The following is a 72,089-nucleotide window of genomic DNA, read 5'->3' as shown; positions in this document are numbered from 1 at the left end:
TTGGAAAAGAGGAAAAAAAGTAGAGGAAAAGATAAAAAAAACAAAAGATACAAAAAATTTGAAATAGATGTGTTGAAAGATATAAACTGAAAATAAATAAGAGAAATAGAATTTTAATTTATTATAAAAATATATTAATTTAACTTTATATAAATAATAATTTTTATAAGAAAATAAATTTATTATCATAAATTGAATTAAATAGATCCATAAAGAAATTTGGAAAAGAGGAAAAAAAGTAGAGGAAAAGAAAAAATCAAAAGATACAAAAAATTAGAAATAGATGTGTTGGAAAATATAAACTGAAAATAAATAAGAAAATAGAATTTTAATTTATTATAAAAATATATTAATTTAACTTTATATAAATAATAATTTTATAAGAAAATAAATTTATTATCATAAATTGAATTAAATAGATCCATAAAGAAATTTGGAAAAAGGAAAAAAGTAGAGGAAAAGAAAAAAACAAAAGATACAAAAATTTGAAATAGATGTGTTGAAAGATATAAACTGAAAATAAATAAGAGAAATAGAATTTTAATTTATTATAAAAAATATATTAATAATTTAACTTTATATAAATAATAATTTTATAAGAAAATAAATTTATTATCATAAATTGAATTAAATAATCCGAAAAATAGGTAAATAAAAACTATAATAATAAAAAATTTATCGATTGTTCAACCGTTAAAAAATAATTCAAATTTTTTATATATTATGGTATATATTATTATAATATATATTAATATAAAATATATACCATAATGTATATTTTATATACATATTAATATATATTATGTATATAATATATTATGTATATAATATATTATATGTATAATATATTATATATATACTAAATATTTTATATATTATTTATATTTTATAAATGTAAAAAAAATTAAAGTATATAATTTTTTAAATAAAAATAGTGATAAGAGTTTGAAAAGTTGGCGCAAAACTTTGGAAACAGTAAAATTTTAAGAAAGCTTTTTTTTATCAAAATTTCAATTTTTGTCTAGAAAGTGACTGAGGCAATCAAAATTGATTGTCTAACTCTCTCTATGTCCCTTTTTTCTGACTTTTTTTCTCTTTTTTTCTTTATTTTTTCTCCTACGACGAGTAGATACATGAATCACTTGACTGTTGCTTCCACTTTGCAAGGTAGCAAGGTATCTTCTATTCCTCTCCTTGTCCCCCTTTCTTCGCTCCTCTTATCATCTACCTTCGAGTTTCTAACTCTTCTTTGTAGCGGTTGCGAGCTATTCTCCTGAATTATGTATAGACGACGATAAAAGTTTGACTGTTTTCTCCTTGTTGTTAGTCAGGATTTTGGAAACCGATCTAGAATGAGTGAATCGCGAGGATCCAGAAATGTATTGAAGATCGAATGAATGCGCATTCGCTTTAACGTTGAAGAATCGCGGCGGTGATCAAATTTATTCCGCCGTCGATGATCGGCGAACCGATATCCGAGTCATTAATTCACTATGACGTCCGCATTATCTTCGAATAGAAAACATTCCTATTTATAAAAAGCATTATAATTTAACAATTGACGATTTATTAAAATGTTTTTATAATATTCTCTGACAAACTTAAATAATATTACACTAAAAAAAAGATATATTAAATTCAAGTAAAATTATTTATTTAAATATTTGCAAAGGAATTAGTTATTTCACTCAAATATATTTGTTGGAAAAAGAAAAAAAAAGAAAAATATAAAAACAAAATATGCCTTTATTTGTAAATAAATAATTTTCTTTTATCTTAATTATATTAAAATACTTCCTTTAAAAAAACATTTTTTGATTTTTGATTGGTTGTTTGAAAAAAAAGGTTTTCTTTATTTTAATAAATAATTTTTTATCTTGAAATAAGTATTTTTTATATTATAAATATAATAAATTTTATATTATAAATAAAATTTTAAATAACATATTTTAAAAATTATAATTTTTATTACAAGTAAATAATAATTTATTTAATATAAGAAAATTCTTGGAAATAAAATATATATTTATTTAAATAAAGAAATTATTATTAACAAAATGTATTTATTTAATTGAAAAAAATTTTATTTTTGCTTATAATCAATTTATCACTGATTATCATATCTTTATCGCTTCCTCAACGTCTGTTTTTGATGATGAATATTGATCGTGCTCTCCGGACAGAAGGACTCGTCTCTGGCTTAAGAAAAAAAATTAAGAGAAAATATCGACGAAGAAAGGATGAACAGAGCAAAAATGGTAGAAAGGAGCGGAAGAATTGCGCCCACGGGTATATAATGAGAGCGCGGATAGAACAAAGCCGGTGAAGCCAAAAAGAAAGGACGAGGCTCTCCCGTCGGCGCCGGCAGCCGGACGGATTCTGAAAATTATTCATCACCCAGCATCTGCTGTAACTTTTAACTAAAGCGGTCGATACTCCGGGCTGGCGATGTCTCCGCGTGTTATCTCAACGCGATGGAAGTCCACGTCTTCACCGGAATAAGAATTAGGGAACGTCGCCAAAATAAAATACGCTTCGAAGTGAGAAGCAATAGATTTTTAATGGAATAACAAATTTTATCTTAGAAATATATAAATATACAGGAAATAAAGCAATTAAAACAGACCACCTGATTAACTTGTAATTTAAATGTTTTATGAAAAATTATTATATATAAAAATTGCTTAATTTTAATATTATAAGAAGTATCTGAGAAATTTGAATAGTTTTTTTTAAATAAAATCACCTTAATTTGTTCATATAAATCAATTCTTCGCGTTATTCGACATAAAAAGTTATAAGGATAGAATAGCCAAAACTTGCATAGTTTAGATATTTTATACTTTAATTTATCATAATTTTACATAAACTATAAAACATTTTTTAAAATATTTTTTGAAATATTTTAAAAATATCTTTTAACATATTTTTAAAAATATTTTTAAAAATATTTTTAAAAACATTTTTAAATTTTTATAAAATATTTATTTTTTGATTATCTTACTTCATTTGTCATCATTTACATCATTTTTAAGCATAAAATAATATAAGAAATTAATTAATATAAAGAAAATACATAGTTGTTTTTAAGAAAAATTATGAATTTGCAAGGAGCAGCTTTTCTGGCATTTGAAATTATACAACTTTTACATACAATAATTCTTCATAAAATATATAATTCACAAGATATTTATGTGACCTATCTTAATTGTTTCACCCTATATTTGCGTTGTAAGAAAGTTTTAGTATAATTTGTAATAATTTAGAAAGACTGATTTGAGAAGACGCCAAATCGAGAATATATTTCAAGCCTTCGATGAAAATCAAAATTTATTAAATTACGAGAAATTTATATATTTTTGTTAACATTGTGCATGTAATATGTTACAAACAAAACGGATTCAAAAATGTCCGCGCTATAGATTTATTTCCAATCAGTAAAGTCGTTGAATTGCTCTTGAAAGGATTAAGGGATTCATATTAGAACTCGTTTTTGATATCAATAAACGAAGAAGGCGACCGTCACTCAATGTTCACGCTGGATCCATCGATCTATCGATAAATGCACGCTGTCCAAATATTCGTAAGCGGCGATTTGTCAAGACCGCTCGATCGGAATGACATTTAGGCGCCGCACGCATCGTCGCGACGCGACTGATTTCGCATCCATAATTACGCAAGTCAATTTGAAGCCACTGTCGATTATAATTTACGCGCCCCTTCGCTTGATTGACAAGTCTGTCGCTCGATCGATCATGTCGAAAGTCCTACAATCGATATCGGCCTTTCCTATGTAGACTGCTGTTATTTATTAGCTGACAATATGCAGAGCATATATTTTTAAGACCTTTTAAGACCTTTAATAAATAATTGAGGATAGAGTAAATAATTTTGTTTAGCTTATTTATTTGTTATTAAATAACCAAATATATTTTTATTATCGTTTAATTCTAATCTAATGGCTAGCAATTTTTTTTTTAATTTACAAAACATTTGTGAAACAAATATGATGGAAAACAATATTTATTTGGTATATTTGATATCTTAAAAATTTTTTTAGAGAAAAAAAAGAACGCAACTCTTTTATTTTAAAGTATCAAGTAAAGAGAAGGAAGACACTTTATTATATTTGTGTTGATACTTTAATTTCTAATATAAATAATATAATTTTATAAGAATTTTATCTCTTAAATCTGCGTGATATTATGTATGAGAGGATAGTTATTTTAAAAACAAATTAAAATTTTTATGAATTTGTCGATGACATTTTCACGAGCTTTTCCTCTATGTGTACTTTATTATAAATTTACCGTGTCACAGGAAGGCCCGTACGAGGCATCATTATATCGATAATCTCGTCTTATCGCAACTCACACATATTCCGTGGATTGGGATTGAACTTTTGACCAGATTTCTAAGCCAGCTCTTGGTGGCGATTTGTACCTTATGAATATTTAATAGCACGCCCATCATCCGCATCCGGCAATGTACCGAAAAAGCGGTTACTTACGTCTCGGTAATAGAGAGAGAGAGAGAGAGAGAGAGAGAGAGAAATAATAAGAGGGCGTGAAAGGAGGAGAAGAGAGAGATCGAAAGCGCGAACACTGGCAGGGCGATTTCTCTCGTTGCTCCCTTTATTTTTACAATATGTATTGTTATGCAAAGAGTTTGTGATACTTCGAACCTCCGCTGCAACAAATCCCCGAGAAGAATGGACAGAAGGTTAAAATATAATCGTGAATATAATCTCGAAAGAGACGAAATTATTTCGGAGCAGTTATTATTAGTTAGTATCATGTGTGTCGAGCTGGCTGTTGGATTTTCATAATTAAAGATGAGGAGATGGCGTGGTGAGATTTAATGCGGTAATGATAGAAAAATAGAATTGGAGGATAAAAACAAATTAAAATAAAAAAATGAAGTCACTAAAATTAATTAATTAGATTATTTTTAAAAATTAATTTATATTGTCTATTATTTGTATTGTTATTTTTTTTTTAAACACAATTTAATTTATTTTGAAACATTTAATTCTAAAAATAAAAAAATTTTTTTTTGGGGGGAGGTGAGAGATTTTAAATATGATTTCTGATAATATGCAGAACTCTTTACTTTGCAATTACTTTTCCCTCCCCCACAAAAAAAATTTTTTAATTTTTAGAATTAAATGTTTCAAGATAAATTAAATTGTGTTTAAAAAAAAATAACAATACAAATAATAGACAATATAAATTAATTTTTGTAAGGAATTAAAAGTACTGAGAGAACGCTGATTTGAAAAAATCGATATGGCAAGGATGACGAATTTTATTGAGTGCCGTTCATGATATCCGGAAATTCAAATCGTTGCGTTAATTCACATTAAGAAAGAATCATCTCGCAATATTCGGATCGGAGATCCTGTAAAAAAGCGGAGAGAGCTCGGGGTACTTCCATCAAATATTCTTCAATAAAGGGATACCCCCGTTCTCTGAAATACAGGTTCTCTTCTTCCTATTCCTCTCTCTATCGACGGCAGTATCTCAAATTAAATATCCCGAAGATTTAATCTAAAGGAGCATCGAGGACCTCGACGATCTTTCAAGTTGGAGGAAGATTTTTTCTCTCTCACAAGCTTAATTCGATATCTCGTTTTTTTTCCTACCAAGGGGGTAGGATCCCAATAATAAATTCCTCAGTCTTAGGGTTAAAGGGTGAGGGCCTGAGGCCTTCATATCACGGATATAGATAGATAACGTAATCCCAGGGGGTTATAATTCGGCTCCATTATCCAGGGTACGCGTACAGCATAAGTAACTGCGGGGGAGGGAGGGGGAAGGGGCGCGAAAGAAAAAAGGGACAAGATGGCTGGAGGATGAACTTCATCGCTTCAAGGATTCCAACCGCGTTCCCCAGCGGCTATATCTGTCCTCGCTCGCCATCGCAGGCAATCGATATCCTTTCGTCGATGCTCGATACATTTAAATTTCTCGGACGAGGAGAGGTACATGAGAGAGAAGAGATTGAGGTAGATTTTTTATTTTCAACGACCGATATTAACACGTCTAATGAAGTCATTTAAGGTTCTTAAGTGTCAAAGTTTTGATTTATACACTGAAAAATATACGAAAAGAAATTTTTTATTTAAGAAAATTATTTATTTAAATACTTGCAAAAGAATTAGTTATTTTAATCAAGCAAATATATTTAAATTAGTGAAATATATATAAAATGAAAGCAAAATATACTTTTCATTATTTTTGTATTTTTATTATACTGAATTACTTTCGCTAAGAAGATTTTATAATTTTTGGCTGCTCGTTTTAAAAATACAAGAGTTTCCTATATTATAATAAATAATTTTTATCTTTAAATAAATATTTTTTATATTAAAATTTTAAATAGTTTATTTTAAAAATTATAATTTTAATTTTATGCTACTAATAATTTATTTAAAATAACATTTTAGGAAAAAAATGTATATTTATTTAAATAAAAAAAAAGTCAAAATCAGCAAAATTTATTTAATTAAACAAAATTTTAATGTAAACAAAATTCAAAACAAGATTCTTATTTTAACGCTGAAAATGTATTTTTCTTGGACGCGTATTTGTTTACATATCCTAAAAGAAAAAATTTTTTAGATATAATTTATGAAAATTTAGATACTAAATAAAAAAAAAATTTATTTATTTCCGAAAAATTTATAATTGTAAAAGTTGTATAAATATAAAAAATATTCCGGCAGGTAATAGGGTATAAGGTGGATCGTTTTATTATTACATATATGAATGATGTAAAATATTTTTTACAAATTTGTGGATAATTATACAACTAAACTGAAATTAATACAATCATTGTTTATATTATCTAGAGAATTATAAATAGAATTATTATTAACCACATAATATAATTTGTTTGCTCGAAATAATGCAAAATTCTGCTATTCGTGTATTGTTTGCATTTTTTTATTTTTAGATTATTATAATCATTATTTTATTTATTTTTTCAAAACTTGTTTTTTTTAGATTTTCTACATTGTTTTTATATAAATTAATTAAAAGGCAGTCAAACAGTGTTGATTTCATAAAAATTACATTGTAAAGCTTCAATATAGCAACCAACGTCGAACATTCGTGGTTTGTGTTCGTATCCGGCTAATGTTATTTGAATCTCGAAGTTGTTTAATAAAAAAGTTCAGACGATACATCGCCGTTTGCATCGTTTTCTCATAAATTCACGGCTTTGCAGTTCGCGCAAATTAAAATTGCCGAAGGAACACCACCGCAATTCTGCGAAATGAATCAGAACTAATGTCAATAAAAAGTCACGCAATAACCGCATCAAACATTGAAACATAGCTAGGTGGATATTATTAACTAGGATGTTTCACTCTTTTCATATTTTAGTTTGATTTATTAAGTAAATGCAATACACACAGCTCGTATAACGCGTTATGTCTTTTTTTATTGTATTTCTTTTCGTTGTAAATTGCTTGATAAAAATTCGAGATTACTCGTTTCTTTATAAAAAATTCGAAGATTATTTATAGCAGTGTTTTAATTAAAAATTAATATAAATAATATAAATTAAATTAAAATTAAATTAAAATAAATAAACAAAATTAATTTAATTAAAATTAGTTTCTATTATTTTAAAATTTAATTAATTATTGTTCTTTATTTTCTTCGTAAATCGTTTAATATAAGCATGAATTCAAGTTTTTTTTTTTTAAAGAAAATTATTTTTATATTAGATTTTGAATTTCTCTGACTAATAAGCAATGAGATAATTGCTAAATACATATAAAATAAAAAAATTGATCAAAATTTCAAGTAAATTATCTGCAGCTTTTGCAGACACGTCGTCTGCATTTTCAAAATTCTTGAAATTTTAGACACTTCAATTTTCAGACACATTTTTCTAAATTTTCAGAGAAGTGATTCTGATGATTAAGACAGATCGTCCGAAATTTTTCCCAACCACCGAGATCTCAAAAAATTCAGGCAAAAATGTGTTTGAATTTGTAGAAAATTTTTCTTCACAATGCACGCCATGCGTTGAGGATTATTCTCGAGTAGGATTCGCGAGAAATTTAATTTGCATTTTCCTCGAAGCGTTCGACGCCGTTGACGTTTTCCGAGGCGTGGTATCAAGAAGTCTGACGCGTGTTATCCTTTTCCGATTCTCGCTCCGTACATCTTGTCACCCGGGACAATGCGATACTTCTCCTTTTCAACTAGCTATCCTCATGCCTGTACAATCGCCAACTCGTGCGACACAATGCGCATTCAATCTCATCGCTTTATCGTGTCCTCTCTCTCTCTCTCTCTCTCTCTCTCTCTCTCTCTCTATCTCTTTCTGAAAGCCAGATAGTCACAAAAGAAATGGGAGAAGAGAAGAAAAGAGAGAAGAAGAAGAGAGAAAGAGAGAGAAGAAAACTTTAAGAGATTACGCGAGAGGGATGCTTTCGACGGATACGGGGGATGGTTGGCGAAAGGTTGGAAAGGGTCGAAGGGAATTCGGCAATAAAACTTTATATCGGTGGTCGACCGCGGCGTCCCGTGGCTTGACCACCGTGCGAAACACATCAAAAAGAGCGATACCCTTTCATTCCTTTTATTTGCTTTAGGTTTTCGCCTTTCCTTTGATCGCTTCTTCTCATCGATATTACGATAGTGCTTTTTAATCTTACGAGAGGCAACATTGAGTTGAGCGCTAGAATTTCAGAAATATGTACGGAGGAGGCAAAATTTGATAGCAAAATTGTACGAATCGGTGAATTAAGGTCTTGCGTAAAATTTTACAACATTAAACGAGTTATGTTCTATACAGGGTGTCCCAAAATTAGGCAAATTTCAGGTGGTTATAATGGACACGAAAATAGGTCAAAGACCTATTAGAATCAATAGAATCAAAGACTAACAAGAGAATCTTGCAAACCCGAAATTTCTAATTTTGATGAAACGTCACACACACGTAGGGGGTAACAAAATAAATTTAGAAATTTTTAGTTGCAGCGCAAAAACGATTTTAAGAGGTGAAATCACCCCTTATATATGTAGGAAAGTTTTTTACTTTTCTCGATATATCTCGAAAATTATTCGATCAAAAAATATTTTATACCAAAGTTTCATGCTAAAAACACTTCTATTTAATCATATTAATAAAATTTTGAAAAAATAATTTTTTTCCTAAGATTTTTGTTCTCATTAGTCTTTGATTTTCTAGGCTTTTTCTAGGTCCATTTGCAGACATAAATTTATTGACAAAATTGGTTTGTTTTGGAATCCTTTATAATCCTGAAGTTTGTTGCTTTAATTCTGGGACACCACATGTATATGCTATTAAATGCTCTAATTATATATGTAGTGGAATAGATACCCTTTTCGAAATTCAAAAATTTTTTTGTGGCCACATAGTTTCTAGAGAAGAACCGTGGAAATGAAATGACACTTATCGCATTTAAATACGCGAGCTCGTTTCCGCGACGGGGATATTATTAGACTCTTCCCCGAGCCAATCTGCTTTACTAGTATTCACTTGGATTTAATTCGCAGCGACTCGCCGCCTACCTGAAATTTACGATATCGCCGAGCGTACGCACGTCACAGCATCGCATATTCCGCGAGCTTCCACGGCTTAAAGTCGGCCGAATGGAATGTAATTAAGCGGGTAAGTCTCGACGGTACTATAACCGTATTCTATATTTGTATTGTATTATTATTCCGAGGAACATATCGCGCACAAGAGTTCTTAAGTCACTATAGTCAAAAAAAATTCTTTCACGAAATTGCAGGAGAATTGTGAAATTCTAATAACTTTAAATTAAAATCGTTTCAACATATCGCTGCTTACAATTAATAGTATATATAACATCAAATATATACTATATATATATATATATATATATATATATATATATATATATAGTATAGATAGTATAGTATAGTATAGATAAGGAAAGTTATATATATATATATATATATATATATATATATATATATATAACTTTCCTTATCTTTCTCTTTTTTTCTGTCACACATTGTATATAAATAATTTACGACATTTATTTAATATTATTATGAATTTTTCTCAACTGTATGCAACAAAAAAGCTATTCTTGGCTTTGTATTTAACTTCTGTGTCTATATATATATAAATCAAATTTTAAAGATCCTAACCTAACTTATTCTAGCAGTTTGAAAAATCAATGATTTCTAAAATTTTTTTTTTGAAAATATATTAGAAATATCGGAATTTTTCTTAACTGTACGTGTACGCAACAAGAAAGTTACTCTTTGTATTTAGCCTCTTTTAGTTTATATATAAATCAAATTTTGAAGATCCTAACCTAATCTATTCTAGCAGTTGGAAAACTCGATGACTTCTAGAAATTTTTTTTTAAAGAATATTAGAAATTTATTTTTTGGCGTTTTATATACATTTTTAAACAATATGTCAATATTTTTAAATCTTGCATTTAACTTTTTCCTTTTTTTTTAATACCAGCTTTTGCGCGTAACCTGATGTTCATAAATGCATGATTCAAAGATGTGAGAAATTGCTCCTATAATTGTCTAAAATGAAAAAGATTCCGTCTAGTTTAATTTTTAATTGTAAGATAATTTTGGAATACTGAATCTAATGACATTTTAAAGAAATAGAAAGTAACAAAATAATAGTTTTTTAAAATTAAATATTTTAATTTTGCTTTCTTTATTTTTTGAAAGTCAGAAAAATATATACATATTAATTTTTAAAATTTTAATTAGGTTCAGTATTCACCAAAAATGTTCTCTTTTATTAAAAAAAAAAAATTGAAGTTTTTCAATTAATTAGTTTTTAAGAAATATTTTTTAAAAACTAATTAACTAAATAATTTCAATTTTTTTTACAAACATTCGTCACATCAACTTTGAAAACAACGTTTTGAGAAAATTGTATTTAAAGTTATACAGGCCCATTTAAAGACACGCGCGCTATCTTATTCAAAGTCTTACCTTCGTCAATTTTACGAATGTTTTAATAAAATTTGAGAGATATATTCTTCAGACATCACACTTCCAAAAAATGTAAAAAAAAATCAATTAATCGACTCTCTAAAATATATTTTAATTCGATCTACGCAAAAATTCCATTCACCCTTGTAAATTTGTCAGGAGAAACATAACATAACGCAGAGTGTAGCCTCTTCTAAACTAGAAGTTAAAGGCTCTGTCTCTCCGTCAGAGTTTTGCTCGCGGATTTATGGACAATAGTGCATGTGTGTACCGCGCATATGTATGTACATATGTTGTGTATGTATATATGTATGTATGCGAGAGAAAGTCGGAAGTGCCTAGGAAACGTACGTCCACAAAACTTCGCTTGGCGAAGGGCCGCCGTAAAGTGCTTCCCTTCAAGCGTGACAAAGGGATGGATTTACAGAGGGTAAGAGCAATGGGACGATGAGGGTGAATGGTATGTACCGATTCGCTATCGGTGAGCTTAGTTAGGTCTAACTCTTTCTCTCTTTCCCTTCCATCAGATTCATTGAATGCGATCGTAAAACACAGGGAATTGCCAATTACTCATTATGCAGTCGATGTGTATGTCCGAAATTACCAAATTTATCAAGTAAATTGACTCGATCTACGTAAATTCTTTTTTTAAATATATTAAAAGTAATTCTTACATAATAATTAACGTATTTTTTTTTTATACAGACAATTTCCGCAGAATTTTCAAAACTATCTTAATAGTTTTCTTTTGGTTACAAAAATATTTGATGTACTAAAAATTGCATAAAATTCACACTGAAAAAATGTATTAAATCCCCTTTTTTTATTTATAAATATTGTTTATTTTAATACTTGCGAAAGAATTAATTATTTTAATCAAACAGCAAATATATTCGAATCAATAAAATATGAAATAAAAGCAATGTATGCTTTTATTTACAAATAAAGACAAAATTTATTTTTTATTTTTATTACGCTAAATTCTTTTTTTTATTTTATTTTTTTAAATTTTTGACTGCTTGTTTCAAAAACACAGATGTTTTATTTTAATAAATAATTTTTTATTTTTAAATATATAAATAATTTTTAAAACTTTAAGTAATTTATTTTAAAAATTATAATTTTTATTTCATGTAACTAATAATTGATTCAATATAATAAAACATTTTTGGAAACAAAGTATATATTTATTTAATTAAATAAAAACAATCAAAATTAACAAAATTTATTCGATTAAAAAGAACTTTACTTTAGTGTAGACAAATAATCCTCGCGGAATTTTAGGGAATATTTTAATTACTTTTTTTTTGTTAAAAAGATACTTGATATATTAAAATCCTAAAAGTTGCGCGAAATTTATACTAAAAAAGAGTTTGGAGTTTTTCTCATTAAACTTTATAATGCGATCTGCAGATACGACAGCGCTCTTGGTTTCTTCCGATAATATAAGAATGCATGTGTTTAAGAGTTAACGATGTGTATATATATATATATATATACATAGCTTGTAGAAATATGTTACTTCATGCTGACACGAAGAGGAATTACTCGTATGCAAAAGAGCTCAGTTGCTCGAATAAGTCAACGCGGCGAGATTTAATGTGACTATTCACGCGCTGTTAAAAAGCAAGTTCTTTTTGGTCACGTAAAATCTCTTATTGCAGTTAGCATCACGAGTTTACGACGCAAGTCGATTTACATAAGGTAGCTTTAAGCTTCCTCAGCGTGTCTTACTCTTCCGAGTCTGTTTCCGCAAACAATCACTCGCGTTTCGTGAGAAAGGATGCAGACTTCATTCTTATATTTACGCGCTTATGACTATTCGAGGATTTGAAGAACGACGGCGGTGCGGAATAATCTGTATTTTTCATCGTTCTTCTTCTGCCAGCAGGCTTTATAATCAGAATTAATAACTCGGCGTGCTGTTGGATTTTCAGTTTTTCACTATTGCTTTCTTCAATCTGGTACACGCGAGAAATATCTATTTTTTTTTTTTTAGATTAAAAAAGAGTTCTGTAGGTGAAAGAAATTAGCTAATTAAAATATAGGAGGAGAATATAATTCTTTGTTTGTTTTTTTTTTTTCAAAATTTAGAAAGATTTTGTTTAATCTCAGAATCTTATTACGCTCTTCTCTGACAATTTTTTTTTTTTCATTTTTAATAAAGAAAAAGTTTTACCTCAGTTACGCAAAATTCGTCTCGCATACAATCTCGCGTGGTTCTTCTCATCGCGGCAGCGTAATTAAGAATCCTAATCGGCCAGGCACGAAATCTAATTATTAGAATCTCCACCGCAAAAAGGCTCTTCGAGTTCTCTTTGGTATTGCTCTCGCGAGACACTCCGTGTATTTTACCTTCTTATGCGGCAAATAGCACCGTACTTCGCACAAGTGGAAAAGGCTTTTAGTCTCAGACGTAGCCGAGGAGATCGGAGCGTCGTGAGAACCTGCGGATGATTCGAGGACCGTCAGGTTCGCAGTGATTCTCACTCGGACGCAGGTAAGGTTGCATGAGATACCAAGATTAGTATTGATATTGTGCTAGCTTGTCTCGAAATTCGAGACAAGGTACAAGACAAAATTTTTTAATTAGTTGTTAGAACAATACTAAAACTACGATTGTCAAAATTACTGCTCTTGTCAAGCTTATCAATTTAAAAAAAAATAATTAATATATTTATATTTGTAAATTAAATGAAAAAGTTATTACATTATATAAACGTAAATACAATTTTATTTGATAAATAAAAATATTTATATTAGGAAATTTAGAAATAATTAATGCAATAAACAATATAAGAAAATATACATATATATGTATAATGTTTTAGGAAATAAAGAAATAACGTAAATAGTAATAATTATTTTAAATTTTATTATAAAGATTATTTAATTAAATTTATTTAACTAGAAACGAGAAAAAATTTTTTGGTATATAATAAATGGATTAATGCTACAACAGATATAATAATTTAAAAGAAAAATACAAAGGGGATAAATCAATAAAAAAATCAATAAAAAGAAAAAAATAAATATTACGTTAAATACATTAGTTTAAACAATTATGTTTAATATTAGATAGAAATTGTTAATAAAATCGAGATGAAACAATACAAGATGAGATTTTTACTGTAAAGATTCACTCAACACAAGATTCAGTCAAAATAAAATTTATGTTTTCAAAAATTTTCATTAACATTACACAATATTTTTATGAATATTGTCTTGCCTTGAATCTTGTGCTATCCTGGACGCAAGACTCAGGGGCGAGAAGAAAAAGCTCGAAATTCTTGTTTAAAATCGATACAATTTATCTTTTTGAAATGTGAAAAATAAAATAGCCATAATTTTGCGTTTAACAGGTCGGTAAACGAAATGATGACTTGTTGCAAATTATTTTTGGAAAATAAGTTACTACTTAGAATTATAATAAATTGCCGAAAAATCAATGCTAGCAATTTTGTCCCAAAATATGTGCAAAATTTCTGCATCTGGTTTTTGAATTTGAATAATAAAGTGGATGGGAAGAAGAGATGTCATATCACATCATATATCACTTCATTCGCGCAAAAATTGAATTATCAATAATGAGAAATTTTCAAATAACTTTAGAGGAGTGGTATTAATATTCCGAAAGAAACTGTGAAATTATATGCTTCTTATAGAAGAAGAAAAAATGTAGTAAATATATTATTAAAATATTAATTAAAGAATAAGATTTTTATCTTTTATGATTTTATATTTCATATATGATTATTGGCGCAATATGAGACTGTATATTTCTCTCTTCATTTTTCTTTTTTTCTTCTCTTACAGGGCACTGTAAAAATATAAATTAGTTATAACAAAATATATTAGGTACACTAAATAAATTAGATATACTAAGTTGTACTAATAAATACAAATTCTCCTTTTTTTTTGTATAATATTTCAAACCATTCAGATAGTTAGATATAGCTGCTCGTTTAAAGCGTAACCGCAATTTATATTTATTCGCTTCTCTCTGTAAAAGAATAACTGTCACTCGATAGGATTAAATGTTATAAACGGCAGTTTTTTTCGAATGGAGGGACGATACTTCCATATAATAGGTGTAATAGCGAAACGTGTTTTCTTGTCATTCGATCTCGTAAAAGGATGCGGGTTTCAAGTAATGCGGATCGAGCCAGGGACCACAAGAGCATTACGGAAATGCTCGCCATTCTGTTTTAATAAAAATTTTCTGTATATTGAAGAGAGGGGGGGAAAAAAAATAAAAAAAAAAAAATCGCAAAACGATCGTGTTCGCGAAAGCCGTTAAGATCATTTTGCTTTATCGCATGCATGGAATTTTCACATCGCTGCACGACAGGGGGTGTGGAAGGGCAGGAGGGGGGGTGTGGAAGGGCAGAAGGGGGGAGAAGAAGGAGAAGAGAATCGCTCGTTCGCTCCTATTTATTTCCCACCTTCGTCCACCACCCTTCGCGCGCGATACCCTGCCCCCTTCCCCTTCACCCCTTCCACCCTTTTCCTTCCGACACCTTTTATCCCATCTCTTTCGCGTCGTAATCTCCGGAATATTCCGAGATAAAGCTCGTCGTCGATGCGCGAGTCGCGCTCATTTTCCAACAGCAACGAGAGAATTGCGGAAATTACCGCTATCGTTCGCTCCTAATCGTTCACCATTATCACGTTGCAAAGTTATATTTTAGAGGGTTGAATAAATATTGATACCTTGTAAAAGTGGAATATAAAGGTACTTTGTGGAATAAGGAGAGAGCGATGTGGGATGTATTCGTCCTGTTAAATAAAAAGAGAAATTATACATGAAATTTATTTGATTTACGTCAAGTTTTTCATCTCTCTCGCAGCAGTTATTATTTTAATAATGTGGAAGGATAATGAAACAAAGTTTTTTTTTAACGTTTTACAAGGCTATTTCTTCGATCTTACATAACTAAAGTAGCGAGATGTGTGTTTTTACAACAAAAGGATATTACTAAATCTTATTTAGAATTATCCTTTAATAAAGAGATAAATTTCTTCATCCTTCACCATTATCACGTTGCAAAGTTATATTTTAAAGGATTGAATAAATATTGATACCTTGTAAAAGTGGAATATAAAGGTACTTTGTGGAATAAGGAGAGAGCGATGTGGGATATATTCGTCCTGTTAAATAAAAAGAGAAATTATATATGAAATTTATTTGATTTACGTCAAGTCTTTCATCTCTCTCGCAGCAGTTATTATTTCAATAATGTGGAAGGATAATGAAACAAAGTTTTTTTTTAACGTTTTACAAGGCTATTTCTTCGATCTTACATAACTAAAGTAGCGAGATATGTGTTTTTACAACAAAAGGATATTATTAAATCTCATTTAGAATTATCCTTTAATAAAGAGATAAATTTCTTCATCCTTCTATTTATTCCGTCAACAAAGGGACAAATTCACTGCTGCAGCGTTTCCGCCGGGGGAAAAATTAATATAGCGCGACAAGGAGAAGAAAGAGAGAGAAATTTCACGAAACAGAGAAGCGGTCATAAAGGAATAGAAGGCATTAACAGTGCGAGATATAGAACGCGAGCAGTCAGATGGAAGGATTTCAGGGTGGTTTCCTTGGAGAGGCAAAGGGCTGTAGGTGGTCTAAATCCGGCAAACCGCCTCCATTAGAGTTTCAAAGAGAGAGGGAGAGAGAGAGATTAACAACCCTTTGCCTGCCCTTCTCACAGCGCGATATCCTAATGTACACCGGGTACTTGAACCCCTTACCACGAGACGTTCGTGGCTGTCGCTACGAGAGTGGGCAAATATTATCGCGCGATAAGAACTTGTTACTTGCGGGCGTTAAGTGTAAAATTATGTCGAGAGGCGCGCGGATTAATATCCCGAGAGTTAACGATCCCGTGACAGCGATCTTCTCGAGAACGCAGTTGCGTTTTAAGTTGCGAAAGAGAGAGAGAGAGAGAGAGAGAGAGAGAGAGAGAGAGAGAGAGAGAGAGAGAGAGAGAGAGAGAGAGAGAGAGAGAGAGAGAGAGAGAGAGAGAGAGAGAGAGAGAGAGAGAGAGAGCGGCTCGTTTACATCGAGATCGGAATTTCGAAGTTCCGCTTTAAATATTCAGATTCTCTGCATTATATGTATATAGGACGGCCGCGTTTGTAATACGGGAAACGAGAGGGAAGATCAGCGCAAGAACCACGGTGGAAGTGCTCGAAGAAAAGACCGGGCCCCGAGGAAGGAAGGACCGGGAGATATATTAACTCCCTCGGATTGCCGAGATATATGTGAGCTTTTATGGAGTATTCTGGGGCGCGTGAGCCGGACATTAATGTTAATGGCAATCGATGTTAATTAACGATGAACAGAAATGAGTAAAATAATATTCAGAATAAAAAAATATGAAGTATCCACGTATGCTGATTTCTTTTTTATTGGATTGTTTTAAATAATTAATTAATAATGTATTATGTAAAATTATATTATATATCAAAATATATATAAAATTATATTATATATCAAAAGATTAAAAGAAAGGTAATGTATATATATATATATATATATAATAAATTATCTTTTTAATCAATACAAATAAGAAAAAATAAAAAAAATTTATTTAAAAGATAACTTTTTGAAAGAAAACTCTAACTTTCGAGTTAAAAGTCAAAGTATAAATTAAAACCAATAAATAATAAATTTAGTTTAGAATTATATTTAATTTAATTACATCAATAACTGCAATGTAAATGTATTAAAGAATATAATAATTTTAACATATTGTTTAGTTTAGCAGCGCCATGTCTTTATAATTAAAATTTTTTATTTTCTTCTTGTATCAGTCTTTAATTTCTTGTATTTATTTCTTTCACAGAATTAAAAATTTTTTATTAATTTTTAATTTTATGTTTTTTGTGTTATATATATCATGTATATTATCATTTTTTTATTAAAAATTTTAGGACATATATGAACATATGTTATAGGAATATATATATTCAATCAATATATATTAATTGTTCACATTTATAATGATTTTTACAATAGATATATTACAATTTATTTGACATATTTTTTTAATATTGAACGTAAATTTTTTATATATGTATATAGCATAAATTTTTATTTAATTATTGAAATTTTTTAATATTATTATTTTTAAAACAGCTATTTAGTGCAACTGTTTTCGATTAAAATATTTGTCCAATTTTTTATTTTTAGTTGGCGCAAGTTTTTGATATTATTATTATTGTAAGATATGCTATGAAAAGATATGATATAGAAAATTAAAACAACGATTTTGTATAACTTATTTTGGTTAAAATATTTTTATAAGTTTTATATTTTATAAGTTTTTTTTAATTGACATTTTGGATGTCACATTATTTTTGTAGAAAATATTATTTCACTTTAATTAAATGAAAATAATTTGTAGAAAAGTTCTTAGATACTATTTAATTTTTATAAAATAATACTATTTTGTACAGATTAAATTAAAATAACATTATTTTATAAATACATATAGTTATAATATATATAGTTTTTTACAAAACTGGCGCGTGTATTTGGCGCCTTTTTATTTTTTCTTAAAAAAGAAGTCGCAATATTAAATTATATAACTATTAATTATTAAATTATAGATTAATTATTAATTAATAGATAGATGTATCACAAAACTTTTCGTTTAGTGAGCAATCCTGCGATTCAATTATTTAATTGAGCGTTATCAAACCAAATCATATTTATATTTTTACAAGATTGAACGATAAAATATCAGACAAAATATATTTAACTTTAAATATTGTTAAAGAAATAATTATTCATAAAAAAATATAGAAACAACATGATTATTTATTATTTTAAGCTTTTATCATTACACGCGTTCTTTACTTAATTAAATATGTATATTATAAATTACGCTAAATACTCTCTTTAAAGTTTATTGTTGCATATATATATATATATATATATATATATATATATATATATATACATAATTATATATTATTTATGAAAGTTAATTTCTTATTAATAATGTTAATAATATAAAATTTAATAAATTTAGAAAGTGTAGCTTTTTTTTAAATAATGATGAATATTTTCACAGAAAAAAATAAGTCATAAGTGGATTTCTTCAGGTGAAGAATAATGGTTCTACAAAAGTGCGTAATTTAAATTATATAGGCTGATGATTTTTATGATGTCATCAATCACAAATACGCAAACGCATTATGCGTTCGATTCGAACATCGTCGCATGATACAAACGTTTCAGTCTATCCAAAATGCCGTGCGCGAAAAGTAGGCCCTCAAGAGCACGCATTATATATAACATATAAAAAATTGTCGCAGTTGCAGTTTTTAATCAAGCCAAAAATATAGAAAATATATATGATCTGGTAAAACTTGGCGCACATGAATAATAAAACTTAGAACTCACGATTCAGTAATTTCCTGATTGTCTATAATTTTCTCGAATAATAATTCTAGATCGCATATTTCTTTTCATTTCATTGCTTTTCTACTAGATTATATTAAAAAGAATGAAAAAAGATATTGATAACCAAGAATCGCCAAGGATTACGCAGAAACTGATTGAGTGCAAGTATTTACAAAAAAAAAACAAAATTATTATGTCAAAAACGGTATCATATGTTTTACTAAAAGTGTTAATATTAACGAGAGCTGATATTTTGTCAAAGTATCCGAATTCAGACTCCATAAGAGATAGCTTTGTTAAATAAAATTAAATGTTATTATTGCTAATAGTTTATATGAATAACTAATAATTTATATGGCTTATATACTAAACTAAAAGTATATATGATAATAAAATATATGTACTATATAAAGTATAATAATACTAATAATACTAAATATATAATAAATATATAATATAATAATAATAAATATATAATAAATGTATAATAAATATATAATATAATAATGTGTATACTAAATAATGTGTATGTAAATATAATAATGTATAATAATACTAGATATAATATATAATAATAGTATAAAACTATTTAACATAAAACATTAAAAAAGTATATGTAATGTTACGAAAAGGATGTACAAATCTTAGAAATTTTATTTATAAATAGATGTTATATAATACAAAGTTAAGCCTAATTAAAATAGTCTATTAAAATTTAACTATAATACTTTTATGTATGAAAATAAATATTTTTTTTTTTATCAATAAAATTTTCTGTTTATTCTCCGCTAAATTAATTATTTAGCAACAAAACAAATAAATTAATATATGTTTAGACTTTGAACTAATATTTACATAATTTTTTTACAATTGCTAAAGCCTTTTTTTAAATATTCATAATCATTCATTAGTATTAATTAATATAACAACATTTGTATTAAATCAATTTTTATTTAACAAAATTAATTTAGAAAGTAATGCCACTTTTTTATGTTAAAAATAATTATATGTTTATGAATATACATATATGACGGAAATCAAATCAAAGTCGAGTATCGGTATAATGGAATTTCAAGCATCAATTGACATCAATTGACCTTAATAACAAAGTCAATGATCACAGAAATCAACAATGTATGTGAGTAACCAATTTTTCTATGCCTTTGACTTTATACATAACTTTAATTGTGCATATATTTATTATATAGCTGTATACATATATATATATATATATATATATATATATATATATATATATATGCATACGATTTTACCTAGATAATGTAGATTAATTATAGTAAGTTTTCCAGAATTTGTTTGGATTAAAAGAATGTAAAGCTAACTGAACAGAAATTCGACAAAAGTTTAAATATAAGAATTTATATAATTTATATGACTATAAAAACAATTTATAACATATTTATATTGTTAAAGAACAAACGTTATTGAAATTTTAAAGACAACATAGATAAGTCACTTATTTAGAGTTAATTAAATTACTTGAAAAAAACTAATACGTTAAACAAAATTGTTTCAACAATCAAAAAGAACTTTTATGTATTATTTGATAAAAGAAATTACTATGAATTCTTAGTAATTCTTACTAATTTATTCTGCATGACTTCGGGCTATCGTATTAGGTCTACCGGAAAGTTCTATCCGATAATGTCATTTCAATTTTTTGCCTCTAAAAATGAGTCAGTCTACAGAAATGGAATTCAAAAATTATCATCACGCCGGGGAGAGGTCAATTAATAACTATGGAAATTATATTGTTCAATAAATATTAATAAATGTATTATTTTCTTTTAATTCAAAAACGGATAGAACTTTCCGGTAGACCTAATATAAATTGACATAACTGCAAATATGTAGCATCAGATCATCTGAATCAACGAGTTTAAATCACTACATATTGATTTATATAACATTAGTGCAGACGATGTTATTGATACAGCATAGCTTTTTCCTTTTAATATAAGAATCATATTTGATATGCAAGAAGATGTGTTGAAAAACAATAAAAACACTAAATTAAAAAAAAATATAATTACACTTTACTTAACAAATCAATCAGGAGAGATATAAAGAAAAATATCAAACTGATATGATTAAATAAGCAAAAAATTTTTGTCTGAATGAAGATTTACTTTTTTAACTGACAAGTAAGCAATTATAAATATAACATTTTCTGCTTTTTTTTAATATAAAATGCTTATAAAATTTAGAAATTTAGTAATTTTTATCAATGAAGTTATAAGTAAAAGTAAATTTTTAAATAAAATAATGGTATTAAGAGTACATTTTTTATATAACAAAGGTTATTATTTTGATGATCTTGAAACAGACATTTTTAATAAATTTTACCAATATTATAAGCCACATATTATATCCGGCTTTGTCATTGTAGTTTTTATTGTAATTTTCATCTGCTACATTTGCCGCATTTGTAAGTATATTTAATAAACATTTAAACCTTGCAAAAAAAAAAAATTCTATCCAATGTGTTGTAAAGATTTTCTTAAGAAAGTTAATTTATTTGTTGAAAAGAATATGTAAATTTTGCAATACATATTATTAGATAGTATATTGTAATTTTATAACAGTGTATCGACGATGCAGAAAAAATAGCAATCATGCTTTGCCATCGATAATCACAGATACCGAATTAGCAATTCTACATGAGATGCCTATCAGCCTACGATGTATCCAATACAATATGTCATACAATCCTGTGTTGCAATTTGATTCAAACAGATATTTACTGACCAAACATGAGCGAATCAAATTAGAAAAACTTTTAGGCAGCGGCGCATTTGGATTGGTAAAAACTTTTTCTGATGCAATGTCATACGCTATTAATTTTTAGATCAACATAAATTGAAATGCATTTCTCAATAAAAATAATAATATAAATATTTTTTATAAGAGTTTATAATGCTAATTTTTTGGAGATAACATACACATGCATTCTATTATATATTTTTGTTGTAAAATTATGTGATATGAAAAATGAAATAATATTACTTGACATTAAATTACATATTTTTTTAATGAAGTATAAATTAATTTCAAATATTTCACAGTTATATCAAGGAAAAATGAAGATAGAATGTGCATAGAGATATCCGTTGCCATAAAAATGCTTGGAAAAAATGCTTCGTCGGATGAAAAAAAAAAGTTTTAAAAGAGACCAGGTTTATGAATTACTTCCGACATAAACATGTGCTAAGATTGTTGACCGTTTGCTTAGATCCAAAATTTCCATCAATCATATTGGAATTAATGGAAGTTGGTGATCTGTTACAATATTTGAGAGATAGTCGAAAATTGGAACCGTCAGATTCGCACGCTTTGCGTTTGCAAGATTTAATCGCCATGTGCGAAGATGTTGCGCAAAGCTGTCTCAAATATTTACGTTTCCTTCATAGAGATCTCGCGTGTCGGAATTGTTTAGTATCCGCGAGAGATCGCAAGAACCGTGTCAAAAGTGGCGATTTTGGATTAACTAGAGATATTTACAAGTGATTATTACCGCAAGGTAAATACAATTATTAAGAAAAAATAAAATTCTAAAAAATGTTTATGTTCTTTTCGTCATAATAATAAAGTCCGTCTTTGATTTAAATAGAGAATATAAATAAAATAAATTACTTATATAAATATTATTTATATAAAACAAACATAAACGTTTTTTATTTTAATATGAATACTTAAAAAATTTGACAACTTGACAGTTTGAATTAGAATATTAATTTCGCTAAAATAACATGATTTAGAAAGGACAAGATCTGCTTCCTGTTCGATGGATGACACCAGAATCTTTGGTGATCGAAAGATTTACTTCCCAAAGTGATGTTTGGTCATTCGGAGTTATAATGTGGGAAATTACATCGTTGGATGAGCATCCTTACACTGGCAGAACTAATCTGGATGTGATAGATTATGTACGCAATGGATATAGGTTGGTGATGCCTCTAAATTGCCTCCACCGGCTTTGTACGAGTTGATGATGCGTTGCTGGAGTCCAGCAAATGATAGACCAAACTTCAAACTGTGTCTCAAAAATATTATAGCTCTAAGAAATATCATGGAAGATACTTTATTGAGTCCGTTGGATATTATCTAGCCAAAAAAATTTAATTAATAATGATATTAATAATTTTATTTTCCAAATAATACAATGAGAACTTCATAGTAGAAAAAATAATTATAAATAACTAATGTTTTGTCGTTTATAAATTAAATCTTAATATGTTATAGTTCATCAATAAAAATAAGATTGTGTTTTATATTCCTATATTTTTTCTTACTTAAATGTTTAAATAAAATATACAATCATATTACATTAATATATGTAACATTTTTTAATATTATAATAGATAATATAAAAATTAAATTTTTAATATGTATTTATTTTAAAGTTTATAAATTTTCTTTTTTCCTTTTTTCTTCTTTCACTCAAAATCTGAATATGCAATTAAATTGATTTTAGTAAAAAGAGCAGAAATATTTTTAAAAATGCTGATAAGGAAAAGAATATAGCAAATTATTCAAATTTATTGTCGAAAAGAAAATCACTTTCTTAAGCACGATCAAATTTCGATTAATCTTGATCAGCGATAAATTCAACTGAAATAGCTATTTTAAATTCATATCGTTTTTAATCTTGTTTCTCCTCCAAATCAAATAACAAAAAGATTAATAGTTTTGTTTATATTAATATTTAAAAAATTGCAGGTATAGATAATGAAGCGATTAAATTAATCGGAATTTGATCTAAAGATGGGCTCTTACACGGCCTATATCTCACCTCGCAATCCATCATTTGTTGCCAAAATACTTCACGTACTATGACATATATATGTGCATAATATTAAATTATATAAGTATTTTAAATTAAATTATTTGTCTATTAAACATTTGATATATCACAAAGCCCTTTCTTAATTTAATTTCCTAATCCTGTAATTCGATTATTTAATTGCGAGTTCTCTCAATCCAGATCATCAGTTAGATCGTCGGAAAGTTGAACGATAGAGTAAAACATAAAACACATTTAATTTTATTGTTAAAAAAATAATTATTGCTTATGAAGAGAGATAGCAATATGTATTGCTGTGTGGATGATGTATTATTTTATATTTTTGTCATTACAAATATTTTTTATTCGATTAAATATATAAATTACGCTCTTTGAAGTTTATTGTCGTATATGTAATTACATATTATTTTAAAATATTAATTACTCATTAATTGCGATATTTGTAGTTATATATTATTTAGAAAAGTTAATTATTAATAATAATTATAAAGTTAATCATTAATAATATTAATAATATAATATTAAATAAATCTCTCTAAAAAGTGTAGCTCTTTTTAAAATTGTGACGAGTCTTTACGGAAGAAAATGAGTCACAAGTGCAGCAGATAAAGAATAATAGTTCGGCAAAAATGCGTAATTTAAATTTATTTATTTATTTGAGCTGATGGTTTTTATAATGGTCAGCAATCACAAATACGCAAGCGCGTTTTGCGACACTCGGTTCGAACCATAATGATACAAACGTTTTAGTCCGTCAAGAACGCCGTGCAAGAATAGTGGTCACTCAAGAGCACGCATAGTATATATAAAAAAAAAACAATTGTCAGTTGAAATTTTTAATAAAAAAAAGATATAAAAGATATATATGATCTGGTAAAACTTGGCGTACTTGAATAACAAAACTAAAGATTTATAATTTGCCGATTGTCCATCATTTTTTCTAACAATAATTATATATTGTACATTATTTTTCATTTGATTACTTTTTTACTAAAGTATATTAAAAAAAAGTGAGATTAATAACATTTGTACTATAGTTTAACAATCATGCATATGTGTCAGTTCTCAATGTTGTTTGATTTTAATGGAAAAAAGTGAGCATTCATTAACCAGAATTTTATAATTTAATGATATTGTAAGATGAAATCATAATCATTGATTATGAAAGAAAATTTAGAAAAATAACATTAGAAGAGATTTCATGATTGATATACTAATCAAATTTCAAAAACTGATATAAGTAAAAAGACTTGATTCGATTAGCACATTTGCATTACCCAGAATATCGATAGAATCACTATTTATAGCTGAACTGCCAAAGATTGCGCGAAAACTGATTGAGTGCAAGTATTTATAAAAAAAGAATTAATATGTCAAAAACGTTATTATGTGTTTTACTGAAAGTGTTAATATTAGCAAGAGCAGATATCATGCAAAGCTATTCAAATTCAGACTCCATACAGGTAAGAGATTGCTTTGTTGAATAAAATTAAATGTTGTTATAGATAATAATTTATTTAGATAATTAAAACTATATATGATAATTAAATATATATACTGTGTGTGTATAATAATAACATAAACTAGAAGGGGATATGTGTAATGTTATGAAAAAAATAAAGTATAAATCTTGAAAATTTTGTTTATAAATGGATATTATACGGGGTGTTACTAAAAAAGCGTACCTAGAGCACACCATCAGATACAGGACAACAATTTAAATTGAAAAGCTCTGAACCGGTTTTTAATCTAAATTTTTGTTGTTGTTGTTGCGAATCAGCGCTTATCTATACAGCAGAAAGCTGTGTCGTTATTCTGATTTTCTTCCTTTTTTTCGCTGTAGACAGGCACTGATTAGCTAATATTGACATCATATAAGAACAAATGTTATTGAAACTTTAATGCTAAGAAATAAATTTTTGAAAAAAAAATTGTGTTAAGATAAATTTATTTAGAGAAATTAACTAAATTATATTAAAGAAATCACACACAATAAATTGTTAAGCAAAATTGCTTCAACGATCAAAAAAATTTTCATGTATTTGCTAGGAAAAGATTATTGATTTCTTAGTAACCATTATTAATTTATTCTGCATGACTTTGGACTATCAAATTGACACACAATTGGACACACAAATTGACAAAGCTATATATACATATATAGTAGACTATCTGAATCAACGAGCATTGAATCATCACATATTAATTTATATAACATGCTCATTGATCCAAACGGTCTTATTGACGTCTGATTGGGAGATAAAAATTTTGACCAAATAAAATGTTTTGGAAAAAGTTTATATTTGACTTGCTCATATATAACATGTTAATTGATCCAAACGATCTTGTTGATATCTGTATTTTTGATGCATAGCTCTTTTCCTTTGATATAAGATAAATAATGCTTGATATGTAAGAAGATATATTAGAAAAAGAAAACAATAGAAACAGATTAAAAAAAATACACTCTACATTGTATTTAATATGTTATTAATCAGAAGAGGTATTAAAAAAATATTTTAACAACATAATTTAACAAACAAAAAATTTTATGGCAATTTTACTTATTTGTACATATATTATTTATCATTAAAAGTCGTGTTTTTGGCTTAGTGGTGCTTACTTATTTTTTCGTATGTTATATTTTATCAAGGACATTCCAGTATCTGAGAACAACAATTCATCATTCACAACAAGTCATCTTGACAATGTGAATAAGACAAACAAAATTGGTGGAATTCCATTTGCAAATATGTCTGTGATCTCAGAATCTAATAGTAAGTTGCAAAAAACTGCATAAATTGTTAAAAAGAAAATTCTATGAAGAGAATCGTAAATATAATTTACATTGAAAAGAGAATAAAAACAGAATCTAAAAAGAAATATTTTTTAACAGAAAGAGAAATTTTATTTTGCTACAAAAGAGAAAGGAAAACTCATATATTATGTGTAAAATTATTAAAAATTTATTATAAAGTTAATTAAATTATTTAATTTTGCTAGTTTAGTTACTTTTAAAATAATTGCAAATATTGTACACTGATTTTTAATTAATAAGATATTTCTGAATTTTCACTTTTAATACTTCATCTAAAATTTTGTACTTTTCTGTTTTGAATTAACAATTACTTTTTAACCTTATAAATCACGCAAACTTTTTTATATTATTTTGAAAGTCAACATTTATTACTAATTTCCACATTTTGTAACTTACATTTATCTTTCTTTTTACTTTTATTCTTACTTAAAATTATTTTTTCTGAAATCCTGAGATAATCATTGTTCTTGAATATAATTATAACAATAAATGCAATCTAAAAATTTTTAGAAAACATTTTGAACAAACTAACATTTCCCAGAGCATTTGTTGAATTCCATAATGCATTTCTAAATGAAGAAGACGACATTTCTGTGACATTCAGGTAAAAAATTGCATCAATCTGTATTTATTTAAATTTAACGAAATATACATATAAAAAATAAAAATGTTGATTCTGTTATAATTTTACAAAAAATAAAAATACCAAAGCATCATTTTTTTTTATAGATGGAATCCGCCTGAATTTGCAGAAGAAGTAATACAAGGATACACAGTGCAGTGTTGGTTTATTGAAAACTTGGAAGAGATTCAAGTTTGTGAGGACAAAAGTAGCTCAGCTACAATATTGGAGCACGTGGTGAACAATTTAAAACCTAACACGACGTACTATTTTAAAGTACAAGCGCTCACTAAAGTTGATATGAGCCCTTACACAGATTTAATTGATGTATCAACTATAATCGAAAATCCAATACCGAAACTATTGACCGTATCGGAAAATGGTATTGAAATATGGGATTTAGATTTAAAAAGCAACATTAGTCTCGTTGAGCAAACTGGCGTGAATAGTATTGCTTATTCGATAGCGGAACATAAAATTTATTGGAGCAACGATGAAGGAAATTTAATGATGTTAGATATTAATAGAAACAATATTATAAAAGTAGATGATCTTAGATATCGAATATACAATCTTTGCATCGATTGGGTAGCAAGAAATCTCTACTGGATAGAACGACATTATTATAATGAGATTTACCTCAAAAAGTTCGACTTAACAAAGTGGGAGAACGGTGTAACTACAAATGATGAAATTTCGAAAATAGAAGATATTAATATTGATTATTTAACTGTACTACCGTTTATGGGGTATGTTAACTATTATCTATATAAAATAAATGAACAATGTCTGAAAATTTGTATTGATTTGTAGTTTCTCAACAATTTATATGGTTTTGTAATTAAAATCAAAAGATATAAAAAAATAAGAAATTAATATAAATTTAATTTAAAAATTTCCAATATACATTTTATATAAAATTTTCTTTTGCTTATCGTAAAATAACGTTTTACATCGTAAAATATCGTAAAAAAACGTTTTATAATAAAATAATGCTTACATTTTTTTAGAACTTTGTGTGAAATAAGTTATACTATTGAACCTAGGATAATGCATTTGGATCTTTATGGACGAGATACTCGCTACTATGAGAAAAATTTAAGTTTTGTGTGCTCTTTCTCCTTCGATAAATATGTATATATAAGAGATATAAAAATTGACACTATGAATACTAAGGAACCGCTAATTTACTGGCTATTACGCGATCACTTGATTGTGACAAACTTTAATGTTTCTATGTGCAATTTTATTTTACGAAACAGAGAAGTTGACATTAAAACACACTTTTTGTTTTTAACGATTGACAAAACAAACATTTATATTTCTGCATATAATCATATTGATCGATCTCATAGTATATTCAGTATTTTGCGAATGAGAAAGTATTATAATTATAATCATATATATGTTTTGAAAAAAAAATATGCACTTCTCGAAAGCAAAGACACATTCAAATACGTACAAAAGATATATAATTTGACTTCAGAGATTGATAAATTGTATGCTTTCGGTGAATCTTTGCAGTCATATCCTTCGATGAGATGCCTGATACCTGACAAAAATATTTATAAAATACAAATAGTTCTGGTGACGGCAAACAGCATTATCTTAAATCTTCCCGAGCCGGTCCCCAAGAACGAATGCAAAAGATACAACTTACCTAGCACTCTATATACTATCTACGTAAGCTATTGTTTGGACAATAAGCTTAACAAGTTCAATAATTTCACTGTAAAACATATAAGCGATATTACGAGATTCGAAATTTAACGCCGCATACAGAGTACAAATTGCAACTAGCCATAAGCAATTTTTACTTTGATCGGTTATCGATAGATCCGTTATTCGGCTCGAAAGTGATATTGAAAACTGAATCGGGCAAACTCGACGCACCAGAAAATGTGACAATTCAGGCTCTGACACCTACTACAGCAGCAGTTTCTTGGATGCCGCCTAAGAAACTAAACTGCGTGGCCGTGATTTACGAAGTATATTGGACGTCAATTATTTTGTTAAACAATACGCGAAAAATACACGAATCCTTAATTATCAATAAAACAGAACATAAGGTAGACGACAAATTTTTCACATTACTCGAATCGTTGATACCAGGACAGATATACGAGATATATGTACGCGTGTATCCAGTAAACTTCAGTGATTTTTATAGTGACAGTTGGCGCGAAACCTTGTATATGTATTCAGAACCAAACAATATAACTTTGAACGGAGTTAACATAAGCGGTATGAATATCTCGTGGACTCCTAGCGTTAATTTGACAGTTCATTATGAATTGGAATACAAAAATGTTGAGATGCAGAGGTGGCAAATTGCAAACAATTTTAAGGTGAATAATGAAGGGAAAGTAATGTACTGTATAAACAACTTGCTACCGGGAACTCTATACGAGTTTCGTTTGATATTGAAATATCCCAAGTACGAGAAAGACTTTATATGGCCATCTGATGGAAGATTTACTTTTTCAACACTTACAAGTATGCAAATGAAGATATTATAACAATTTATGCATATTTTAAATATAAAAGATGTTTATAGAATTTTAAACTTAGTAATTTTTAATAATAAAGTTACAAATAGAAATGTATGTTTTTAAATAAAATAAAAATATTAAGGTTCATTTTTGCATAACAAAGGTGATATTTCAAGCAATTTCAGGTAACGGTGTAGTTACGCAATATTACCAATATATATCAGGCCTTGTTGCTATAGTTATTATAATTTGCGTCTGCTACGTTTACTATTGTAAGTATATTTGTGAGACACATTTGGATACGCATCTTTAAATATAGAAATAGATTATATCTTATGTAGTATATAGAGATTTTCTAAGAACAGTTAATTTATTTGTTAAAAAGAAAAATATATAATTTTTACAATGCATGTTATTGGAAATTACATATTGCAATTTTGTAACAGTGTGTCGACAACACAACAAATGTAACGAGCAAGATTTAATAATGACGAACATCGAATTAGCAATTCTACATAAGATACCAAACGGTAATGTTCAAGTCAATATGTTATACAGTCCTACATTGGAATATAATTCAGATGAATATGTACTGACCAAAATCGAACGTGAGCAAATCAGACTAGAAAAACTTATAGGTAGCGGCGCATTTGGAAAGGTAAAAATTAATTTTTTATATGTAATATTATAAGTTATTAGTTTCTAGTTTAACATAAATTGAAATGAATTAATTTCTTGATAAAAATAATTATGTGTATAACTTTTTATAATAAATTATAAAAATTTTTTTGATGAAATAACATACACATGGATTCCATTTTGAATTTTTCGTTAAATTATTTAATACAATAAATGAAATAATATTCCTTGACATTAAACTATATATCTTTTAATTAAATATAAATTTAAATTAATTTCAAATATTATGCAGGTGTACCAAGGGAAAATAAAAAATTTCGAAAAATCGGGCGTAGAGATACCCGCTGCCATAAAAATGCTTCGAAAAAAAGCTTCTTCGCAAGAGAAAAAGAAGTTTTTAGATGAAGCCAGACTTATGAATCATTTCCGACATAAACACGTGCTAAGATTGTTGGCCGTCTGCTTAGACCAAGAATCTCCATTAATTGTGCTGGAATTAATGGAAATTGGTGATTTGTTACAATATTTGAGAGATAATCAAAAAATTCAACCGTCAGATTCGCACGCTCTACGTCTGCAAGATTTGTTTACCATGTGCGAAGATGTTGCGCGAGGATGTTGCTATCTGGAAGATTTACGTTTCGTTCATAGAGATCTTACATGTCGAAATTGCTTAGTATCCGCGAGAGATCGAGAGAATCGTATCATCAAAATCGGTGATTTTGGACTAGCTAGAGACGTTTACAAAGATGACTATTACCGAAAGGTAAATATAATTATTTAAATAAAATAAATTTTTTTAGAAATGTTTGGCTTTTCTTCTTTTATCGTAATAATTTGGTATATTTTTACTTTAATTATAACATTTAAATAAAATAAATATAATATAAATAATATTTTTATTTATATAAAACAAGATATAAATAAACGTTTTACATTCTAGCACGAATATTTCTAAATTAAAAGTGACAACTTGAATTAGAACATTAATTTCACTAAAATCGCATGTTTTAGAAAGGGCAAGGTCTGCTTCCTATTCGTTGGATGGCACCAGAATCTTTGGTGCTTGGAATATTTACTTCTCAGAGCGATGTTTGGTCGTTTGGGGTTCTAATGTGGGAAATTACATCGTTGGGTGAACATCCCTACACTGGCAGGACTAATCTGGAAGTGATAGACTATGTACGCGCTGAAGGCAGGTTGCCAATGCCTCTAAATTGTCCACCGACTTTGTACGAGTTGATGCTGCGTTGCTGGAATCCAGCAAATGATAGGCCAAACTTTAAGCTTTGTCTCAAAAATATTATAACTCTAAGAAATAGTATAGAAGATACCTTACTGAGTCAAATGGATATTTTATAAAAAAATTAAATTAATTAATAATATCATTCTGCGAATGATCCAATGAAAAGCCCAACGTAAGAAAAATAATTATAAATAACTAATATTATGCCGTTTCCAAATTTAATCTTAATATGTTAGATTTATCAATAAAAATAAGAAAGGTATTTTTCAATTTTATATTTTCAAAGACTGTAATGATTAGAAAATACAGCACTTGTTCTTACAATTAATAACAATAAATAACGTGAAATTGATTCTAGGTCCTTTCAAATAACTACAACAAAACCTTTCTTTCTCATGGTTCTAATAATTTATCGTTTGATTTTGCTACAATAGTTTTAGAAATAATGTCTATTTTATATTATATGAGCAGCTTATATTTTATATTTTCTTTTTATTTTAATGCTTAAATAAAATACATAATTATATTACATTAATATATATAACATTTTTTAAAATTAATGCATAATTTTAGAAAAGATTATGATAAATGTTCGGATTAATTTACATCTCATGGATCATTTGAATTTTTACATATATTGTAGAGTTACATATTTGTTCATTCCAAAGTAACACACACTATGAATTTTGTGCGCTGACTTTTTATTATTAAATTATTTTTATATTTTTATACTATAATAAATTATTATAAAATTATATTTTATAAAATTGCATTTTTTTAATTTTCTAATTTTTTTATTTCTTTCCCTTTTCTTTCATTCAAAATCTGAGTGTACAACTGAATTTATTTTAAAAAATGCATGTAAAAAGAGAATATAGCAGAAATTGCACAAATTTATTACAAAAAAGAATAATTTTTTTACACGACATCCCGATTAAACTCGACCAGCGATAAATTCATCTGAGATAGCAATTTTAAATTCATATCATTCTTAATCTCTTTTCTTCCATAGGTTAAACAAAAAAATTAATAATTTGAGCAATATTGAAAACATTAAAAACATATTGTAGGTATCGATAAACCGATTAAATTAATCAAAATTTGATCTAAATGTGTGTTCTCACACATCTTATATTTCTTCCAGCAATTTGTCATTCCGAAGCAATTGTTGCTAAATTATTTCATGTACTATGATATATGTATGCGCAGGATATGAACGTATACAAATATTTGAAAATATTTATGTAAATATTTAAAGTATTACAAATACTTTAAATTATAAATTATTTGTTAAACGATTGATGTATCACAAAATATATATAGATTTTCGTTAAGTTAATTACTCAAGCCTGTGATCCGATTATTGAATTGCGCGTTCTTAATTCAGATCATATTTAGATCGTCGAAAAGTTGTACAATATGGTATCGGACAAAATATATTTAATTTTAAATATTATTATAGAAATAATTATTGCTGATAAAAAAATAGCAACAACATAGTGATTTATTATTTTAGACTTTTGTCATTACGCGCGTTCCTTGATTTAATTAAATATATATAAATTATGCGAAATACGCTCTATGAAGTTTATTGTCGCGATATATGTATGAAGTTAAATGTATATTATATATAAAAATTAATTACTTATTAATAATATTAATAATATGAAATTAAATAAATTTAAAAAATGTAGCTCTTTTTAAAGTAGCGGTGAGTATTTTTATAAAAAATAAAATGAGTCATAAGTGAAATGCAGCACATGAAAAATGATTGAATTTGGCAAAAGTCCATAATTTAAATTAGTTGGGCCTATGATTTTTATGATGATTACCAATCACAACTACGCAAGCGCGTTATGCATCGCTCAATGGTTCGAACTGCACGATAGAAACGTTTCAGTCCATCAAGAACGCCATCCACGAATAGTGAGTTCTTAAAAACACGCATAGTATATATAATATATATATAATATAATATAAAACACATATATATATATAATATAAAAGAAACTATTGTCAAAGTTGTGGTTTTTAATCAACAGATATAGAAAATATATATGATCTTGTAAAATTTGGCATATTACATGAATAAGAAAGGTAATGATTTATAAGTCAGTAATTTTCTGATTGTTTATAATTTTCTTGAACAATAATTATATATTTCACGTTTCTTTTCATTTGTTTGCTTTGCTACTAAATTATATAAAAAAAAACTATACAAGAAGAGATTGATAATATTTATATTATAATTTAATACAATTAAATACATACGTATTAGTTTTCAACGTCGTTTGACTTTTATGGAAAAAAGTAAGTATTTATTAATCAAAAATTTTATAACTTGATAATTTGTAAAATGCAGTGTAATTGGTTATAAAAATAAATTTTCAAAAGTAGCATTAGAAAAAATCTCTGATTGATGCATTAATCAAATTTTAAGAAATATTATACATAAAGGAACATCGATTTAATTAATACATCAGCATTATTCAGAATATTGATAGAATCACTATTCATAGCTAAATTGCCAAGGATTGTACGGGAACTGATTGAGCGCAAGTATTTACATAAAAAAAAAAATTATGTTGAAGACGATATATGTTTTACTATTAAAAGTGTTAATATTAGTGAGAGCGGATATCAAGTCAAAGAATCTGGATTCAGACTCCATGCAGGTAAGAGATTGCTTTGTTGAATAAAATTAAATGTTATTGTAGCTAACATTTCATTTGAGTAAGTAAAAAGGTATATGATAAAATATATATACTGCATAATAATAACATAAAACTATATAACACAAAACAGAGTAGAAGAGTATATGTAATGTTATAAAAAAAAAGACACATATAAATTAGAAAAAAATTTTTTTTAATAAATGTTATGTAGTAAAAAATTATTCCTAATTAAGATGGTATATTAAAATTTGATTATATTAGCTTTGTGTTTAAAAATAAATATTTTTAGTATTAATAAGATTTTCTGTTTCTCCGCTAAATTAGCACATATGACTAGATACACTTAAACTCATTTTTGTGTAATTTTCTTTTAATTACTAAGAGCTATTTATTTTTTTAAATATTTATAATTATTTAGTAATTTGATATTAATAATTTGTACTAAATTAATTTTTATGTAGAAAAATTAATTTAGAAAATAATCATCATCTCTTTTACGTTAAAGATACGTATACGTATACATATATGTATAACAAAATGGAGTTGTTAAATATCAAAACAAAATCTAGTATAAGTACAATGGAATTCGTATCAATTGACCCTAATAATAAAGCCAATGATCACAAGAATCAACAATATAATGAACCTAACCAGTCAATTTTGCTACGCCCCTTCGACTTTATATATAATTTTAATTGTACATATATTTATTATATGACTATATATATGCATACTTATTCAGTATCGTAAATTAATTATAAAATCATGTTTTCCAGAATTTGTTAAAAAATGTAATTATAACCGAAAAGAAATTTGATAAAAGTTTAAGTACAGAAATTTCTATGATCATAAAAAGACACTATTTATAACATTTAAAAAAAACATTAATAAAACTTTAAGATTGTTATCTCGCAATAGTACAATCTAAAATTTTATATTTTAAATTAACGTTAAGACATCCGACTATCTACAGTTGTAGCAATTGAAAACTTTTGGATATTCTGTACGCTATTGCCAAATCAACCGCAAATTGTTCGCAACGTTCACAAGCATCGTCTGCCCTTGTTTAATTTTTCGGTGAATAACAAGGATAAAATGATACTGTGAAATCTTTATTATTGTATTTCTAAAACTAAACAGTAAATAATTTCGATTTTTTTAAATAGAATTTTTAAAGTGTCCTACTTTGTATAGATTTTTTATCACTTTCTTCTTATTTTTCTAATTATTAAAATTTAAAATACAAAATTTTCGTATTTTTTGCGTATTCGACACATAGATATAAAAAGTGAAATTTTTAATAACGATTATCTCGCATTTGAGACGGTTAATTGTTTCTAAGTTATACAAACATGTAGATACCACATATATATAAATGTATATTAAATAATGTTTATTAAAAAGATTAATTTTCAAAGTCTTTTGTTAATTGTGATTTGCAAGACAACTACCTTAATAATAACAAATAAATTTTTGAAACAGTATTTATGTGTTAAGATAAAGTCTTATTTACAAAAGTTAACATACCAAGAAAACCAAATCGTTAAACAAAATTGTTTTCTAAAAGAATTATATTTTTATTATTAATTATTATTACATATATTATTTGTTAACAGAAGCTATTATGAATTCTTAATAATCCTCATTAATTTATTCTGCGTGATTTTTGTTATCTCATAAAATTGAGCATAGCTGCATGCATAGCAGACCGTTTGAATTAACAAACATCCAGAATTGAACCATCACATATTAATTTATATAATATGCTTATTGATCCAGACAGTCTTATTGACGTCTATTTGATGCTGCATAGCTCTTTATTTTTGATATAAAAATCATATCGTTTGATAAGCTAAAAGATATCTCAAAAAATAATAAAATCAGATTTTAAAAAATTTAACTACACAATATTTAACACATTATCAATCAGTAGAAGTATAAGAAAAAATATTAAGCCAATATGATTAAACAAACCAGAAATTTCATGGCAATTTTATTTATTTGTATATAATATTATTTATCATTAAAAATAGCGGAAGTTGCCGTGTTTTTGGTCCAGTGATGCTTACTTAAATCTTTTTATATGTTATACTTTATCAAGGATATTTTAGTGTCCAAGAATAACGATTCATCATTCACAAGTCATCCCCATAGTGTAAATGCAAGAAACAAAATTGATGAAATTCCGTTTGCAAATATGTCTGTAATCCCAGAATCTATTGGTAAGTTGCAAAAAAATAGTGCATAAATCGTTAAAAAATAATTCTACAACAAAAAAATTGTAAATATTATTTAAGAGATGATAAAAATATATAGATTTAAAAAAAATATCTTTCAACAGCAAGAAGAATATAAATTTCATTTTGTCGCAAAAGAGAAAAAGCTCTATATATTTTTTGTAAAATTATTCAACATTTAATAAAAAGCATTCAATTGTATCATTTTATTTTGTTTATTTTTTCTTTTTTTTAGAATAATTACAAATACTATACTACAAATTTTTTAATCAAAAAGATTTTTCCAAAAGACATTTAATGCTTTATTAGAAACTTTGTATTTTTTCTGTTTTAAAATAACAATTACTTTTTATCCTTATAAATTACTCAAACTTTTTTATATTATTTTTTTTATATTATTTTAAAAGTCAACACTTGCTGTACTAATTTCCATATTTTGCAATTTATGTTTATTTTTTTATTTTTGTTTTATTTTTACTTAAAATAGTTGTTTTTCTTCTGAAATACTAAGATGCTCACGTTAATGTTTTTATATAATTATAACAATAAGTGCAATCTTAAAATTTTCCAGAGAGCATTTTGAGGAAACCAACATCTCCCAGAGCATTTGTAGAGTTCCATAATGGATTCTTAAACGAAGAAGTTGACATTTCTGTGACATTCAGGTAAAAAATTTGAATTTGCAGTCTGTATTTATTTAAATTTAACGAAATATAATATAAAAACTTTGATTCTGTTATAATCATAGAAAATATAAAAATACCAAAACATCATTTTTTTTTATAGATGGAATCGGCCTGAATTTGGAGAAGAAGTAATACAAGGATACACAGTGCAGTGTTGGTTCATCGAAAACTTGGAAGAGATTCAAGTTTGTGACGACAAAAGTATCTTAGCCACAATATTTGAATGCACGGTGCACAATCTAAAACCTAACACGACGTACTATTTTCAAGTACGAGCGCTCACTAAAGTTCATGCGAGTCCTTACTCAGATTTAATTGATGTATCGACTACAAATGAAAATCCAATACCAAAATTGATTGTAATGGAACTTGAACATGGTATTCAAACATGGGATCTAGATCTAAAAAGCAACATTAGTCTCGTTGAGCAAACTGGCGTGATAAATATTGCTTACTCGATAGCGGATCATAAAATTTATTGGGGCAACTTTATTGGAGACCTAATGATGTTTGATGTTGATAAAAACAATAATACAAAAATAGCTAAGTTTCAATACATTGTGAGCAATCTCTGCATCGATTGGGTAGCAAGAAATCTTTACTGGATGGAAACATATGATTCCAATTTTGGTGCCCTCATTAAGTTCGACTTAACAATGTGGGAAAATGGCATCACCATATACAATAGAATTTCAAAAATAAAAAATCATTTTGATATCTGTCTAAATGTACTACCATCTATGGGGTATGTTAACTTTTATTAATTTAAAATAAATGAATAACGTTTTTATTAAAAATTTGTATTGATTTGTAGTTTGTCAATAATTTTATATGGCTTTGTAATAAAGATAAAATGCTATAATGAAACAATAAATTAAAACAAATTTAATTTTAGAATTTTAAATATTTATTATATGTAAGAATTTTTTTTCTACTAGTAGTAAAATAATGTTTTATAATAAATGAAATAATTGTTATCTTTTTAGAACTTTGTATTGGATAACTTACACTATGCCTAATGAACCTCAGATTACACAGTCGGATCTTGATGGAAAATACGCTCAAACGTTTCAGAAAAATTTGTCTACTGTGTGTTCTTTCTCAAGCAAGATGTCAGATATTATTGGAATACAAATTGACGACATGAATACTAAGGAACCGCTGATTTACTGGCTAATGAGTGATTTTTTGATTGTAACAAACATTAACGTTTCTATGTGCAATTTGATTTTACGAGACGAAGAAATTAGCAATAACACATTCTTCACATCTTTAACGATTGACAAGACAAACATTTACATTTCTGGAGTCACATATGACAGTTATCTCGACAAGAATTATGGAAACAATGATTATACATTTGTCTTGAAAAAAAAGTATGCTCTTCTCGAGAGCAAAGGTGCATTCAAATACATCCAAAATATAAGTACGGTTTTCGACATTCATAAATTGTATGCTTTCGGTGAATCTTTGCAATTGTATCCTTCGATGAAATGCCTGATACCTGACAAAAATGTTTATAAAATACAAATAGTGCTGATGACGGCAAACAGCATTATCATAAATCTTCCAGAGCCGGTCCCCAAAAACGGATGCAAAAGATACAACTTACCTAGCACTCTATATACTATCAACGTAAGCTATTGTTTGGACAATAAGCTTAACAAGTTCAATAATTTTACCGTAAAAACGTACGAGAGAGATTACGAGATTTAAAATTTAACGCCGCTTACAGAGTACACATTACAGCTAACCTTAAGCAATTTTTACTTTGATCGGTTATTGATAGATCCGTTATTCGGCTCGAAAGTGATATTGAAAACTGAATCGGGCAAACTCGACGCACCAGAAAATGTGACAATTCAGGCTCTGACTCCTACTATAGCAGCAGTTTCTTGGATGCCGCCTAAGAAATTAAATTGCGTGCCCGTAATCTACGAAGTATATTGGACGTCAATTATTTTTTTAAACAATACACGAATCCTTAATTATCAATAAAACAGAACATAAGGTAGACGACAAATTTTTCACATTACTCGAATCGTTGATACCAGGACAGATATACGAGATATATGTACGCGTGTATCCAACAAACTTCAGCAATCATTATACTGACAGTTTGAGCAAAATCTTGTATATGTATTCAGAACCAAACAATATAACTTTGAACGAAGTTAACATAAGCGGTATGAATATCTCTTGGATTCCTAGCGTTAATTTGACAGTTCATTATGAATTGGAATATAAAAATGTTGAGATGCAGAGGTGGCAAATTGCAAACAATTTTGAGGTAAATAATGAAGGGAAAGTATTGTACTATATAAACAACTTGCTACCGGGAACTCTATACGAGTTTCGTTTGATATTGAAATATCCCAAGTACGAGAAAGACTTCATATGGCCATCTGATGGAAGATTTACTTTTTCAACACTGACAAGTAAGCAAATGAAGATATTACATCATTTTAGGCATATTTTAAATATAAAATATTTATAGAATTTTAAACTTAGTAATTTTTAATAATAAAGTTACAAATAGAAGTGTAAGTTTTATATAAAATGAAAATATTAAGAATATATTTTCACGTAACAAAGGTAATACTTCAAGCATTCCTGGTAAAAGTATAGTTTCACAATATTACCTATATATTATATCAAGCTTTGTTGCTGTAATTATTATAATCTGCATCTGCTACTTTTACTATTGTAAGTATATTTGTGATACACATTTAAATACACATTTTTAATAGTAAAATAGATTATATCTAATTTAAAATATAGAGATTTTTAAGAAAAGTTAACTTATTTGTTGAAAAGAGATGTAAATTTTGCAATGCATATTATTGCAAATTACATGTTATTACATATTGAAATTTTGTATCAGTGTACCAACAACGCAACAAAAGCAACCAACAACTTTTGTCTCCGATAATGACCAACATCGAGTTGGCGATTCTACATGAGATACCTTACGGTAACGTTCAATTCAATGAGTTATACAGTCCTACATTAGAATATAATTTGAATAAATATGTATTGACCAAAGTCAAACATGAAGAAATTATACTAGAAAAACTATTAGGCAGCGGCGCATTTGGAATGGTAAATACTAATTTTTTATTGTAATTTTATTAATTTCCAAATCAATAGAATTTGAGACAAATACGCATTTTTCAATAAAATAATTATATGAATAACTTTTATAAAAAATAGTTTAATTTAATTATAAAATACAAATAATGCAAAATTTTTGTGAGATAGTATACACATGAACTTTATTATATATTTTTCATTAAATTATTTAATACAAAATAAAATATAAATATAATGTTACTTGATACTAAACTATATATTTTTAGAAAAGCATAAATATAAATTTTAAATTTTTGTAGGTATTTCAAGGTAAAGTAAAGAATTTAGAAAGACCGGGCACAGAGATACCTGTTGCCATAAAAAAGCTTCGAGAAAATGCTTCCTCGCAGGAAAAAAACAAGTTTTTAGAAGAAGCCACGCTTATGAATCAATTTCGACATAAACATGTGCTGAGATTATTGGCCGTCTGTTTAGACCAAGAATCTCCATTAATCGTGTTGGAATTGATGGAAACTGATCTGTTACAATATTTGAGAGATAATCAAAAATTTCAACCGTCAGATTCGCACGCTCTACGACTGCAAGATTTGTTCGCCATGTGCGAAGATGTTGCGCGAGGCTGTTGCTATCTAGAACATTTACATTTTGTTCATAGAGATCTCGCTTGTCGGAATTGCTTAGTATCCGCGAGAAATCGCGAGGACCGTGTCATCAAAATTGGCGATTTTGGACTGGCTAGAGATGTTTACAAGGATGACTATTACCGCAAAGTAAATATAATTAGTTAAATAAAATTAATTTTATAGAAATATTTTATTTCTTTTTTGTTTTTGGTCGTAATAATATATGTTACATTTTTTTTTAACAGAGAGAAAATGAGTAATATAAATTATTCCTAATTACATAAGACAGGAGATAAATGAACGTTTTTCATTTTAATACGAATACTAAATAAAGTTGGACAACCAGAAAATTAATTAAAATCACCTGTTTTAGGAAGGGCAAGATCTGCTTCCTATTCGTTGGATGGCACCGGAATCTTTGATGTTCGGAATGTTTACTTCACAGAGTGACGTTTGGTCATTCGGGGTTCTAATGTGGGAAATTACATCGTTGGGTGAGCAACCTTACATTGGCAAAACTAATCTGGATGTTATAGATTATATACGAGGTGAGGGCAGGTTGCCGATACCTCCAAATTGTCCACCAGCTTTGTACGAGTTGATGAGGCGTTGCTGGAATTCAGCAAATAAAAGACCAAACTTCAAACTGTGTCTAAAAATATTATAGCTCTAAGAAATAACGAAGAAGATATTTCATTGAGTCCAGTAAATATTATCTAGCCAAAAGAATTTAATTAATAATGTTATTAATAATTTTATTTTTAAACGATCCAATGAGAAGCTCAAAGTAAGAAAAATAATTGTAAATAAATAATATTTTGTTCTTTAATATAAATTTTAATATGTTAGGTTCATCAATAAAAATAAGAAATATATTTTTTAATTTTTCTAATTTGATAAATTTTTGAAAAGTACAATTCACATTTTTGCAACTATAAACAAATGAAAATGATGCTAAGTACTTTCAAATAACTGAAACAAAATTTCTTTTTTAATGGTTATAATAATTATTGCTTGATTGTTGCAATAGTTTTGGAATAATGTCTAGTTTAGGAATAATTTCATATTATATTAGCAATTTGTTTCATATTTTATATTTTTCTTACTTAAATGCTTAAATTATATAACATTTTTTAATATTATAATATATAATATAAAAATTAAGTTTTATAATATGTCCATTTAAAAATTTTTTAAAATTTCTTATTCCCTTTCTTCAAAAATGTTTATAAAATACAAATAGTGATGGTGACGACAAGCAGCGTTATCTTAAATCTTCCCGAGACGGACCCCAAGAACAGATGCGAAAGATACAATTTACCTAGCTCCTATCTACATAAGCTATTGTTTGGACAATAAGCTTAATAAATTCAATAATTTCACCTTAAAAACGTTCGAGAGATTTTACAAAATTTAAAATTTTACGCCGCTTATAGAATACAAATTACAGCTAGCCCTAAGCAATTTTTATTCTGATCAATTATCGATGAATTCGTTATTCGGCTCGGAAGTGAAACTGAGAACTAAACCAAGCAAACCAAGGTCGACGCACAGGAAAATGTGACAATTCAGGCTCTGAACCGACACCCACTATAGCGACAGTTTATTGGATGCCACCCAAAAACTAAACTGTATACCCGTGATCTACGAAGTACTACTGGACGTTAATTACTTTGGTTAACAATAGCCGACAGATGAACGAGTTGTTGCTTGTAAAAAATCAAACATAAAGTAGATAGCAAATTTTCACAGAGATCGGCAGAAATACATGGTATCTGTTCGCACGTGTCCAGCTAATTTCAGCGATCATTATAATGACAGTTTGAGAAAAACATTGTATTCGAAACCAATATAATTTTGGACGAAATTAGCATCAACAGTATGAATATCTTGAATTATATATATCGTGGATTTCTAGCGTGAATTTGACAATTCATTACGTATTGGAATTTAAAAACGTTGAGATGCAGGATGGCAAATTGCAAACAACTTTGAGGTGAATAATGCTGGAAAATTAATGTACTAAATACAAAATTTACTACCTATATACCAAAATTTATTAGGAATTCTATACGAGTTTTGTTTGATATTGAGGTACGTATCAGAAAGTCTTTATGGCCGTCTGATAAAAGATTTATTTTTTCAACATTGACAAGTAAGCGAAAGATAGATCATAACATTATATATTTATTTTAGACATAAAAATTAGATATAAAAATGCTTACAGAATTCAAAAATTTATTAAATTTTAATAATAAAATTATAAGAGCAGTGTAAAATTTTTAAATAAAATGATATTAAGAATCTATATTTTTGCATAATCATGGTGATATATTGGACATTCCTGAAATATTATCTATCAATCATATTAAGCCTTTGTCGCTATTATTATAATCTGCGTTTATTAATTTTATTATTATAAGTATATTTTTGATATACATTTAGGTCTTTAATTAGAAATAAATTAAAATTAAATCTAATGAAATATATAGAGATTTTCTAAGGAAAGTTAATTTACTTTTTGAAGAGGCGATGCAAATTTTACAATGTATATTATTGCATGTTATATATTATTACATATATGTATTTTTTATAGCAGTGTATCGACAACTCAACAAAAATAATGAGCAGTTTTGCCTCCGATAATCAAATTACCGATTCTACTTGAGATAGGTAAAGTTCAATTAAATATATTATACAGCTGTACATTAGAATATAATTCGAATGAATATGTATTGACCAAAATGAAACGTGAACAAATCATACAAGAAAAATTATTAGCAAGGGCGCATTCGGAATGATAAATACTAACTTTTTCGATGCAATGTTATATATTATTAATTTCTGGTTTAACAGAATTTGAAACAGATACGTCTTTCTCGATATAAATAATTACATGAATATTTTTCATAAGAGATTACAAATAAAGAAATATTTTTGTCAGACAGCACTCTATTAAGCATTTTTCGTTAAATTATTTAATACAAAATAAAATATAAATATAATGTCATTTGACACTAAACTATGTATATTTTAAAGAAAATTGAAATTAATTTCAAATATTTCACAGATATATCAAAAAAAAAATAAAGAATATTGATAAATCGGGCATAGAGATACTCCCTGCCATAAAAATGCTTAAAAAACTGCTTCCTCGCAGGAGAGAGAAAAGTTTTTGGAAGAGGCAAAACTTATGAATCGTTTCCGACATAAACATGTGCTAGGATTGTTGGCCGCTTGCTTAGACCAAGAATCTCCCTTAATGGTGTTAGAATTAATGGAAACTGATTTGCTACAATATTTAAGAGATAATCGAAAATTTCAGCCGTCAGATTTGCACGCTTTGCGTTTGTAAGATTTGCTGGAATCCAGCAAATGGTAGAACAAACTTCAAGCTTTGTCTCGAAAAGAATTATAGCTCTAAGAACTAACATAGAGATACATTATTGAGTCCAGTTGATGTATCTAGCTTAGAAAATTAAATTAATAAATGATGTTATTTTTCAAATGATCCAATGAGAAGCTTTATGTAGAAAAACCAATTGTAAATAACTAATGTTCTGCCATTTCCAAATTTAGCCTTAATATGTTAGATTTCTTAATAAAAATAAAAAATGATTTCTTATTTTACGCAAAATTTTGATAATTAAAAACACAACACTTATTTTACTACTGTAAACAACATAAAGCTGATGCTAGTACTTTTAAATATCTAAAACAAAATCTGTCATTCTATGGGTTCTGATTACTATGTTTAACAATAGATTGCCACAGTAGTTTTAAAAATAATGTCTATTTCATATTATATTAGTAGCCTATTTGATATCTATATTTCTATATTTTTTCCTAAATGTTTAAATAATATAATATTTTTAATATTATAATACATAATATACAAAAATTAAGTTTTGTAATATGTAAATTTTCTTGATCTTCTTATTCCATTTCCTTTACGCAAAATCTGTGTTGAATTTAATTGATTTTAAGAGGAAAAATATTTTAAGAAATGCAGATATTAAGAACAATATAAATAAAATAAATTATTTATATAAATATTATTTTCATAAAACAAACATAAACGTTTTTATTTTAATATGAATACTTAAAAATTTGACAACTTGACAGTTTGAACTAGAATATTAACTTCGTTAAAATAACATGATTTAGAAAGGACAAGATCTGCTTCCTGTTCGATGGATGACACCAGAATCTTTGGTGGTCGGAAGATTTACTTCCCAGAGTGATGTTTGGTCATTCGGAGTTATAATGTGGGAAATTACATCGTTGGATGAGCATCCTTACACTGGCAGAACTAATTTGGATGTGATAGATTATGTACGCAATGGATATAGGTTGGTGATGCCTCTAAATTGCCTCCACCGGCTTTGTATGAGTTGATGATGCGTTGCTGGAGTCCAGCAAATGATAGACCAAACTTCAAACTGTGTCTCAAAAATATCATAGCTCTAAGAAATAACATGGAAGATCTTTATTGAGTCCGTTGGATATTATCTAGCCAAAAAAATTTAATTAATAATGATATTAATAATTTTATTTTCCAAATAATACAATGAGAACTTTAAAGTAGAAAAATAATTGTAAATAATTGTAAACTCATGTTTTGTCGTTTACAGATTAAATCTTAATATGTTATAGTTCATCAATAAAAATAAGATTGTGTTTTATATTCCTATATTTTTTCTTACTTAAATGTTTAAATAAAATATACAATCATATTACATTAATATATGTAACATTTTTTAATATTATAATAGATAATATAAAAATTAAATTTTTAATATGTATTTGTTTTAAAGTTTATAGATTTTCTTTTTCTTTTCTTCTTCTTTCACTCAAAATCTGAATATGCAATTAAATTGATTTTACTAACAAGAGGAGAAATATTTTTAAAAATGCTGATAAGGAAACGAATATAGCAAATTATTCAAATTTATTGTCGAAAAAATCACTTTCTTAAGCACGATCAAATTTCGATTAATCTTGATCAGCGATAAATTCAACTGAAATAGCTATTTTAAATTTATATCGTTTTTAATCTTGTTTCTCCTCCAAATCAAATAACAAAAAGATTAATAGTTTCGTTTATTTTAATATTAAAAAATTGCAGGTATAGATAATGAAGCGATTAAATTAATCGGAATTTGATCTAAAGATGGGCTCTTACACGGCCTATATCTCACCTCGCAATCCATCATTTGTTGCCAAAATACTTCACGTACTATGACATATATATGTGCATAATATTAAATTATATAAGTATTTTAAATTAAATTATTTGTCTATTAAACATTTGATATATCACAAAGCCCTTTCTTAATTTAATTTCCTAATCCTGTAATTCGATTATTTAATTGCGAGTTCTCTCAATCCAGATCATCAGTTAGATCGTCGGAAAGTTGAACGATAGAGTAAAACATAAAACACATTTAATTTTATTGTTAAAAAATAATTATTGCTTATGAAGAGAGATAGCAATATGTATTGCTGTGTGGATGATGTATTATTTTATATTTTTGTCATTACAAATATTTTTATTCGATTAAATATATAAATTACGCTCTTTGAAGTTTATTGTCGTATATGTAATTACATATTATTTTAAAATATTAATTACTCATTAATTGCGATATTTGTAGTTATATATTATTTAGAAAAGTTAATTATTAATAATAATTATAAAGTTAATCATTAATAATATTAATAATATAATATTAAATAAATCTCTCTAAAAAGTGTAGCTCTTTTTAAAATTGTGACGAGTCTTTACGGAAGAAAATGAGTCACAAGTGCAGCAGATAAAGAATAATAGTTCGGCAAAAATGCGTAATTTAAATTTATTTATTTATTTGAGCTGATGGTTTTATAATGGTCAGCAATCACAAATACGCAAGCGCGTTTTGCGACACTCGGTTCGAACCATAATGATACAAACGTTTTAGTCCGTCAAGAACGCCGTGCAAGAATAGTGGTCACTCAAGAGCACGCATAGTATATATAAAAAAACAATTGTCAGTTGAAATTTTTAATAAAAAAAAGATATAAAAGATATATATGATCTGGTAAAACTTGGCGTACTTGAATAACAAAACTAAAGATTTATAATTTGCCGATTGTCCATCATTTTTTCTAACAATAATTATATATTGTACATTATTTTTCATTTGATTACTTTTTTACTAAAGTATATTAAAAAAAAGTGAGATTAATAACATTTGTACTATAGTTTAACAATCATGCATATGTGTCAGTTCTCAATGTTGTTTGATTTTCATGGAAAAAGTGAGCATTCATTAACCAGAATTTTATAATTTAATGATATTGTAAGATGAAATCATAATCATTGATTATGAAAGAAAATTTAGAAAAATAACATTAGAAGAGATTTCATGATTGATATACTAATCAAATTTCAAAACTGATATAAGTAAAAGACTTGATTCGATTAGCACATTTGCATTACCCAGAATATCGATAGAATCACTATTTATAGCTGAACTGCCAAAGATTGCGCGAAAACTGATTGAGTGCAAGTATTTATAAAAAAAGAATTAATATGTCAAAAACGTTATTATGTGTTTTACTGAAAGTGTTAATATTAGCAAGAGCAGATATCATGCAAAGCTATTCAAATTCAGACTCCATACAGGTAAGAGATTGCTTTGTTGAATAAAATTAAATGTTGTTATAGATAATAATTTATTTAGATAATTAAAACTATATATGATAATTAAATATATATACTGTGTGTGTATAATAATAACATAAACTAGAAGGGGATATGTGTAATGTTATGAAAAAAATAAAGTATAAATCTTGAAAATTTTGTTTATAAATGGATATTATACGGGGTGTTACTAAAAAAGCGTACCTAGAGCACACCATCAGATACAGGACAACAATTTAAATTGAAAAGCTCTGAACCGGTTTTTAATCTAAATTTTTGTTGTTGTTGTTGCGAATCAGCGCTTATCTATACAGCAGAAAGCTGTGTCGTTATTCTGATTTTCTTCCTTTTTTTCGCTGTAGACAGGCACTGATTAGCTAATATTGACATCATATAAGAACAAATGTTATTGAAACTTTAATGCTAAGAAATAAATTTTTGAAAAAAAAATTGTGTTAAGATAAATTTATTTAGAGAAATTAACTAAATTATATTAAAGAAATCACACACAATAAATTGTTAAGCAAAATTGCTTCAACGATCAAAAAAATTTTCATGTATTTGCTAGGAAAAGATTATTGATTTCTTAGTAACCATTATTAATTTATTCTGCATGACTTTGGACTATCAAATTGACACACAATTGGACACACAAATTGACAAAGCTATATATACATATATAGTAGACTATCTGAATCAACGAGCATTGAATCATCACATATTAATTTATATAACATGCTCATTGATCCAAACGGTCTTATTGACGTCTGATTGGGAGATAAAAATTTTGACCAAATAAAATGTTTTGGAAAAAGTTTATATTTGACTTGCTCATATATAACATGTTAATTGATCGTGTTGATATCTGCATTTTTGATGCATAGCATTTTTCTTTTGATATAAGAAATAATGCTTGACATGTAAGAAGATATATTAAAAAAAAACAACAGATTTAAAAAAATACAATCTACATTGTATTTAATATATTATTAATCAGAAGAGGTATTTAAAAAAAATATTTTAACAACATAATTTAACAAACAAAAAATTTTATGGCAATTTTACTTATTTGTACATATATTATTTATCATTAAAAGTCGTGTTTTTGGCTTAGTGGTGCTTACTTATTTTTTCGTATGTTATATTTTATCAAGGACATTCCAGTATCTGAGAACAACAATTCATCATTCACAACAAGTCATCTTGACAATGTGAATGAGAGAAACAAAACTGGTGGAACTTCATTTGCAAATATGTCTGTGATCTCAGAATCTAATAGTAAGTTGCAAAAAACTGCATAAATTGTTAAAAAGAAAATTCTATGAAGAGAATCGTAAATATAATTTACATTGAAAAGAGAATAAAAACAGAATCTAAAAAGAAATATTTTTTAACAGAAAGAGAAATTTTATTTTGCTACAAAAGAGAAAGGAAAACTCATATATTATGTGTAAAATTATTAAAAATTTATTATAAAGTTAATTAAATTATTTAATTTTGCTAGTTTAGTTACTTTTTAAAATAATTGCAAATATTGTACACTGATTTTTTAATTAATAAGATATTTCTGAATTTCCACTTTTAATACTTCATCTAAAATTTTGTATTTTTTCTGTTTTGAATTAACAATTACTTTTTTAACCTTATAAATCACGCAAACTTTTTTATATTATTTTGAAAGTCAACATTTATTACTAATTTCCACATTTTGTAACTTACATTTATCTTTCTTTTTACTTTTATTCTTACTTAAAATTATTTTTTCTGAAATCCTGAGATAATCATTGTTCTTGAATATAATTCTAACAATAAATGCAATCTAAAAATTTTTAGAAAACATTTTGAACAAACTAACATTTCCCAGAGCATTTGTTGAATTCCATAATGCATTTCTAAATGAAGAAGACGACATTTCTGTGACATTCAGGTAAAAAATTGCATCAATCTGTATTTATTTAAATTTAACGAAATATACATATAAAAAATAAAAATGTTGATTCTGTTATAATTTTACAAAAAATAAAAATACCAAAGCATCATTTTTTTTTATAGATGGAATCCGCCTGAATTTGCAGAAGAAGTAATACAAGGATACACAGTGCAGTGTTGGTTTATTGAAAACTTGGAAGAGATTCAAGTTTGTGAGGACAAAAGTAGCTCAGCTACAATATTGGAGCACGTGGTGAACAATTTAAAACCTAACACGACGTACTATTTTAAAGTACAAGCGCTCACTAAAGTTGATATGAGCCCTTACACAGATTTAATTGATGTATCAACTATAATCGAAAATCCAATACCGAAACTATTGACCGTATCGGAAAATGGTATTGAAATATGGGATTTAGATTTAAAAAGCAACATTAGTCTCGTTGAGCAAACTGGCGTGAATAGTATTGCTTATTCGATAGCGGAACATAAAATTGATTGGAGCAACGATGAAGGAAATTTAATGATGTTAGATATTAATAGAAACAATATTATAAAAGTAGATGATCTTAGATATCAAATATAGCAATCTTTGCATCGATTGGGTAGCAAGAAATCTCTACTGGATAGAACGACATCATTATAATGATAATTACCTCAAAAAGTTCGACTTAACAAAGTGGGAGAATGGTGTAACTACAAATGATGAAATTTCGAAAATAGAAGATATTAATATTGATTATTTAACTGTACTACCGTTTATGGGGTATGTTAACTATTATCTATATAAAATAAATGAACAATGTCTGAAAATTTGTATTGATTTGTAGTTTCTCAACAATTTATATGGTTTTGTAATTAAAATCAAAAGATATAAAAAATAAGAAATTAATATAAATTTAATTTAAAAATTTCCAATATACATTTTATATAAAATTTTCTTTTGCTTATCGTAAAATAACGTTTTACATCGTAAAATATCGTAAAAAACGTTTTATAATAAAATAATGCTTACATTTTTTAGAACTTTGTGTGAAATAAGTTATACTATTGAACCTAGGATAATGCATTTGGATCTTTATGGACGAGATACTCGCTACTATGAGAAAAATTTAAGTTTTGTGTGCTCTTTCTCCTTCGATAAATATGTATATATAAGAGATATAAAAGTTGACACTATGAATACTAAGGAACCGCTAATTTACTGGCTATTACGCGATCTCTTGATTGTGACAAATATTAACATTTCTATGTGCAATTTTATTTTACGAGACATAGAAGTCGACATTAAAACATACTTTCGGTCTTTAACGATTGACAAAACATACATTTATATTTCTGCATATAATCATATTGATCGATCTCATAGTATATTCAGTATTTTGCGAATGAGAAAGTATTATAGGTATAATCATATATATGTTTTGAAAAAAATATGCACTTCTCGAAAACAAAGACACATTCAAATACATACAAAAGATATATAATTTGATTTCAAAGATTGATAAATTGTATGCTTTCGGTGAATCTTTGCAATCATATCCTTCGATGAGATGCCTGATACCTGACAAAAATGTTTATAAAATACAAATAGTGATGGTAACGATGGACAGCATTATCTTAAATCTTCCCGAACCGGTTCCCAAGAGCGGATGCAAAAGATACAACTTACCTAGCACTCTGTATACTATCTACGTAAGCTATTGTTTGGACAATAAGCTTAATAAGTTTAATAACTTCACTGTAAAACATATAAGCGATATTACGAGATTCGAAATTTAACGCCGCATACAGAGTACAAATTGCAACTAGCCATAAGCAATGTTTATTCTGATCGGTTATCAATGGATCCGTTATTCGTCTCGGAAGAGACATTGAAAACTAAATCGGGCAAACTCAACGCACCAGAAAATGTGACAATTCAGGCTCTGACACCTACTACAGCAGCAGTTTCTTGGATGCCGCCTAAGAAACTAAACTGCGTGGCCGTGATTTACGAAGTATATTGGACGTCAATTATTTTGTTAAACAATACGCGAAAAATACACGAATCCTTAATTATCAATAAAACAGAACATAAGGTAGACGACAAATTTTTCACATTACTCGAATCGTTGATACCAGGACAGATATACGAGATATATGTACGCGTGTATCCAGTAAACTTCAGTGATTTTTATAGTGACAGTTGGCGCGAAACCTTGTATATGTATTCAGAACCAAACAATATAACTTTGAACGGAGTTAACATAAGCGGTATGAATATCTCGTGGACTCCTAGCGTTAATTTGACAGTTCATTATGAATTGGAATATAAAAATGTTGAGATGCAAAGGTGGCAAATTGCAAACAATTTTGAGGTGAATAATGAAGGGAAAGTAATGTACTATATAAACAACTTGCTACCGGGAACTTTATACGAGTTTCGTTTGATATTGAAATATCCCAAGTACGAGAAAGACTTTATATGGCCATCTGATGGAAGATTTACTTTTTCAACACTGACTAGTAAGCAAATAAAGATATTATAACAATTTCTGCATATTTTAAATATAAAGATGTTTATAGAAATTTAAACTTAGTAATTTTTAATAATAAAGTTACAAATAGAAATGTAAGTTTTAAATAAAATAAAAATATTAAGGTTTATTTTTGCATAACAAAGGTGATATTTCAAGCAATTTCAGGTAACAGTGTTACGCAATATTACCAATATATATCAGGCCTTGTTGCTATAGTTATTATAATTTGCGTCTGCTATTTTTACTATTGTAAGTATATTTGTGATACACATTTAAATACACATCTTTAATAGTAGAAATAAGTCATATCTAATTTAAAATATAGAGATTTTTTAAGAACAGTTAATTTATTTATTAAAAGAAAAATATATAATTTTTACAATGCATATTATTGCAAATTACATATTATTACATATTGCAATTTTATAACAGTGTGTCGACAACACAACAAATGTAACGAACAAGATTTACCTCCAATAATGACGAACATCGACTTAGCAATTCTACATGAGATACCAAGTGGTAATGTTCAAGTCAATATGTTATACAGTCCTACATTGGAATATAATTCAGATGTATATGTACTGACCAAAATCGAACGTGAGCAAATCAGACTAGAAAAACTTATAGGTAGCGGATCATTTGGAAAGGTAAAAATTAATTTTTTGAAATGAATTCATTTCTTGATAAAAATAATTATGTATATAACTTTTTATAATAGATTATAAAAATTTTTTGATCAGATAACATACACATGGATTCCATTTTGAATTTTTCGCTAAATTATTTAATACAATAAATGAAATAATATTCCTTGACATTAAACTATATATCTTTTAATTAAATATAAATTTAAATTAATTTCAAATATTATGCAGGTGTATCGAGAGAAAGTAAAAATTTCGAAAAATCGGGTGTAGAGATACCCGCTGCCATAAAAATGCTTCGAAAAATGCTTCTTCGCAAGAGAAGAAAAATTTTTAGATGAAGCCAGACTTATGAATCATTTCCGACATAAACACGTGCTAAGATTGTTGGCCGTCTGCTTAGATCAAGAATCTCCATTAATTGTGCTGGAATTAATGGAAATTGGTGATCTGTTACAATATTTGAGAGATAATCAAAAATTCAACCGTCAGATTCGCATGCTGTACGTCTGCAAGATTTGTTTGCGATGTGCGAAGATGTTGTGCGAGGATGTTGCTATCTGGAAGATTTACGTTTCGTCATAGAGATCTTGCGTGTCGAAATTGCTTAGTATCCGCGAGAGATCGCGAGAATCGTATCGTCAAAATCGGTGATTTTGGACTAGCTAGAGACGTTTACAAGGATGACTATTACCGAAAGGTAAATACAATTATTTAAATAAAATAAATTTTTTAGAAATGTTTGGCTTTTCTTCTTTTATCGTAATAATTTGGTACATTTTTATTTTAATTAGAACATTTAAATAAAATAAATATAACATAAATAATATTTTTATTTATATAAAACAAGATATAAATAAACGTTTTACATTCTAGCATGAATATTTCTAAATTAAAATTGACAACTTGAATTAGAACATTAATTTCACTAAAATCGCATGTTTTAGAAAGGGCAAGGTCTGCTTCCTATTCGTTGGATGGCACCAGAATCTTTGATGCTTGGAATATTTACTTCTCAGAGCGATGTTTGGTCGTTTGGGGTTCTAATGTGGGAAATTACATCGTTGGGTGAACATCCCTACACTGGCAGGACTAATCTGGAAGTGATAGACTATGTACGCGCTGAAGGCAGGTTGCCAATGCCTCTAAATTGTCCACCGACTTTGTACGAGTTGATGCTGCGTTGCTGGAATCCAGCAAATGATAGGCCAAACTTTAAGCTTTGTCTCAAAAATATTATAACTATAAGAAATAGTATAGAAGATACCTTACTGAGTCAAATGGATATCTTATAAAAAATTAAATTAATTAATAATATCATTCTGCGAATGATCCAATGAAAAAGCCAAACGTAAGAAAAATAATTATAAATAACTAATATTTTGCCGTTTTCAAATTTAATCTTAATATGTTAGATTTATCAATAAAAATAAGAAAAATATTTTTCAATTTTATATTTTTAATGACTGCAATGATTAGAAAATACAGCACTTGTTCTTACAATTAATAAGTTCTTACAATTAATAACAATAAATAACGTGAAACTGTTTCTAGGTCCTTTCAAATAACTACAACAAAATCTTTCTTTCTTATGGTTCTAATAATTTATCGTTTGATTTTGCTACAATAGTTTTAGAAATAATGTCTATTTTATATTATATGACCAGCTTATATTTTATATTTCTATTTTTTTGTACTTTAATGCTTAAATAAAATACACAATTATATTACATTAATATATATAACATTTTTTAATATTAATGCATAATTTAAAAACGATTATGATAAATGTTTGGATTAATTTACATCTCATGGATCATTTGAATTTTTACATATATTGTAAAGTTACATATTTGTCCATTCCTAAGTAACACACATTATGAATTTTGTGCACTGTCTTTTTATTATTTAATTATTTTTATATTTTTATATTATAATAAATTATTATAAATTATATTTTATAAAATTACATGTTTTAAATTTTCTAATTTTTTTATTTCCTTTCCTTTTCTTTCATTCAAAATCTGAGTGTACAACTGAATTTATTTTAAAAAATGCATGTAAAAAGAGAATATAGCAGAAATTGCACAAATTTATTACAAAAAAGAATAATTTTTTTACACGACATCCCGATTAAACTCGACCAGCGATAAATTCATCTGAGATAGCAATTTTAAATTCATTTCGTTCTTAATCTCTTTTCTTCCATAGGTTAAACAAAAAAATTAATAATTTTAGCAATATTGGAAACATTGAAAACATATTGTAGGTATCGATGAACCGATTAAATTAATCAGAAGTTAATCTAAATGTGTGTTCTCACACATCTTATATTTCTTCCAGCAATTTGTCATTCCGAAGCAATTGTTGCTAATTTATTTCATGTACTATGATATATGTATGCGCAGGATATGAACGTATACAAATATTTGAAAATATTTATACAAATATTTAAAGTATTACAAATACTTTAAATTATAAATTATTTGTTAAACGATTGATGTATCACAAAATATATATAGATTTTCGTTAAGTTAATTACTCGAGCCTGTAATTCGATTATTGAATTGCGCGTTCTTAATTCAGATCATTTAGATCGTTGAAAAGTTGTACGATATGGTATCGGACAAAATATATTTAATTTTAAATATTATTATAAAAATAATTATTGCTGATAAAAAATAGCAACAACATGGTGATTTATTATTTTAGATTTTTGTCATTCCTTGATTTAATTAAATATATATAAATTATGCGAAATACGCTCTATGAAGTTTATTGTCGCGATATATGTATGAAGTTAAATGTATATTATATATAAAAATTAATTACTTATTAATAATATTAATAATATGAAATTAAATAAATTTAAAAATGTAGCTCTTTTAAAGTAGCGGTGAGTATTTTTATAAAAATAAAATGAGTCATAAGTGAAATGCAGCACATGAAAAATGATTGAATTTGACAAAAGTCCATAATTTAAATTAGTTGGGCCTATGATTTTTATGATGATTATCAATTACGACGACGCAAGCGCGTTATGCATCGCTCGATGTTTCGAATCGCACGATAAAAACGTTTCAGTCTATCCAAGAACGCCATCCACGAATAGTGAGTTCTTAAAAACATGCATAGTATATATAATATATATATATAATATAATATATAACACATATATATAATACAAAAGAAACTATTGTCAAAGATGTGGTTTTTAATCAACAGATATAGAAAATATATATGATCTTGTAAAATTTGGCATATATTACATGAATAAGAAAGGTAATGATTTATAAGTCAGTAATTTTCTGATTGTTTATAATTTTCTCGAACAATAATTATATATTTCAAGTTTCTTTTCATTTGATTGCTTTGCTACTAAATTATATCAAAAGAACTATACAAGAAGAGATTGATAATATTTATATTATAGTTTGATACAATCAAATGCATATATATTAGTTTTCAACGTCGTTTCACGGAAAACTTTTATGGAATAAGTAAGTATTTATTAATCAAAAATTTTATAACTTGATAATTTGTAAAATGCAGTGTAATTGGTTATAAAAATAAATTTTGAAAAGTAGCATTAGAAAAGATCTCTGATTGATGCATTAATCAAATTTTAAGAAATATTATACATAAAGGAACATCGATTTAATTAATACATCAGCATTATCCAGAATATTGATAAAATCACTATTCATAGCTAAATTGCCAAGGATTGTACGGGAACTGATTGAGCGCAAGTATTTACATAAAAAAATTATTATGTTGAAGACAATATATGTTTTACTATTAAAAGTGTTAATATTAGTGAGAGCGGATATCAAGTCAAAGAATCTGGATTTAGACTCCATGCAGGTAAGAGATTGCTTTGTTGAATAAAATTAAATGTTATTGTAGCTAACATTTCATTTGAGTAAGTAAAAAGTATATGATAAAATATATATACTGAATAATAATAACATAAAACTATATAACACAAAACAGAGTAGAAGAATATATGTAATGTTATAAAAAGGAGACACATATAAATTAAAAAAAATTTTTTTAATAGATGTTATGTAGTAAAAATTATGCCTAATAAAGATGATATATTAAAATTTGATTACATTAGCTTTGTGTTTAAAAATAAATATTTTTTGTATTAATAAGATTTTCTGTTTCTCCGCTAAATTAGCACATATGACTAGATACACTTAAACTCATTTTTGTATAATTTTCTTTTAATTACTAAGAGCTATTTGTTTTTAAAATATTTATAATTATTTAGTAATTTGATATTAATAATTTGTACTAAATTAATTTTTACGTAGAAAAATTAATTTAGAAAATAATCATCATCTCTTTTACGTTAAGGATACTTATACGTATACATATATGTATAACAAAATGGAGTTGTTAAATATCAAAACAAAATCTAGTATAAGTACAATGGAATTCGTATCAATTGACCCTAATAATAAAGCCAATGATCACAAAAATCAACAATATAATGAACCTAACCAGCCAATTTTGCTACGCCCCTTCGACTTTATATATAATTTTAATTGTACATATATATATTATATGACTATATATATTCATACTTATTCAGTATCGTAGATTAATTATAAAATCATCGTTTTCCAGAATTTGTTAAAAAATGTAATTATAACCGAAAAGAAATTTGATAAAAGTTTAAGTACAGAAATTTCTATGATCATAAAAAGACACTATTTATAACATTTAAAAAAACATTAATAAAACTTTAAGATTGTTATCTCGCAATAGTACAATCTAAAATTTTATATTTTAAATTAACGTTAAGACATCCGACTATCTACAGTTGTAGCAATTGAAAACTTTTGGATATTCTGTACGCTATTGCCAAATCAACCGCAAATTGTTCGCAACGTTCACAAGCATCGTCTGCCCTTGTTTAACTTTTCGGTGAATAACAAGGATAAAATGATACTGTGAAATCTTTATTATTATTGTATTTCTAAAACTAAACAGTAAATAATTTCGATTTTTTAAATAGAATTTTTAAAGTGTCCTACTTTGTATAGATTTTTTATCACTTTCTTCTTATTTTTCTAATTATTAAAATTTAAAATACAAAATTTTCGTATTTTTTGCGTATTCGACACATAGATATAAAAAGTGAAATTTTTAATAACGATTATCTCGCATTTGAGACGGTTAATTGTTTCTAAGTTATACAAATATGTAGATACCACATATATATGAATGTATATTAAATAATGTTTATTAAAAGATTAATTTTCAAAGTCTTTTGTTAATTGTGATTTGCAAGGCAAATACCTTAATAATAACAAATAAATTTTTGAAACAGTATGTATGTGTTAAGATAAAGTCTTATTTACAAAAGTTAACAAACCTACCAAGAAAACCAAATCGTTAAACAAAATTGTTTTCTAAAAGAATTATATTTTTATTAATAATTATTATTACATATATTATTTGTTAACAGAAGCTATTATGAATTCTTAATAATCCTCATTAATTTATTCTGCGTGATTTTTGTTATCTCATAAAATTGAGCATAGCTGCATGCATAGCAGACCGTTTGAATTAACAAACATCCAGAATTGAACCATCACATATTAATTTATATAATATGCTTATTGATCCAGACGATCTTATTGACGTTTATTTGATGCTGCATAGCTCTTTATTTTTATATAAAAATCATATCGTTTGATAAGCCAAAAGATATCTTAAAAAATAATAAAATCAGATTTTAAAAAATTTAACTACATTACACTATATTTAACACATTATTAATCAGTAGAAGTATAAGAAAAAATATTAAGCCAATATAATTAAACAAACCAGAAATTTCATGGCAATTTTATTTATTTGTATATAATATTATTTATCATTAAAAATAGCGGAAGTTGCCGTGTTTTTGGTCCAGTGATGCTTACTTAAATCTTTTTATATGTTATACTTTATCAAGGATATTTTAGTGTCCAAGAACAATGATTCATCATTCACAAGTCATCTCGATAGTGTAAATGCGAGAAACAAAATTGATGAAATTCCGTTTGCAAATATGTCTGTAATCCCAGAATCTATTGGTAAGTTGCAAAAAATAGCGCATAAATCGTTAAAAAATAATTCTACAACAAAAAATTGTAAATATTATTTAAGAGATGATAAAAATATATAGATTTAAAAAAATATCTTTCAACAGCAAGAAGAATATAAATTTCATTTTGTCGCAAAAGAGAAAAAGCTCTATATATTTTTTGTAAAATTATTCAACATTTAATAAAAAGCATTCAATTGTATCATTTTATTTGGGTAATTTATTTTTCTTTTTTTTAGAACAATTACAAATACTATACTTCTAATTCTTTAATCAATAAGATTTTTCCAAAAGACATTTAATGCTTTATTAGAAACTTTGTATTTTTTCTGTTTTAAAATAACAATTACTTTTTATCCTTATAAATCACTCAAACTTTTTTTATATTATTTTAAAAGTCAACACTTGCTGTACTAACTTCAATATTTTGCAATTTATGTTTATTTTTTTATTTTTGTTTTTATTTTTACTTAAAATTATTTTTCTTCTGAAATACTAAGATGCTCACGTTAATGATTTTATGTATTTATAACAATAAGTGCAATCTTAAAATTTCTAGAGAGCATATTAAGCAAACCAACATCTCCCAGAGCATTTGTAGAGTTCCATAATGGATTTTTAAACGAAGAAGTTGACATTTCTGTGACATTCAGGTAAAAAATTTGAATTTGCAGTCTGTATTTATTTAAATTTAACGAAATATAATATAAAAACTTTGATTCTGTTATAATCATAGAAAATATAAAAATACCAAAACATCATTTTTTTTATAGATGGAATCGGCCTAAATTTGGAGAAGAAGTAATACAAGGATACACAGTGCAGTGTTGGTTTATCGAAAACCTAGAAAAGATACAAGTTTGTGAGGACAAAAGTAGCTCAGCTACAATATTGGAGCACGTCGTGAACAATCTAAAACCTAACACGACGTACTATTTTCAAGTACGAGCGCTCACTAAAGTTGATGCGAGTCCTTATTCAGATTTAATTGATGTATCGACTACGAATGAAAATCCAATACCAAAATTGATTGTAATGGAACGTGAACATAGTATTCAAAGCATGGGATCTAGATCTAAAAGCAACGTTAGTCTCATTAAACAAAATGACGTGATAAGTATTGCTTACTCGATAGCGGAACATAAAATTTATTGGGGCAACATTAAGGGAGACCTAATGATGTTTGAAGTTGTTAAAAACAATAATACAAAAATAGCTAAGTTTCAATACATTGTGAGCAATCTCTGCATCGATTGGGTAGCAAGAAATCTTTACTGGGTGGAAACATATGATTTCAAGTTTGGTGACCTCAATTAAGTTCGACTTAACAATGTGGGAAAGTGGCATCACCATATACAAAAGAATTTCAAAAACAGAAAATCCTCATGCTCTCGGTCTAAATGTACTACCGTCTATGGGGTATGTTAACTTTTATCAATTTAAAATAAATGAATAACGTTTTTATTAAAAATTTGTATTGATTTGTAGTTTGTCAATAATTTTATATGGCTTTGTAATAAAGATAAAATGTTATAATAAAATAATAAATTAAAACAAATTTAATTTTAGAATTTTAAATATTTATTATATGTAAGAATTTTTTTCTGCTAGTAGTAAAATTATGTTTTATAATAAATGAAATAATTGTTATGTCTTTTAGAATTTTATATTGGATTAATTATCCTATATATAATAAACTTCAGATAATGCAGTCGGACCTTGATGGAAAATACGCTCAAAAGTTTCAAAAAATTTGTCTACTGTGTGTTCTTTTTCAGTCCATGGATCACAAATTAGAGATACAAAAATTGATGACATGAATACTAAGGAACCGCTGATTTACTGGATAATACGTGATCTATTGATTGTGACAAACATTAATCTTTCTATGTGCACTTTGATTTTACGAAACAAAGAAATTAGCAATGAAACATTGTTCACATCTTTAACGATTGACAAGACAAACATTTACATTTCTGGAGTCATGACAGTATATGACAGCAAGTATTATAGACACAATGCTTATACATTTGTCTTGAAAAAAGTATGCTCTTCTCGAGAGCAAAGGTGCATTCAAATACATCCAAAAGATAAGTACGGTTTTCGACATTCATAAATTGTATACTTTCGGTGAATCTTCGCAATTGTATCCTTCGAAGAAATGCCTGATACCTGACAAAAATGTTTATAAAATACAAATAGTGATGATAAGGACAAACAGTATTATCTTAAATCTTCCCGAGCCGGTCCCCAAGAACGAATGCAAAAGATACAACTTACCTAGCACTCTATATACTATCAACGTAAGCTATTGTTTGGACAATAAGCTTAACAAGTTCAATAATTTCACCGTAAAACGTATGAGAGAGATTACGAGTTTCAAAATTTAACGCCGCTTACAGAGTACACATTACAGCTAACCTTAAGCAATTTTTACTTTGATCGGTTATTGATAGATCCGTTATTCGGCTCGAAAGTGATATTGAAAACTGAATCGGGCAAACTCGACGCACCAGAAAATGTGACAATTCAGGCTCTGACTCCTACTATAGCAGCAGTTTCTTGGATGCCGCCTAAGAAATTAAATTGCGTGCCCGTAATCTACGAAGTATATTGGACGTCAATTATTTTTTTAAACAATACACGAATCCTTAATTATCAATAAAACAGAACATAAGGTAGACGACAAATTTTTCACATTACTCGAATCGTTGATACCAGGACAGATATACGAGATATATGTACGCGTGTATCCAACAAACTTCAGCAATCATTATACTGACAGTTTGAGCAAAATCTTGTATATGTATTCAGAACCAAACAATATAACTTTGAACGAAGTTAACATAAGCGGTATGAATATCTCTTGGATTCCTAGCGTTAATTTGACAGTTCATTATGAATTGGAATATAAAAATGTTGAGATGCAGAGGTGGCAAATTGCAAACAATTTTGAGGTAAATAATGAAGGGAAAGTATTGTACTATATAAACAACTTGCTACCGGGAACTCTATACGAGTTTCGTTTGATATTGAAATATCCCAAGTACGAGAAAGACTTCGTATGGCCATCTGATGGAAGATTTACTTTTTCAACACTGACTAGTAAGCAAATGAAGATATTATAACAATTTCTGCATATTTTAAATATAAAATGTTTATAGAATTTTAAACTTAGTAATTTTTAATAATAAAGTTACAAATAGAAATGTAAGTTTTTAAACAAAATAAAAATATTAAGGTTTATTTTTGCATAACAAAGGTGATATTTCAAGCAATTTCAGGTAACAGTGTTACGCAATATTACCAATATATATCAGGCCTTGTTGCTATAGTTATTATAATTTGCGTCTGCTATTTTTACTATTGTAAGTATATTTGTGATACACATTTAAATACACATCTTTAATAATAAAAATAGGTTATATCTAATTTAAAATATAGAGATTTTTTAAGAAAAATTAACTTATTTGTTGAAAGAAGATGTAAATTTTGCAATGCATATTATTGCAAATTACATATTATTACATATTGTAATTTTGTATCAGTGTATCAACAACGCAACAAAAGCAACCAACAACTTTTGCCTCAAATAATGACCAACATCGAGTTGGCGATTCTACATGAGATACCTAACGGTAACGTTCAATTCAATGAGTTATACAGTCCTACATTAGAATATAATTTGAATAAATATGTTTTGACCAAAGTCAAACGTGAAGAAATTATACTAGAAAAACTATTAGGCAGCGGCGCATTTGGAATGGTAAATACTAATTTTTTCCATGCAATACAATACTTTATTAATTTCTAAATCAACAGAATTTGAAACAGATATGCATTTCTCGGTAAAAACAACTACGATTAAAAATAATTTTCTACAAAATGTTACAAGTAATGCAATGTTTTTGTGAGATAGAATACACATAGCATGCACACTATTGTGTATTTTTTGTAAATTTTTATACAAAATAAAATATAAATATGACTGAACATTAAACTATGTATTTTTTAATAAAACATAAATTTAAATTAATTTCAAATATTTTGCAGGTGTTTCAAGGAAAAGTAAAGAATTTAGAAAGACCGGGCACAGAGATACCTGTTGCCATAAAAAAGCTTCGAGAAAATGCTTCCTCGCAGGAAAAAAACAAGTTTTTAGAAGAAGCCACGCTTATGAATCAATTTCGACATAAACATGTGCTGAGATTATTGGCCGTCTGTTTAGACCAAGAATCTCCATTAATCGTGTTGGAATTGATGGAAACTGATCTGTTACAATATTTGAGAGATAATCAAAAAATTCAATCGTCAGATTCGCATGCTCTACGACTGCAAGATTTGTTTGCCATGTGCGAAGATGTTGCGCGAGGCTGTTGCTATCTAGAAAATTTACATTTTGTTCATAGAGATCTCGCTTGTAGAAATTGCTTAGTATCCTCGAGAGATCGCGAAAACCGTGTCGTCAAAATCGGTGATTTTGGATTAGCTAGAGATGTTTACAAGGACAACTGTTATCGCGTGGTAAATACAATTATTATTAAAATATTAAATTTTTAGAAAATGTTCCTTTTTTTGCCATAATAATACATTTTTACTTTGAATAGAATTTAAGAAAAATGGATTATTATTATTTATTTAAAGGAAGATATAAGTTTTGATGATGAGATAAGATGAACATTTTTCGTTCCAAAACAATTGCTCTAAAAATGGACGACATGAACCGGAATATTAAATTTGCTTTAATCACGTTTTAGAAAGAACAAAATTTTCTTCCTGTTTGCTGGATGGCACCGGAATCTTTGAAGTTCAAAATATTTACTTCCAAGAGCGACGTGTGGTCATTCGGGGTTCTAATGTGGGAAATTACATCATTGGGTGAGCATCCCTATGTTGGCATGACTAATCTGGAAGCGATAGATTATGTATGCAATGGCGGCAGGTTGAGGATGCCTCTAAATTGTCCACCGACTTTGTACGAAGTGATGCTGCGTTGCTGGAATCCAGCAAGTGATAGACCGACCTTCAAACTTTGTCTTAAAGATATTATAGCTCTAAGAAGAACATAGAAGATACTTTACTGATTGTGAATCCAATGGATATTATCTAGTCGAAAAAATTAAAAACATCAATGACGTCATCTTTCAGATGATCTAATAAAAAACTTATCGTGGAAAAAATAATTGTAAATAATTGCAAATAATGTTGTGCTGTTTTCAAGTTTAATCTTGATATGTTAAATCTATTAATAAAAACAGAAAAAACATTTTTTAATCTTACTTTAGACAAAATTTTGATGATTAAGAAACATTTGTTTCAATACTTGTTCTTACAACTTTAAACAACGTGATGTCTATGCTAATACTTTTAAATACCTGAAACAAAATCTGTCAATCTAATGGGTCTGATTATTATGTTTAACAGATTGCTATAGTAATTTTAGAAATAATGTCTATTTTATATTGAATTAGTATCTTGTTTTATCTTCTTATATTTTTTCTTACCTAAATAAAATACGCAATCATATCACTTTAATATATATAACATTTTTTAATATTAATACATAATACAAAAAATAAAATTTTATAATATATATGTTTTTTAAGTTTTCTGGATTTTTTCATTCCTTTTTCTCTTTTTTTCATTTAAAATCTGAATGTATGATCTGAATAAATTAATTTTAAGTTCAAAAATATTCTAAAAAATGCAGATAAATTAAAGAATATAGCAAATCATAAATTTATTGTGAAAAAAGATTGTTCTTTTAAACATGATCAAATTTTGATTAAGTTCGATCAGCAAAAAATTCAACTAACAATGAGACAGCAATTTTAAATTTATAACGTTCCTAATTTTTCCTTTCCCACATTTCAAACAACAAAATTAATAATATTATTTCTATTAATAATAAAAATTACTATATACTTCAATCTTGAAGCGATTAAATTAATTGTAATTTAATCAAGAAATGAATCTTAACAGCTTATATCTCGTCCAGCAATCCATCATTTTTACGCGGTTGTTGTCAAAATATTTTGCAATTTCATTGTTTAATTACGCCTTTTGCAATCCAAAATCATATTTAAATTGTTGAGAAGTTGTACGATAAAGTATTGGAAAAAAAATATATTCAATTTTAGATACTGTTAAATAAATATTTATTGCTCATAAAAAGATATAACAACAACACAATAATTTATTATTTTGGATTTCTATTATTACGCGCGTTCCTTGATTAAATATTACCGCAAATTAACGCAAATGTGCTACTAGATTTTTATTCGCGATATATGTGACTATATTATTCATGAATGTTAATTACTTATTATTGATATTAATAATATCCAAACAAATCTTAGAAAGCATAGTTATCTTTAAATCGGCTATAAGTACCTTTATAAAAGAAATTTCAAAATTTACGAAAGTTACAGCATGTACAGACATTTCACAGAAAATTCAAAATTTTATAAAAAAGTTAACTTTTTCATAGATCGTCAGCAAATTCATTACCAATCGTCCTTTAATAATATTCTATTTATGTAAAACAATTTAACAAAATATTTCAAAATTTGCGAAAGTTACAGCGTGTACAGGCATTTTTTTTTAAATTTAAAATTTTACAAAAAATTAATTTCTTTCATCGATTCCCACCAAATTCAATATCAACCGTTTTTTAAGGATATTCTGGATGTACAATAGTAGCAAAAAATTGTCAAAATTAAAAAGAAGACATGTTTCTTATGTTTTTATTGTTTGAAAAATTAAAAAAAATAAATTTGAGTTATGAAAAAAATTAAAGTATCACAAAATAATATGGATTTTGACGTCTTCGTAAAAGAAAATAGTTGTAATTAATATTTTTTCTAATTTATGGCAAACACTTTTGATCGTGAATATCCTCTGAAATCAACTGCAAAAAATAAAAAACGAGTAATTTGCAGAAAGAGAAAAGGAGACAGATAATACTTTTTTACAATTTTTAGTAAATAACTTTTAAACAAATTAGTGGATCTAAATCAAGTTTTGCAGAAATATTTATTAGAATTTCATTAATATATGAACATTTTTATTTCATTGGTAATAATTTTTCTTTGTCAAATTTGTCAAGTTCTACAATAGGCAATTTTCCATAAGAATCAAAAGTAACTTTAAATTTAAATAACTTCCAAATCATTAAGAGGATTGTGCTTAGTTTTTGCACAAATATTCAAGAAGAAATAGTAGAACAATCTATGAAATTTTAATGCTTTTGTTAGTATTTCAATATATGTCATATACATCCTTAATGATATTTTATATATGTAAAAAAAATTAATCCAATATCTCAATTGCAAAAGTTAGAGGCTATACAATGTACATTTTGTACATATATACATACATACATACATGTATACACACATACAAACATTTTTAAAAAATATTTAAAAATATAATTAATAAAAATATAATATTTAAAAATATAATTTTTCAATGTTTTGGAAGATTTTAAATACATTGGCACAGAAAATTGGAAAAAAATGTCAAAAAAAATAAAGTTTTCTCTTTGAAAAAGCAATATACATATATGTATATGTATATATATATATATATATATATATATATATATATATATATATAAGAAACAATTGTCAGAAAGTTGCAGTTTTTAATCAAACAAAAAATATAGAAAATATACATATTTGGCAAAACTTGGCTCATAAATAATGACAAAACTAAAAATTTATAATTCAATAATTCCCTGATTGTCTATAATTTTGTCGAATAGATTAATACACAAAACAGATCCATAACCACATTAACGTCTCACCAAGTACATACACACATATGTATATATACACAGATTGGTAATTCATAATTAAACTTTAATCAAGACAAACTACGGGGCAGACTTATGGTATCGTCGATGGGTTAATTCATGGTGCATTAGAGTTCGTGCATTCCACCGGCAAGTTTAATGGATACCAGTTTCTGGAGAGAGAGAGAGAAGGAGATTTTCCTTTCTCCAACATTTCTCTTCTCTCTCTTCCATCCCTCTCGCCCATCCCTACTTTGAACGCACGAAACAAGCGGGACAATCTCGCGAGGTCCTGCGGCAGATTTCGCATAATCGGGCGAGAGCGATCGTAATCAGGCATTGCCGAAGTAATAACAGTCTGAGAGAGAAAGAGATAGATAGATAGAGAGCATCGAATACCGATGAAACGCATTAATCCATCCGATATGCTGGCGAGACTTCCACCAGAAGCGAAGCACCGATATTGCTCAAAGCATCCACGATGATTAAGTGTAGTATTGATGAAGTTACGAAACTTGTTCATTCATTAATCAACAGGCTGGGACACTTAGGCCACAATTTATATAAATGCATAATATATAGGGTGTCCCATTTTAAAAAACGCACCTCCATCATTCTTCAACGAAGCATTTTTAGCAAAAATGTTTCGGACAAAAAGTTGTATGGTGTTTGAGAGGGACATAAGATGGTGTTATTAATTTGACCTTGAATAGTTGCTTGAAGGTCACGTGAAGGTCACCTTCAATTTTTTAAATAAAACCTACTATTTTTCATTGAATATTCTTGTAGCATATTTTGAAAGCTTTTCAAAGCACTATAATAAAAAAATAATTTTTCATTAAATAAATTATTTAATGAAAAAAGTTTTCGATAATTGTACCGTAATACTTATATGTACAGAATAATGAGATGAATCAGATAGTGTAAAAAAAAAATAAAAAATTGTTATAAAAAAATACATTGCAAATAATTGCATACTTTTTTTTAAAACAATTATTTTCTGCACACTATTTGATTCATCTCATTATTGTGTACATAAAAGTATTACGGTACAATTATGGAAAACTAAATAATTTACAAGCTATTTTATATTTAGATACTTTATTATAGTGTTTTGAAAAGTTTTTGAAATAGTCTAGACAAGATAGATAAGAATATGCAATGAAAAATAGTAGGTTCCATTTAAAAAATTGAAGGTGACCTTCACGTGACCTTCAAGTAACTATTCAAGGTCAAATTAATGACACTTTCTTATGTCCCTCGAAATCATACAACTTTCATCTGAAACATTTTTGCTGAAAATGCTTCGTTGTGGAATTATTATCGAGGTGCGTTTTTTAAAAATGGGACACCCTGTATAAATATTATGCATTTATATAAATAGCATAATATATTATGTACATATATTTATATATGCATATATATTTATATAAATGCATTTATATAAATATATATGCATTTATATAAATATATATGCACATATAAATATATATGCATAATGTATCATGCATTTATATAAATGCATAGTATATTTATATAAATGCATAATATATATCTGAATTAAAAGTATGAAAAGAGAATTCTGTGATATTAAAATATTTTTCTTATATGCGTTTAAATTCATTCTATTTTGTTTTTAAATTTATTCTATTTCTTCAGTTTTTGAGATATATGTGTGATTATATATCTTATTGATTTTTTTAAAGGCATTTTAAAGGAATTTTTTTAAAGGCTTTTTTTAAATACCTTTAATTACAATTGGAAAAATTATTTATTGCGATAATTATTATGTTCTTGCCCATTATTCAAACTCAAGCGTACGAAAGTTCAATGTTAATTTTTCATAAGCTAATTGATGCAGTTGTAATGTCTGAATTACTAATATTAAGAAAAAATATTAGGAATATTAAAATATTTTTCCTCTGTCCGTATGCGTTTTTTCCAGATATATGTATACGTGATTATGTGTCTCATTAATGTTTTCAAGGCGTCACTCTTTTTTTTTCGAAAATACCTTTAATTGCGATGATAAGAATTATTTATTGCGTGTGTTCTTATTAATAATTATTCAAACTTGATATGAAAGCTCTCAACGTTAATTTTCCACAGGCTACAATATTATAAGTTGACCTCGCGTTGCTAACTGATTTCATAAATTTGCAACGCTGCCGACGACAGGTCTCGTTTCGCGTTTTAATGGGATCTCAAAGTTTAAAGGATATCCTGGCCCGGTCTTCTTTCTCGCGCGAGCGTCAACCGTATCTGAGGCAGACAAGCGAATAGTCAGCAGATATACGAGCCGGGTGTCGTCTTTTCCGGCGAAGAAAGAGGAACGGATGTAAGAAGTGGGTGAGGCGGGCCGGGTAGGGTGGAGAAATCACGCATTTATTTTCGGGACTTTGGGGAATCTCGCCGCGGCTTTCTGAATGGAACTCGTAGAAAGAGAGAGAGAGAGAGAGAGAGAGAGAGAGAGAGAGAGAGGATTGCTACGAATCGCTGAAAAATATACGTCCCTTCGCGAGAAGCTGTATATATATGTAGACAGGAATCCTGCTAAATCTACTGGAATTAAACGCCGAGGGGCACTTAAGGAAAGGGAAACTCGAGGGCGCCGATTTATTCCGCAGCTTTTCAGATCCGCCCGCGTGGCGATTATTTACTCGCGCGTATCTTCCGCGAGATGGCCACTGACTTTAGCCACGGTAACTCCTAACTACAGTACGGTTCACGATACAATTTTGTGTGTATATAAAATATATGTAAACAAGGGTGTCTACCCTCAAGGAAACATGGAAAAGCTGGGATTTTTGGCAATTTCCTTTGTATCTGGAAAAATCAGGGAATTTTATTGGGTCTTAGAGAATTGTTTGAAAAATTTTTGTTGTAAAAAGTTTTCTAAATTTTTAGATACATTTTTATTTGAACTTTCAGACTACCCATTTTAATCAGAATCGTTTTTTTGAAAGTTCAAACAGTATCTGCAGAAAAGCTACAGACACTTTTGTCCAAATTTCAGTCAGTTCTTTTTTGCTCTCTTTGATAATTTTGCTCTTATATTGTAAGCAGTGGATAAGACAAGTGAGTTATGTATTTAAAATAAATTATATCTGTCTTTGTTTTTATATTCAATGTTTTAGCAAAATATTAAATATGCATATTTTCTATTATTATTTTTAGTAATAAAAAATAAAAATGTTAGCTAAGTAAAAAATGTTCATCTCAAGAAAGTTATTCAGTTCTTGTTCAATACATTTGCAAACCTAGTACTTGAAATTTAAGAGGCTCTGTGTTTTTTTTTGTATAAATAAAAAGAATTAAAAGACGCATATAGTAAAAAATTTTATTTTAAAAATTTGTACCAAAAAATCTATAAAATATTCTTCTTTTTTCTGGAATTTTGAATAAAAAGACCTGAGAAATCAATAAATTTGCAGAAAATTTGTTTACAAGATTTGAATAAAAACGCTCTAAAAATGGAAACATATTTGTGAGATATTGTAAACAATTTTCTCGAAAGTTTCTCTTGATCCCATATGCCAGAAGCAAAACACATAAAAAACCCATAAAAAACTGATATTTAAATTCTTTTATAAAAATGTTTGTATAATTTATTATTAAAGAAAGTGATGTTAAAAAATGAAAAAAAAAATTGATAGTATATAACAATATTAAAAAATTCAAATCTCTGGGATCTCGTCGCAAATAGGCAATCATATTAACATCGGAAATTTGTTAACGAACATTTGGCAAATACCATTACATCGAGACTGAATCATTCAATTCCAGTTAACTTGATTTCCCAGTTGAAATTTCCATCTGAAAATTTCGACGAAACCAAATTGTTCTAAATGTTTCAGCATGTTTTGACCATCCATCTATTTCGAGATCGATATGGAAATTATGATGATATTTATCAATACATTATAATGTCAAATTAAAATTTTCATCAAAAACTAATTATAACAATTGTTTATGATTGCGACATATCCATTACAAATGAGATTCCTATGAATATCGTTATGTTTTATTTATACAGCAATTTATACAATTTATTCTTTTTATTGCTTAAAATTTGCAGTTACAGGGCCGTTGTTTTTTTTTTAAGACTTTTATTTTTATAAATTATTAGTCAAACTATTGACAGTATTTTTTTACATATTATTTGGAATTTATAAATTAATATATGATTGGAAAAAAATATAATCTGTATATATGTGTACAATATTATTTTTATAATATTTATATAATTATCCTGATTTATATCAATCTATTTTTATTAATTGTCTGTATACAATGGGAAAGAATTTTCATTTTTTTGAATTAATTTTTCATTCAAAATAAATTAAACAAATAAATAATGGAATACTGATACTGTCTTCTGTTTTTATTAATCATCTGTACTAGAGGAGAGATTTCTCTCATTCAAAATGAATTAAATGAATAAATAAATGAATACCGATACTGTCTTCTAAAAATATAAAAAACAATGGATGTGACATGTGGTGAAAAAAATGCACATATGTTAAAAATCAATTACGAGGTAAAATCTCTATGCTTCCGGAGATTTTCAAAAATACGATTGTTATTTCCGTACGTCAGTAATTAAATATCATAGCATGTGACCCGGAAACGTCGGCGCGTACAAAGGGTCTCGAAAATGCATAATTGGAAAATAGAGTTGGAGTCGCGTCTCATCATCGTATTAGCATAAGACGCCATTATGAAAACCGATTAATTATGCTACACCGTCATCCCCGCTGACGCGACGTGGAGGACAAACGAGGTATGCAATTCGGGTACGGAGTTCTGAACCTGACGGCTGTTATGCCGAGGTGTCTGTCTTTGTCGCGCTTGCCAGCCTTTGCGGCCCGATTTCGCGTATTCGCCGACGAAGGAAACTTCCGTACACGCGAACGTCTCCGTGTGCGTGTGTATATGCGTCGGTTTGTTGCCCAAGGTACCTCATTGTCAGGCAGATTCAGTTTGCGGGATCCGCTCGGTCCGCGTACGAAACGCGGCCGTTTGTATGCGCCGCGCGCACCAGATTTCTCCGATTT

The 72,089-nt window shown here is 27.3% G+C and overlaps 2 protein-coding genes and 2 pseudogenes across 2 annotated transcripts; all 4 read left to right on the top strand.

The window, feature by feature from the left end:
* The first annotated feature begins 22,525 nt into the window (after positions 1 to 22,525).
* Positions 22,526 to 23,527, top strand: LOC126856027 (proto-oncogene tyrosine-protein kinase ROS-like). The gene is given in 5 exon segments (XM_050604187.1): positions 22,526 to 22,574; positions 22,577 to 22,922; positions 22,924 to 22,939; positions 23,178 to 23,384; positions 23,387 to 23,527. Coding segments are annotated over 5 exon segments (744 nt in total). The 5' UTR covers positions 22,526 to 22,540.
* Positions 23,528 to 25,234: 1,707 nt separating this feature from the next.
* LOC126856063 (proto-oncogene tyrosine-protein kinase ROS-like) lies at positions 25,235 to 54,432 on the top strand (annotated as a pseudogene).
* On the top strand, positions 36,786 to 42,102 carry LOC126856030 (proto-oncogene tyrosine-protein kinase ROS-like). The gene is given in 10 exon segments (XM_050604190.1): positions 36,786 to 36,937; positions 37,524 to 37,617; positions 37,739 to 38,383; positions 38,625 to 39,617; positions 39,619 to 40,076; positions 40,234 to 40,344; positions 40,523 to 40,740; positions 41,031 to 41,501; positions 41,728 to 42,007; positions 42,010 to 42,102. Coding segments are annotated over 10 exon segments (3,474 nt in total). The 5' UTR covers positions 36,786 to 36,798; the 3' UTR covers positions 42,075 to 42,102.
* Positions 54,433 to 56,374: 1,942 nt separating the features above from the next.
* Positions 56,375 to 64,730, top strand: LOC126856062 (proto-oncogene tyrosine-protein kinase ROS-like; annotated as a pseudogene).
* The last annotated feature ends 7,359 nt before the right edge of the window (positions 64,731 to 72,089 follow it).

Source organism: Cataglyphis hispanica, chromosome 17 (assembly GCF_021464435.1).
Source record: "Cataglyphis hispanica isolate Lineage 1 chromosome 17, ULB_Chis1_1.0, whole genome shotgun sequence".
Lineage (NCBI taxonomy): Eukaryota > Metazoa > Arthropoda > Insecta > Hymenoptera > Formicidae > Cataglyphis > Cataglyphis hispanica.
This window is presented reverse-complemented; position numbering and strand designations above follow the sequence as displayed.